The following is a 70,325-nucleotide window of genomic DNA, read 5'->3' as shown; positions in this document are numbered from 1 at the left end:
CAGGCCCCTGGGATGATGCTGAGGAAGGGTGTCTCCTTGTCCATTTTACCACTCAGGTTGTGTAGGAAGCCTCTCAGAGACCCCTGGAACCATTCCACTCAAGTTACAGATGGAGAAACTGAGGACTAAAGGAAAGAAGGCTCCTACCCCAGTTCACCTTGGTTAAGAGGAGAGAGCTGGGAATCATGTACCAGTCCTGGGCACTTAGACCTCCTTGGTTACCTGGGACAGGCTGCTGGTCCTCTCCATGTGTCCCCAGCACAGGCTGAGGGGTGGCGTCTATAAGGTGAAGACGTACCTGGCTTTTGGTAGGTGCTCCATCCAGGCTTACGGACCTGGGGAAAGACTGGACAGACGGTTGAGCTATGGGTTGCCTTTCCTTTCCAGAGAGCTGGAAGAAACTCCTCTTGCCTGTCCTTCTTTGGCTAATCGAGGGGCAAGGCGTTGCACTGATGCCCCAGGGGGGTCCCCTCTCCCTCCAAGTACCCCTCCATACCCCTCAGCCAAGCTCCATGACAGAGATAGGGTCATATCCCTCTCAGCCTCCCAGGTCAGGGACAGGTCTCGCTGCTACCCTCCAGAGCAGGGCCGTGTCCCTGACCTGGGGGGCTGAGAGGGATATGACTCTATCTCCTTCCTCAGAACCCCAGGACAGGGAGGTGTGGCACTGGGAAGCTGGGAAGTGGCGCGCAGTGCTCATGATCGCTCCAGCCGTGCTTACAACTTTTGGCCTCCAGGTGTCGCTACTGCACTTCAGACAAATTAGTCCCTTTTTTTTTTTTTTTTTTTTTTTTTTTTTTTGGTGAGGATTCTGGCCTAGCTTTCTGGTCAGAGGAGGTGACTCAGGTACGACAGGCAACTGCTGAAGCCACCTGGTGGGGATCCTGGTCAAGTAAGAGAGTCATGAAGCCCTGAGTGCTGTTCCACACCCTAACCCACACCAGGGGGCCATGAGGAAAAAATACTGCGGGGCAGTACAGGACTCACATTGTCTCTGGCCTTGGTCCTGAGACCCCATCTGCCTGTGTGGGGCCCAGGCCTGGAGCAGGAGGAGAGAAAGGGCCTTGAACCTGACTGAAACAAACCATCCACATTTGCCCCTTGGGTTCGGTTTCCCCAAGCACTAACTACCCTCACACTCCCAAGTTCCCAGCTCCATGGTTCTGGGTTCTGCCCTCTTCTCTTGCTCTAAGGCTGGAACGTCCCAAGGTCTAAGGCATTGGTTATGAATGTCTAAGACCCTTGATCCTGGGAGATTCAGACTTAGTGAGTCCTCGCTGAGACCTGGGCCTCTCTCAGTCCAGTCCCAGCCCCTGGCTTCTGCCTGTCTCACTCTGCTCTCTCCCGACCCACAGCCCAGCACAGCCCCGCCCAAGCCCAAGCCGCCCCCGCTGACCAAGGAGACAGTGGTGTTCTGGGACATGCGTCTGTGGCACGTGGTGGGCATCTTCTCGCTTTTCGTGTTGTCCATCAGTAAGTAGCAGCTGCCCTCCTCTACTACCCCCTGCCACTGCCACACCATAGTGTGAGCACAGCACCCCATTACCCCCTAGCACCACCCCCCAGAGGCTCAGAGCAGCAATTCCGGGCAGTGCAAGCGGGCCCGGCGCCCACAGGAGGCCCTCTGTGGTTTCTGGCACCTCCTAATCCACACAAAGTCCCTGTGGAGGGCTGACAGGCTGGTGGTGACCTGAAGTATTCTGCCCGACGGGGGATGCAGCCACATGGCAATTATGGTAATTACAGGGGACTCCACTGAACCAGGACGAAGACGTGTCATTTTTCCCTATCGCTGGCCTCCTCATGCTTTTCCTGCAGCTTGGCTAGCTTAAAACACCCACACCCAGGGGCCCCAACAAGGCCACCCTTGGCTGCAGCTCAGCACCAGAGCTCCCCAGACGCCCAGCAGATGCGTCTCCCAGGCTGCAAACCCAGCATTGTCAAATACCATTTCTTTGGAATGATTCACACCCACCTCAGTTAAAAACAGGAGACCCCCACCCTCGCCCTTCCTGTCTTGGATCTGGGAGTTGCTTTATGCGAAGTTGCAACAGAAGCCAGTTTGGGATGCTCCTCTCAGTTGTCCTTCCAGAGTTGGGGTCTGGAGTTGAGAAAAGTGGGGCTGAGAAATGCCAAATGGATGGGAGAGGCCACCAGGGTACAAAGAGGTTCCCACAGACCATAGGGAGGAGGGGGGCGCAGGCAGTAAAAGGAAAGAACACACTCCCCTAGTAAAGGCTTCGTGGAGGAGGGGTCCTCTAAGCTGTAGCCGGATAGGATGGGTGACAGTTTGTGTCAGGCAGCTAGCAAGGCATTCCGGAGAGAGGTACAGTGGGGGTGGACGTGGGAGGAAACGGCCTCCACACAGGTCTCAGATAACCCCTCTAAGACGGTTTCTGAGTGCACCCTGGCTCAGGGGCTACAAGGGCATTTAAGTTCTAGCAGGAGCTATCCTGGAATGAGGTTCCCCAGAGGGCAGGGCTGACCACAAGGGCCCACCCAGATGTAGGGGCTCCAAGGGAGACAAGGACATCAATTTTGCATGTGCTTCTCCTAGCACCAGAAGTGCCCTTCCACCCCACCCCTCACCCCCACTGTCTTCACAGCTAGAGTGGGAGAGCTTCCCTGGTGGCTCAGACGGTAAAGAATCCGCCTGCAATGCTAGAGACCTGGGTTTGATCCCTGGGTTGTGAAGATCCCCTGGAGAAGGGAACGGCTACCCACTCCAGTATCCTGGCCTGGAGAGTTCCATGGACAGAGGAGCCTCGCAGGCTACAGTCCATGGGGTCGCAAAGAGTCAGACACGACTGAGCAACTTTCACAGGGTGGGAGGAGGAGGTGAGCAAGAGGCTGCCTTCTGTTCTAGCCAAGGCTGATATCAGTCAGGCTTCTGAGTGGAGGCCCCACGGACAGACAGATGTGGCTGCAGCCCCAGCCAGGTGTTCAGAGAGTGGAGCAACCCCCCAGTACCAAGAAGCAGGTTTAGGGGAGGTAATCTGCCTGTAGGGGCCACAGGAGCAGTCCAGGGTACAGGTCCAAAGAGCAGCTCAGGGGCACCCCGAGGAGCAGGGTTGAGGGCACCATGGGGCCTCAAGACACACAATGGTTTCTCCTGGGCTCTGCTGGGCCCAAGATGGTGGAAGTGCCTAGGGCCACATAGGAAAGCTGCAGTGTCAGGCCCAAAGAGGCACTTGGACCTCAACTACACAGACTGACTTCTATTTCTAACCCTATTTCCTGAAAAAGGTAAGGGATAGTCCCAAAGGCCTCTGAGTAACAAGTCAGCACTTGTTACCTTCTATGCAGGGCTCTAGGGAGTTGGAGACCCTGGGTCCTGGGGAGGAAACATTTTTCCCACTTCTCTGTCTGCTTGGACCTCGGTAGTACAACTGTCAGTGGAGCATCATCCCCACAACCTTGTGGATAGGATGGAGTTGGATGGGTTGCCTCTTTAGTTCCCTGCCAGCCTGGGGACTCCTATCCCCAGCCTCTTCCTGGGCTTGGAACTCCATCTAAGAAACTTTGTTTCTCTACTTTGAAGAGAAGTAAGCAGGCCAGGCTGGGTGGGACAGGTCCGGAGTGAGGGGCAGGGCCTCCATCCTGCTCTGAGGGACTGGGACCAGCCTTTACTGAGAGCCCAGGCATGGTCCTGAGAAGGTACCTGATGGGGTAACTAGAAGAGGTGGTTCAAGCTAGTAGGGTGGGGGTGGGGGACCAACCCTGGACCTCTGGCATACAGGAGTCTGGAGGTGACCAGAGGCCAGGTCTGTGGGTAAGAAGGGCCTACTGGGTCCATCCCTGGGCAGCAGTGCTCAGTCAGACCTACTATTAGGGCCCTCACACGACTGTCCCCCACTGTATGTTCCTGGATGCTACTGACACCCTGTCCATTCATTCAGGAGTCCTGTCCGAGTCGCAAAAGCTTTGAAACCATCTCATTCATTTTCTTTTTCATTCTGTGAGTCTGGGGAAGACTCAATGGGGCCATAATACTGGCTGACGAGGTTGCACAAGATGACCCCAAAGGGTGCTCCTGCCCAGGCCACATAGGTCTGATCTATCTTCCCCAAAAAGAGGCCTGGCCTGTCCTGCCTGGCCCTCCTGCCTCTAGGAGTCTGCCAGGAAGTTATGTCTGGTCATCTGATTTATAATAGGAAGCAGCTCTGTCCCCTCCCCCTGAGGCTGGGGCCAAGGTGGTCAGACTGGGGGCCTTAGAAAAATAAACTCAGTCCAGCCAGGTCCTGGCAGCCCTGCCCTGCCCGTCCTGGACAGGCCAGCTCCATGCCTTGGCCCAGCTTGCGTGGGCACAGCCGCCCTGAGCCAGAAAACCACTCCTGGAATAACTCTGTCTGAGGTGAACGCCCCAGGGCAAGGTCTGTGTCCTCCTGCAGGCTCTCACAGCCAGGAGGAGCCCTGGCTTGTCCTCAGGGAGGTTGAGGAGGATGCAGCCTGTCCTCTGGGGTCTGAGGTCCTCTCAAGAGCCTGGGGAGGAAAACCTAGGATGAACCAGGAGCCCAGCGGCCTGGGCTGCAAGTACAGGACACCCTCCAGGAGGCTGTAGCTTGAGTCATGGTGTAGCCTACTTCTTACCCTCCAGGACCTCTCAATCTAGTTAGAGAGACCCCCCCTCGCCCCCGCCCAACAAGCCAGGATCACTGACATAATATATGGGACCAGTGAAAAATGAAAATATGAGATCCCTGTCCAAAGATTATTAAGAATTTCAAGAAAGTGACAGCAGAGTATTACACCAAGCACAAGGCCTTTCTGAGAATAGGCCTACTACCTAAAGCCAGCCCTGCTCAGGAAAGATATTTTGAAAATCTCAGAGCCCACAGGGGTTTTGTCAAAATGTGGAACCTCCTGAAAGAGACTCTTGGGTGAGACACACATAGACAGATGGAGACAGGACTGGAATTCGGGTGCCATTCCTGGGGTGTCTGAGCTCTGGCCCTTGCCAAGCCTGCTCTGTCCTCCCTGTAGTTATCACTCTTTGCTGTGTCTTCAACTGTCGCGTGCCACGAACCCGGAAGGAGATTGAAGCCCGGTATCTGCAGCGAAAGGCAGCCAAGATGTACACAGACAAACTGGAGACTGTGCCGCCCCTCAACGAGCTCACAGAAATCCCTGGAGGTGAGCAGGCCTGGCCCCCAGTCCCGCCAACCCCCAACCCTGCCAGACTGGCCATTTCCTTGATCCTTCCACCCAGAATGCCCTGTTCCTCCCCTTCACCTGGTTCAGGGAGGGGACTCATCCCTGTTTCTGGAGATCAGAGCAAAGAAATGGGTCAGAGTGAGGCAGGGAAAACATGAAGCTATTTTGCAGGTAGAAGTGGTTTGGAAGGAAAAAGGAATGAAGGGTGGGACTGGGAGGCTCTGGTGTGGGTCCTAGGACACTGTTTCACTCCCGTTGAACCCTTTTCCTTCTATTCCACAGAGGAGAAGAAGAAGAAGAAGAAGAAGGACAGTGTGGATACAGTGGCCATCAAGGTAGAGGAGGATGAGAAGAATGAGGCCAAGAAGAAGAAAGGAGAGAAATGAGGAGAGCTTTCTGGAGGTGGCGGCTGGGGCTGGCCAGCCCTGGGGCTCATGGTCCTGCCAGAGTCCAGACATCTTAGACTCCAAGCTCACACATGGACCCAGGAGGTTGCAGAGAGCCCTCGCCCTGTAGAGAGGGAGTTGCAGGGGCCAGGACCCTGTCCTAGAGCCTACAGGAGCAAGGGCAAAACTGTACCCGGTGTGCCACCTCCTGGCCTGGACGCCAGCTCCCTTCACCCCATCCACATGGGGCTCAGCAGAGGTGGTCTGTAGACCCTGTCCCTCTATAGATGCAAAGTGGCCTCTACCCACCCAGACATGCCTCTGTCTCCTCTTCTGCCAGGAACAGCTGTGGCTAAGGCATGACGGGATGTGGGTTTTCTTCTGGAAGGGGATGGCCGGCCTTGATGGGCCAATGTGAGGCCACACCAGGCTGCCCACAGGAGGGAGAGGGTCACTGGAGGAAGCAGGGGCAGCAGGAGGCTCTCGGACTTGGCTGGATAGCAGCCGTGCTGGTGAGGGGCTGCCCCAAGTCTGGCATGGGTTCTGGCCCAGAGCAGCAAGCAGAGAAGGACCAGAGGCAGAACCCCCAGACCAGCAGATACCAAGCTCCAGGCAGTGGACGTACTTGTCTTACTTACTGTGATGTAGCTGAGGCTGCTGGAGGGCCTAGCATTGAGGCCCAAGGGCTCAGGACTGGGGGCTCCAGGGGTGCAAAAGGCTGAGGCCAGTGGACCAGAGAGAGAAGAGAAGACAGCTGGCACCTGGGACCCAACTTGGGAATCCAGGGAATATTTGATAACCCAATGGGGACTTGAGGCTGTTCTGGGGCCCTTTCTAAGCTTAGCTGTGGTGGGAGGGCCCCAGGAGACCACCAAAGGGGGCAATTAGAGATGGAGGTAGCAGCCAACCTTCCACCTGCTGAGTATAAGAGCACGGCTTCCTCGTCTGCTCTCAACCACGATTCCTGAAACAGCACTGCTGACCAGAAGGTGAAGGCTCAAACTTGACCTGTGGACTGGATCCCTGGGGAGGGGACATGCAGAGAGGGGTATCTAGATGGCTGCAAACATCGCCTGAAGAACTCAGACCTGGGGCTGGAGACTTAGGAGATACTGGAGGTTTCCAAGCTGGGGAGAGCTGCTGGCAAAGCTCACGCTGCCTCTGCAGCCTGCAGAGATTTGTAAATAAAGCTGAGTGCCTTCTCATACCCGAGCGACCTGAGATGACTGCTCAGGTACCCCGTCCCTGGAGCATTTATGTGGAGGGCGATACAGTGATCAGTGATAGGCAGTGAAGGCCAGGCTGTCGTTCCATTTCCTGACTTTTTTCCCATTCTGAATTCAGATGAGCTGGAGGAAGAGGTGGTGGGCCAAGGGGCAGAGGGTCAGCTGTGGCCAGTGGGGCTCAGCTCTGAGGCAGGGCATCAGGACCAAGAAGGAAGCTGCCTGTTCTGTGCTTGCCTCTGCTCCACTTCCTGGTGTCAATAGATGGGTGCTTGAGACACAGAGGAGTCAAGCCTGGATTCCAGCCTGGACCCAAATCATTATTACACGAGGCAAGGGAACCAGGCTGACATGGGGGAAGGAGCACGGGGTCTTAGAGCCACAGCGGGGGGTGGGGCAGAGATTACAGAAAGCCCTGCTGTGCAAGCTGAGTACTCACTGGGTCACCATGTGGAAACCCTGGCTCTGCCCAGAGGTCCAGCCTGTAGGCGTCTCATACATATGGTTTTGGCAAAGACCATTCTACTGATACAAGCCAGAACCCTTCTGTTGGCTTCGCAGCAGAGGCCCAGGGAAGCGGGGGCCACTAGAAGTCAGAGAAGCAGCTGGCAATGCCTGGGGTAAGTCCAGGCCCGGGCCACATCTCCCCTACCAGCTGCCTCCCTGACCTCTGACTTGGGTCTCCACTAGCCATTTAAGAACAGGCATATCTGCTAATCATGGGGATAATGTCTGATCCGAGCGGGTATCTGCCCCAAGTCCAGGCAGGGGACAGGGTTGGAAGGTCAAAGTTAACTACAGTGCTTCAGGGCAATGACAGAGTATGTTCCAGCCACAGGCCAGAAGATGGGTCAAAGTCAAGGAGAACACACTCACCTCCGCGGCCCAGAGCTGCAACCTTAGGCCCAGCCTCACACTGGGTCCTGGCAGCCCCAGAATGAGCCTGGGCAGTACATTCTAGGCCCTGAATCATCTGACCCTAGTATCATCCCCACACATTCCCTCCACCTTCTGCGGGAGCCACCCCGAGCCTGCGGATGGAGCTGGGGCTCTGCACTTTGCAGTATCAACTGCCGGGAGCCACACATCCCACCCCTTCCCTGTTCTCTCATCTCCCACTGCAGCAGGCCCAGGAAGGAGGAGGCATGGGGAAGAGAACCATTTAATTGAACATCGAATCTCTCCCCTGCCTGTGAGGGCTGAGAACTGTGCCTGCAGCATTCTAGACAAGAGGGTGAGGAGGGGCCTGGGCAAGAGAGGGCAGACCCAGGGACAGCAGAGCATCAGAGGGCAGCAAGGAAGCTGAGGAGCATCAGGAGTGCCAGGAGCAGGGCCCGGGATGGGGCTGGCAGAGTCTGCCCGCTGATGCGGTCCCAGATCCACTGTTGGTAGGAGGAGATGTGGACGTAGATAGGCGGAGCCTCGCTCTTCTTGCAGCCTGGGCCCCAGCTCACCACTCCCACCAGGTGCCATATGTTCTGCACAGGACAGGCCAAGGGCTCACCACTTATCTCCTGCAGGGAGGGGTGGGGAACAAAAGGGAGGCCACATGTGGTCCAAAGGAGACTTGATCCAGCTCAGGAACAAGCAGGGTGCCCTCACCAAACCTTCTGCGCAGCCTCCAAGTGTCTTATAGCTGAGAGGTACCTTCGAAGTCCTGACCCAGGAGACCTTCCTCAAAAGGCTCCACCTTCCATCTCTCTCCATCCCCCATCTCTTTAACATCCACCTTCCATCTTCCCACCCTTCCCATCCTCCTTCATCTCCAACCTCCATCTCCACTCCCCATCTCTCTCTCCCCAACTCTCATCTCATTCCCCTCAATCTCCATTCCCTGTCAAATTTCCCCTCCTTCATCTTCCTCCTCACTTACCCCTGCTCATCCCTGGCCCCTCTCTCCTCCCCACATGTCCTGCCTCTGCTGTGCCCCTCCCCCAATTCTGGCCAGGTGCCCTTAGAGGCAAATGAGCAAGGGCGAGAGATGCTCACGTAGCAGAATTTTTCCCTGTCGACGTCCTTTGCACAAATCATCTGGGAGTTGATGATCTGAATCAGAGAGGGGATTTTGGAGAACCTGCGGTAGAGGCTGTCACACTCTGTGCTGTTCAGGATGGTGACTTCCTTCTCCTGGATGGTTCGAAATTGGGGCCACTGACCTGTGGAACAGGGGCCCCCATTCAGGCTTGGCTGTTTAGCTCGTGCCCACAGCCACTGGCCTCATGCCCATCCTCCCTTTGTTCCTTGCCACACAGCAGCCCTGGAGATCTCTCCAGGATTAGCCCACCTACCACTCCAGACGCTTCCCAAAAGCCCCCTCAATATAGAGACCCTGGAGCAGTTTACCCAAAATCTGGCTTTGCTGGGCCTGATCTCACATCTGGCAGAGTCCAATCCATCAAGTCCATTCTGATCTCGGCATTTTGACTTTTGCATTCATTCTATCCCTGAAGCCTACCAAGTGTATCTGAGGTCCAAATCCTGCCTTTTCTTCAAGCTTTCCTCAAAGGCCTCTTCCTCCCCTGAGCTTCCCCAGACTTGCCTCTGTGGTTCCAGGAACTCCTCATTCCCCTCCCCAGTCTCACAAGTGTGTGTCTGTCCCTAAGTCTGAGCTTCCAGGGGACAGGTGACTTCCAGCCGTTCCCAACTATTCACCAGACAGGTCATGGCAGGGATGACAAAAAGCCACCCCATCTGGGCTGGAGATCCTGGGTGCTTTCAGGCATGCTGGCTCTATGAGACCACAGGGAAGAACACTTCTCTTGTGGGAAAGGGGCAGGGGTTCCCTGAAGAGGATGGACATTCCTGGGCTAAGGAAATGGGCCCTTGGATGGCCCTGGGACAACACTCCTGCTCATTGGGCTCCTAAACTGGGATGATAAGGGATTGAGGGCCACTGCTGAGGTAGGGGGAGACATGGGGAACCCTCGGTGACTCCCAGCTTCTGGGTGCAGACTGCCCGTAGCCAGACGCATGGCTCTTCTGGGGACCTTATTACAGACATAGACCCCTTGTCCTCTCGCCTTGCCTGTTCTGCTTCAAAACATGATGCCATAGGATTGTGTGCAGACAGCAAGATATCACTCTGTGCCCACTATGCCTTCAGGGATGGCCTGTTTACATACCCTGACCTGGGCCTGAAGGTTTCAAGGGCATTCTGGGTCCCCTAGATACATTCACTGCTGAAACCCTCAAAGGGAAAAAGAGATAAGAGTCTGACAGGAGAGGGGTGGTAGGCTCCCTGGGGGAGGCGTCTCAGAAATACCTGTCCATGGTAGACCCTGGCCTGCACCCAGGTTCTATCCCGCACCATCCACCCTGCTGGGGGTAGGAAGGTTCCGACTCACCATCAATCCTGGGGAGTCCCCAGCCTGTCACAGTGCAGAGCGAGTAGTCCTTCACCGAATAGTCCAAGCCAGGCAGGCAGATGGGCCAGACATACTTGCTGTACTGCAGTGGCCGATCCAGGTTGAGGAGGGCAATGTCGTTGGCCCGGCCAACCCAGGACCAGTACCGACTGGCTCGGTAACGGCTGTGCACGATGACCTCTTTTGCCAGGGTGTCGATGGAAGTCTTCGTTATCCGGTCAATCCACGGACTCCCCGCCCGTACTGAATAGGTAACGTCACTCCTAGGGGAAGGGCAAGGGGAGTCCTCCATTAGTCCCAGGAACCCCACACCAGCCTGCACCCCCCTAAACTCCACTGCACTGTTGTACTCGGAGCAAATCCAGGCAAGCCACCCACCTGCTTAGAGTCCCCAAGCCCACTCCTCAGGGCAGGTGTGAATGGGGCCCTGCACACACAGACACTGTGTGGTCAGTCCTGACAACAACCCTTCAGTTTATGGAGAGGGAAACTGACTCAAGTAACCGACTCAAGGCTACACAGCTAGCAAGTGGTGGAGCTGGGATGTGGACCCAGTTTTCTCTGGTTCCAAACTTTAGACTCTATCCAGTAACCCATGCTGGGTCCCAGAAGTGACAGAGGTCTTGTGCAATCATCCAACCCTCCCTCTAGCTTTCTTTCTCAGTGTGTCCCTTAGGCATGGAAATCACTTCTCCTCTGGCCAGCCCTCATAGCCAGATGTGACCCTCGGGTCGCCCCCTGGCTCCAGAACACAGGCACGCCTGCTCTCTTGTCCCCACACTGACCAGACTGTGAGCATCTATATTTTTGTCTGTCTTCCCCAGCAACCTGACAGGACTGCTGCAGCCCTCTTCTGCTACCAGTGCCCAGGCCAGGGCCTGGCTTAAAAGACTGTCAAGGCTACTGGTTGAATGAAGGAAGGAATAAGTGAAACAAAGGGTATGGAACAGAAGAATTAGAATCTTCTTTCTGTGCACAGGAGGAAGGAGACCTGGACAGTGCTTTGCAAGTCTTCGTTTCCTATCTGTGGAACGACTACACAGGACTAGGGGATCAGATGAGGGGAGCAAGCCTCCAGTTCCTAGGAAGGAATCTACAGGACTCAGCTCCACCCTGCTAGGAGCTGGAGTGAGGCTGGAATTATGGGGTTCTGCCACTGATGGGCCAGCTGGCAGAATGACTGAGGCCCTGGTGGCTCCATATGACTTTCCACCCGTCTGTCTAGGCCCCGACTCACTCGGTCATGCAGTGGGCTGCAGTCAGCACCCACTCGGAGGCAATGAGGGTTCCTGCACAGATGTGTGTGCCATTGGCCCGCACACTGACCATCCACGGCCACCGCCGAGCCATGGACTCCGGATCCCTGAGGGTGGGGTCCCGTTCATAGGAGAAGCCGCAGGCTGAGGAGGGAAGTACAAGGAGCTTGATAAGGAGTGGACCTTTCCAGCTGCATCTCACAGCTCTCCCTTTCCTCAGCCTCAGCTCCCACCACTCTAGCTGGCCTGCACCCATCTAACGATTCTCCTTCTTCATTGGTCATCAAATAATGGTGTTGTTCACATGAGGATTGGGGTCTCCAGACTTAGAAGGGCCTCAGCACCCCCCAGGCATCCCTCATGTCAGGTCCCAGGGCTGACCAGTCTGGGCATCACTGGCTCCTTTGTCCTAGTCAAGCATGCCTCAGCTCTGGCTAGGCTAGGCCCTTCACAAATTCATCTGTGTTTCCATCTGGTTCCCCTACTTCAACCAAAAAGACCCTTTCCTCCTTCTCTAGGACCCTCCTCCTGTGATTCAGTGAGAGAAAAGCAGATGACCTAAAAGAAAAATGAGCACTGTGCATGAACGCACACACATCTGAGGATGAAACCCCAACAGCAATGAATGCAGCTCTTCAGCCCCATTAGTTCTCAGGGGAGCATGGACTTAAATCACAGTGACGTTCTGCTCACCATCACCTGCCAGGCAAAACTAAATGTCCCGGATACTAGGAGTTGGTGAGGATCACAGCCCCAGACTGCTCACTCACTGCTCGAGGGAAGGTCAACGGGTACAGCCACTTTGGAAAAGCTTTTATGGAAAAATTCTTTCAACTGAAGAGGCACGTATCCAACACCACAGCAGACCCACTCCTAGGTGTTCCAAATGGACTAGTAGATCGTGAGATCAATGTAAGTAGGCCATCACCCGCAGCTGTAAAGGCTAACACAAGAGAGGGAACGGCAGCATGCACCGCGGAGTGCTGCGGGGTCCTCAGTGTGAGACTTCCCATGACACTTAAATTCTGAGCAATGAGTTCCAGGATAAGAAGTATTCCTTATGTGGGACTTACTTCAACCAGCTTGGAAGGCACTGCTAGAGAGAACACTTATGGATGTGCCCCCAAACACACAAGGGAAGGCTCCCTGAAAGCGGTGCTAGAGACCCCCAGAGGCCTTGGCTGGGAGCTTGGATCAGGGCCTGGGTCCGATGGAGAGATGCTGTCCCTACCGGCCATTCAGGAAGGCAGGATGTACAGCATGCCCCAGGCTCCCCCGACCTTCCTTGCCTCCTACCTCAGCAGCATGGGAGGTTCCACCAATAGGTGCTCAGTAAGCACTAGTGAAAGGAAGGTCTCCTCTCTCTCCCTGCCCCTTCTTCCTTTGTCCCTTAAGGTGCTCGAGGCTGCTTGGGCACCTCCTCCCGCATGGAGGTCACAGTACTCACGGGGAAGGAACTCGCTGTGGGAGGCTTTAGAAGTAGCGTACTGCGAGATACTGGGCGGCGGGCTACCACCAGTGACCTGCCGGGGGAAGCGACGTCTGCCCGAGGGACAGGTGGCACTGGGGGCACATGGAGCATCAGGGTCTGCGGGGACATCCGTGGACAGTGCCCCCAGGCTGTCGCCAGCGCCCAAGCAACCTGTGGAAGGAGGCAGAGAATCAGAAGTGGAGGCCAGATCTGAGGGGGTCGGGGGATGGGCGGGGGCGGGCCTTACCCAGGGGCCGCAGCAGCAGCAGCAGGAGCCCGGCGGAGGCAAGGGCCAGGGCCAGGGTGGACGTCCCAGGGCGTGGGGGGCCGCGCCTGCTGGCCGGCGGCTCACACCAGAACTCCATCTGCGGGAAACAGCGACTGCGCCGCGGCGCTCTTCTCGCTACAGCGCTCCCGGGACCCGCCCCACGAAGGCGCCCCCCATTGGCGGCCGGCGACGGCTTTCTGTGGTGTGGTGGGCGCGGGCATCCGCGGCCTCGCGGGCGCCCCCCAGTGGCCCCCTGCCATGGTGCTTCTGGTGTCCCAGTCACCCTCTGGCTTGCAGGTGGCTCAGGACTGCCTGGCTTCTGGCCACGCCTCTGCCCTCCTGGGAGCACGTCATTCCCAGGAGGTCTGGCCCAGCAGTTTCCTGGAGTCCCTTAACCTCACCTCGGCCAGTTTCTGCACCTCCTCTGGCATCCCACTCCCATCCCTACCTGGTGAGATGGAGGCCCAACCCCTGGGACTGGCATCCGGGATTTCCAAGCGGTCCCTTCTGCCCCCCAGTCTGGTAACTACAGTGGGGCCTTGCCCCAGGGTACTGAAATTAAGCAGATTGAAGTGTTTTCAATAACGATTTTTCAAGAGTGTATAGTTTTAAGCATTGTTCCCCACCCCCCACCCTCAACTTCCATTCAGCAAATGCCCTTCCCTTACAGATCCATCCTCTTAGAAAGAGAGCACAGTAAAAGAGTGATGGTAACCAAGGGGCTCTTCTTGGTACACTGGAAGTCGGGGAACATTTTGACGGCTCAGTGACACAGATGGATAATACAGTTAAAAGGTAGTCTGGGGAAATCCTATGAATTTTGATTCAAAGCTGTTGGGAAATTCTAGCTCAATAAAAGGTAGAAGTTAAATCAGACTAGAACAATTTAACTTTTGCCAAGGCCTGCTCTCTTGGGACAAACAGTAGGGCTGGCCATTCAGTACTTCAGTCTCCAGCAAACCACACCTACTATGCTGTGGAGCCCGAGGGCAAAGATAGGGGCCACTGTGAACCTGAGGCCCACCAGGCCTGATGGGCTCCCATGCTACCTCCCACAGAGGTAGTAGGGCTCTGCCCTCTCAGTCTGGCTAGCTGGGGCCTGTTCTTTCTCTTCAGAGTATGACAGATGTCACTAAGGCAGCTGCGGAGTTTAGGGTGCAGTCACCCCCCACAGTCACCTAAGCCAGCACTCTGCCTTGCCCCTCCCTGCCCCCCATCATCACTCATTCCTGCCGGGGAGGGAGGAGGAAATGGTCAAGCTCTGTAGACTCTTAGGGTGATATGAGGGCTTGAGAGAGGCCCACAAGTTCTGGAGCTGAACCCACAAGTGCAGGTCTGGTCATTTTGAGTTTCCTGGGAAGAAGACAACCCTCATGGTAAGGAAATGAGGGGAAACTGTGGTCAGAGACCCGGGGCATGGCCATGGGGACCTGGGGACTGCTGGAGTGCTGGGATTACTAAGCAGGGAGTGGGGAACACAGAGCCCAGCTTCATATTGGTAGAAGAGGCAACTGCAGCCCAGAGAGGGGAACAGGATGAGTACAAGTACAAGGAAGGCTATCAGGGAGGCTCCCCTTGAGAAGACAGCCAGGCCTCTTGGGGGTGGGGAGGCTCTGGCCAGAGTCTAGAAAAAAGATGATGACTTCGATGACACAAAGTTCAAGAGCATCTTCATTGAACAATTGAAAAAACAGTGGCTCTGGAACCCTCCCCCATGGACTTGCCCTGATGTCCTGTGTTCCTCCAGTCTCCACTTCTCCTCAGGACAGACAGAGGAGAGGAAGCAGCTGCATCGGGGAGGGATGCCCAGGAAACATCATTCACGGGAGCCACTGGCAGCCCAAGGAGATCAGCAGGATGGAGCTAGTGAGGAGGACTGGGCTAAGGCAGGCAGGCCCGGCCCTGCTGACGAACTTCACATCACCAATCTGCTTCCTCATCCAGTCAGTGAAGTAGGAGGTGCTGGTGTAGACACCCGGGAAGTGGCGCCGGTTGCAGCTAAAGCTCCAGGTCACCACCCCCATCTGAATCCAAGTGTTGTCCATTTGGCAGACCAGGGAATTGCCAGAGTTACTCTGTGGAGGGGAGCAAGGGTGGCATAAGAGAGGCAGCAGGAGGGCCTCCTTGCAGGTCCTGGACAAATAAAGTTGCAACTTCCCAGGCCATGTCCTTAACATGAGCTGTATTAGGCCCGTGCTGTCCCTGACAGTGAGGCATAGCTAGGAGCCTGCCCTGTGACATGGAAGCGCTGTTCTGGGGCCTGAGCTCAGGATCACACTGGCCTCTTTCTTCACTCCCCTGCTAACCCTCTGACCATAACTCCCTGGTCCCCTCCTCTGCCCTCTCTCTAAATTGTGGTGGGCCTCCAAGGTGTTACCCTTGACTTTCTCCTTTCCTACCATCTGGCTGGCATAATGAACTATTTGAAATGCAAATAAATCTGTTCCCTCTTTTCATGCAAAGCAGAGGCAAATGTAAGAATCATGTTTACAACAGCAAACATCAAAAGGTAACAGCTTTTATTTCTGCTGCTGATGGGTTTATGATTTTTTAAACTATCCTATACTTTTTAATATTGTTGAAAAGTTTTATAAATCAGAAAAATAGCCCATGATCTCCCTCCCTCCCTATATGTATACATATATATTTTAATGTAATGTAAACCAAGATTGTGAGAAGGAAATGGCAACCCACTCCAGAATTCTTGCCTGGAGAATCCCAGGGACGGGAGAGCCTGGTGGGCTACCATCTATGGGGTCGCACAGAGTCGGACACAACTGAAGCGACTTAGCAGCAGCAGCAAACCAAGATTTATAAGATATAATCTAATGAAGAGTGCATAAGATATGTAAGGACAAATAACAAAATCATACTTAATAAGATAAAGGAAGACCTACACTAATGTACAGATATACTATTGTTCTTAGGTGAGGCAATTTAAAACAATGTAAAACTGTCAGTTCTCAGCATCTGGCTTCCTGCAGCATGGAAGGCTAGATCCCCTATCCCACCTTAATGAAGAAAACATGTGAGTTTTTTTTAATTATCATTTTAAATGCATGGGTGAGCTGGCAAGAAAATAGACTCCTCAGATTGCAAAACCCAAGGGAGGGCTGAAACCCAGAGAGCTGACAGCAAAGCCCAGAAGATGACTTTTTGCCCCAAGGCCATGGGCCAAACCCAGTGAAACTGAGCTTTGGTTTTCACAGCCTTATTCATGGGTGCAAAAGACAAAATGCAAAACCCAGAGCCTGCTCAAGATGGGGAGCTCAAGAGGAAACCTCCTGCAAAAAGTTATTCCTGCCAAAAAGGACCACACTTTCTGCGTGAGGATAAACTGGGAACACCTGCCCTCATGTGAACTTGTAATTCAAATTCACACTGTCTGGGTGATTAAAAAAAATTGAGCCAAGAACATCGTTTAAAGCGGTTCTTGGTTGGTTTTATGCCCTGGTACCTGGCAGAAGCAATATAGATTCTGTCTGAAGGACCTCACTTTTCAAGCCATGCTTCAGCGAACTCCCACGAAGAACACTCTAAAGAGCATGTCATCACTCTTAAAACATCACTGTGCACATAGGGAAGTTGAGGCACCAAGAGCAAATGCCAGCCAGCAGAAAAAACCAAAAGCAGCATCAGAGCCTTCACAGTTTGATGTTCAGAAATCATCACATGAGAGCCTTAAAGTTTCTGGTGATGCACTATTTTGTAGGCTTGGTGGTGAAGGTATGGGTATTGACTGTGTTATTCTTTGTTCTCCAAACACATTTATAAATATCTTTTATCTCTGTTCATTAGAGAGTAAAACAGTCAAAATATTGTGACAATGTCAGTTCTGGCACTGATCTCTAACATTCAAGCAATTCCAAGTAAAATGCTACCAGGATTTTTTCAGGACCTTGACAATCTGATTCTAGAACTAATATTAAAGGATAAAGGCCATGAATTCTATGACAAGTTTGAGAAAAAAAGAGCAAACTGGAGAGGCTGGGGACTGGAGATATATCTAACCAGAGTTAGATATATTTCAAAGCTATAATTACACAAACTATGGCACTAGCATAGAAATAGAGAAATAGACCACTGGGGCAATGGAGAGCCCACCACATGCCTGCAAGTGAGGAAACTTGGCACATGCTCCAGAAAGTCTCATGACTGTGGAAAAGGAGGTCTCTGTTGTAGGTGGTAGGGAAACTGACAGAGAAAAATTAATTTGGACCCTACCATAACAAAATTCCAGGGAGGTAGAGCAGGCTTGGTGAAGTTTAAATCAAACTGATTTTTAAATTGAGGCTTATAATAGGACAAAGCATTTACTAACTGAAAGTAACTGAAAATTATGGGCTCCTCCCAAAATGGAGAAGACAGAAAGATGTGACATAGGGCAATGGGGGAAATGACTCAAAAGCATAAAACTAATGTGGATTCTCTAACAAACTGAGATTCCTCAACAAACAAATACAGGAGGGGAATGTAGAACAACATCAGTTATGTAAATTAAAATACCCATATATCATGCTACACATTTTTCAAAGATACAAACATCTTTAAAGGCATTACTAAACACATTTCAGTAGGGGCTTTATGTGGGGAGAGAAAATGGAAGATGAAGGGGAAAATCAAGCCAGTGATAATTAAGCTAGTAATGATAGTGTGAGGACCCTTACCTGAGAGAGATGGTTGACTGGACTCTGGGAATCCAGAGTTAAAGAAAAGTCAGAGAAAAAGAGAGAGAAAATTGGAGGGCAAAAGAAAGATCCTATGCGGACATTCTCTTACCACAGTGAAATAAAGCCAGAACCCAATAAAAAAAAATGTGAAACACCCCCATCAGAGGAAAAAAAATTAACTTTCAAAAATGCTAAAATAAAAACAGAATTAAAATCTACAATTGGAATGCAAAAAAATACGAATACCATATATTGCAAAGCCCACGGGATGTGGGCCAAAATTGCACACAGAATAGTCTTAGTCTAAATACTTTTAACATCAAACAAGAGGGAATGAAAATAAATTATTATCAATTATTTATCACTGCACATTCAGCTGAAGACACTTAAAATGGAATTAATAAAGGCAAAAAGGAGATGTCATGCATTAGAAAGCAAAAAAATCATAGACTTGAGAAATAAAATCAATCACTTTTTCTTAAAAAACAACAAAATAGATAAATACCTTTTAAGGTCTACCAAGGAAAACTGAAAGAGGAGGAAAATGCAAATATTTTGTGGTGTAAGTAGAAGAGATTAAAGTCAGATCCAGGGAAAATACGCTTTCTAGGATCTGAAGACTGTTTATACCTTTCTCTTTATGGATTTAAATTCTAGATGAAATGAATAATTCCTAAGAAAATACAAATCATAAGCCAATAACCATGGACAAAATAACATAAAATACTGCTCAAGAACTACCCCTTCAAATGAGAACAGGTCTATGTCGTTTTACAGGCAACTTCTTTCTAGCGTTCAAGGAGCAGATAATTTATGTCATTTCAAATGTTCTAGAACATAGATTGTACTTTCAAGTGAACCATAGTTGTGACTCTATAATTTGACAAGGAGAGTGCCTTTCTCAACACACCTTAAATGCAGCCCAGTCTCACTGGAGGAAAACCCAACACAACGCAAAGACTGCGTGTGTGGCGTCTCTCGGGACTGCTGCTCCCTGGCCGCACCTTTCCTGGGCTGCGCACCGCCACCATCCTGTGTCTGGTCCAAGGCCCAGTACAGGGTGGCCTGTTGGATGAAGAAAGAAATTAAACATATCCTAAAAAGGGACATTATAAATCTGAATACAGCAGATGAATGAAACCAAGGCAACTATGACCAGGGAGAGCTGATCCTAGCAGGCAGGGTAAATGGACATGAGGAATCTGTTCACAGAACCAACTTAGCATGCTGAAGAGTATACAGTCATCTTGATAGCTGCAGAAAACACGTTTTATGAAGTTTAGCGTTCGTTCCTGAAATAAAATGCCACAGTGAAACAGAAAGCAGTCACTCTCTCCTCCACAGATGATATGCCATGTTAGCAAGATGCTTCATCATGAAGTGTGGGGAGCATGTCCAAGAAGGTCAGCAACCAGAAAGCAGAGCCACAATTCCAGGCTGCTTTCAGGGACAGTACCCAGAATAATGGAAAAAGTAAAAATCATGAAAACAAAAGAGGCAAAATCATCACTAATCATAGCTCATATGGGCATAGACCTGGAAAGCCCAAGAGAGTCAACAAAAACTCTTGGAATATAATAAAAGGGTTCAGTGAGCTGAACTCCTAGATGTTTTCAACAAAATGAGTCTGGTGGATGGAAGTAGGGCAAGTCAAAAGGAAGGAAGGTTCTTGTTCTTCTGAGGAAGCTGTAGACACTGATTAACCCTGGGTGTTAAATTTAAATACATGTGTGGAAACTATCAGGTGACCAACAGGAGAATGACCCTGAGATACAACAACTTCTAAACCACTACAGGGAAAAAGTGGAGTGGAAAAAAAATCAAACCAGTATATAAAGTGAGGGGCATAAAAAGAAACATTCTTCTTGGTAAATGGGTTAAAGGAAAGCCTCCCAAATGTGTTGGAAAGTATAAGGCACTGAGCCTTATATTGTTTATAAGACATATAACTAAAACAAGATAGCACAGTGTCTCATGGAAGACAGAGGGATTGTTCTGGGATATGATTTTTGACATTGCAAAAAAATAGAAAAAGAAATAGGCATAATATTGAAAAGTAGGAGACAAATTTATCACTGTTTGCAGATCATATGTCTCTGGGCCTACAAAATTAAAGAGAATCCACTATACCTAGGAAGCTTGCTTATTACAAAGTAAATACACACAAAAATCAATATATTGATATAATACAAACAGAAAATACACTGAAAAAAAATACTGCTCACAATAGAGATGTGATATAAAACACCTAGGAATAAACTTAAGAAGGGGGGCATGCAATAACTGTATAGACAAAGCTATATAAACTGTTGCTCTAGGGACACAAAGAAATAAACCAAAATAGGGTCTATTTTTCCCTAAATCAATCTATTAATTTCCACCAAAATCACCATGATTTTCCTTTTCTATTGTACTAAGACTGTTCAAGAGAAAATGGGGAAAAAAGAACATATGGAGACTATACAACATGCTACTAAAACACCAGTGAGTCACTAATTAAATCAAAGAAGAAATTAGAAAATACCTTGAGATAAAGATTGTTCAATTTGAATGAACATGGGAGGACAGCCAGGTAAATTCTTTAAAATAAAAGTAATAAAGGAGGACTTGCCTTACCACACACAAAAAGGAATTGTAGAGCTATAATAATTTTAAAACAGTGGTGGTGGCATAGGAATGAGACTGCAAAGGGCAGAAATACACAAAATAAGATGGAAATGTATAACACAATAAAGAGGGCATTTCTAATTCATTGCCCCAAAAAAGTATTCAATAAAAATTGTTGACCTAACTGGTTTCTTCTCTCACCCTTCCAGATGAATCAAAATTAAAATATTTAAAGAAAATAATTAAGCACATATATGAGTAAAGAAGTTTAAAAATCTTAGGGTGGGAAAGATTTCTAAGCACAGCACGAAAACTACAATCACTAAGGGAAATAATGATAAATGTGAACATAAGGAAATTTTAATTAACTCTATGAGAACAAATCCATACCCAAAGAAGGTAAATCGTAAACAAGTAGGGTGAAATTGTAAAGCATTTCACAAAGGGTTAAAACTTCCTGTTTCCAAAGTTTAAAAAAAAACCCAAACTTTTTTTTTTTTTAAACTTTACATAACTGTATTAGTTTTGCCAAATATCAAAATGAATCCGCCACAGGTATACATGTGTTCCCCATCCTGAACCCTCCTCCCTCCTCCCTCCCCATTCCATCCCTCTGGGTCGTCCCAGTGCCAAACTTTTGATTTTGAAGTAATTCAAGACTTACAGGACTTCCCTGGTGGTGCAGTAGATAGGAATCCGCCTGCCAGTGCCGGGGACATGAGTTTGATCCCTGGTCTAGGAAGATTCCACATGCCCAGGGCAACTAAGCCCGGGCACCACAACCACTAAAGCCCGAGCCTAGAGCCTGTGCTGCAGAAGAGGAGCCACCGCAGCAAGAAACAGGCGCACCAATGCGACAAAGAGCAGCTCCTGCTCGCTGCAACCAGAGCAGGCCCGAGCACAGCAACTAAGACCCAGGGGAACCAGCAATAAAAGGAATTAATAAAAAAAGACTTACCAAAAAGTTATGAGTATAATATTTTTACTCAGACCCACTGATTTAATGTTTAACCATATTTGTTTTATTTTCTCTATCCATTAGTATGTATGTATATATACACATATTTTATAAGCCACTAAAATTAAGTTGAAAAAGACATGATGTTCCTTACCAGTAATTACCACAGCATATAATAGCTACAGTTCTTACAAATCAATAAAAAGAAAAGTAGTTTAATAGAAAAACATGGGCAAAGGACAGGGAAAAGTGTAAATGGTACACTGAACACAATAAGCATCTTCATTTGAACCTCTTTTGTCCCTTTAAAATGTATTTCCTTGATCCTGGGTAAAAACTGGGCAGAATCAGAATGTTTTGCTCACTGTGATTATTGTAATCATAATCACTGTGATTACACTGTCATATAAATGTCTCAGTTTAGAAATCAGAATATACACATCCATACAATAAGCACAAAGCTAGACTTGATTTACAGTCAAACTTCTCAGTAGATAACTAATGAGGACCCACTGTATAGCACAGAGAACTCTACTCAAGACTCTGTAATGGTCCATATGGGAAAAGAATCTAAAAAAGGTAAATCTGGAACTGACAGAACTCCTGGACAACCAAGGCTGCAAGAAGGATCCCCATGTAACCAAGTCTGACAGGAAAAAAAGCATCAGGTCAGGACCCGTGCCCCTGGAAGGGGTCTAAGAGGAGAAGAAAGACTGCACAGTAAAACCTCACCTTGAGGAGTGAGCCATAGACTGGCCATCCCAGTTCTGGGGTCCTGCATGGAGGAGACAAGCCCCCTTGGCTGCTGGGAGAACCACTGGGACAGATAGGCAGGAGAAACCTAGATGCCACACACGAGGAACGTGCCAGTGTTAGCTTAATGGCAAGGTAGAGAGACGTCTGCCTAATGACTGCTGCCTTACTGCCTTAAACTTAAACCCCACTCACGTGATGCCTCAGCTTAGCACAGAATGGAGGGCAGCCGGGTCCTGAGAAAAGACTCAGTCTAGCAAGGCAGAGGCAGCACAGGGGTGTGGGGTGGGGTCCAAATGTGGGGACAGTGGCCATGGTTGGCACTTACTCAAACAGCACCACAGAGACAGCCTGGGCCTCTGGTGGCAGTACAGCCACTTGAACCCTGGCAACCAACACCACCATCCCCACTCCCATTCCACACCACGACACAGCACCAGAAGTGGGACAACCAAGCCGGGGAAAAGACTCAGTCTTGGGCTATGTGCGAGCAGAGCCCCAGAAGCCTACACTGGCAGCCAACAGCCCTGTGTGAGCACACAAGCCCCATTTACTCCTGCACTCCCCTCCTCTGGGGCAAAAGCCCCACTGTAGGGAGAAGAAAAACACATACTTAAAAGGAACAGAATTAGCTTGAACTTGACCTCAGGGTTTCCTAGCAACGTGGGAGCAAACTCCACTCTTGAGGGGGTGGCCACACAGAGGGAGCAGAGAGGAAGTCCCAGCTCATACCCTGCACAGTCTCTAGCTCCTCTAACAGCAGCCACACCTTCCATCAAGGTGATAGTGGCCAGCACACCATGAGGAAAGGCTTGGCTGGCATCTACATCAAATCCAGCCCTCACACCAAAGACACTGAGCACACACAGTCTACGAAGGGACACTTCCACATAAAAACATCACCCCTTCAGGACAACAGCAGACACCTGTGTTTCACCTAAATTCATAGACAAAGTTAAGTAAAATTGAAAGAAACTTACTCCCAGCTGAAAGAACAAAAGAAAACCCCTGAACAAATAATGAAACAGATTATCAGTCTACCAGACACTGAGTTCAAAAAGTTGGTAATAGGGACTTCCATGGTGGCCCAGTGGCTAAGACTCTGCGTGGCCAATGCAGGGGGCCTGGGTTCAATTCCTGATCAAGGAACTAGACCCCACGTGCTGCAAGTAAGAGTTCTCATGCCCCAACTAAAGATACCACATGTTGAGATGAAGATTGACAATTCCCTGTGCCACGACTAAGATCTGGTGCAGCCAAATAAATAAATGTTTTTTAAGTTGGTAATAAAAATGCTAAGTGAATTAAGAAAGAATTATTAGTATAAACATAGATGATTTTAACAAGAAAGCAGAACTACAAAGAAGGCCCAATCAAAAATAGATAAATCAATTTCTGAGATAAAAGGCACTCTAGAGGCAATGAATAGCCAACAAAATAAAAAAGAAGAATACATAAGAGATCTGGAAGATAGAATAATGGAAATCACCAAATCTGAACAGCAGAGAGACAAATGAAAAACAAAAAAATAAATAAATAAAGCATAATATGAGATCTGTGGGTATAATATAAAGGTGCCAATGTATGCATAATAGGGATTCCAGAAGGAGAAGAGAGAGAAGGGGATTCAAAATGTATTTGAAGGAACTTCCCTGGTGGTCCACTGATTGGGATTCCACCTGCCAATGCAGAGGACATGAGTTCAATCCCTGGTCCAGGAAGATCCCACATGCATGGAACACCTGAGCCCATGAGCCATAACTACTGAACCCATGCCCCACAACCACTAAAGCCTGTGTGCCTACAGCCCCTGGTCTGCAAAAAGAGAAGCCACCACAATAAGAAGCCCGAATACCACAATGAAGAATGGCCCCCACTCGCCGCAACTAGTGAAAGCCCATGCATTAACAAAGATCCAGCACAGTCAAATAAATAATTTTTACAAAAAGAAAATGTATTTGAAGAAATTATGGCTAAAAACTTCCTAAGCCTAACGGAGGAAACATATCCAGGTACAGAAAGCACAGAGGGTCCCAAACAAAATGAATCAAAACATTCCCACACCAATACATATTATAGCTAAAATGGCAAAAATCAGGGCTTCCCTGGTGGTCCAGTGGTTAAAAATCCACCTTGCAACACAGGGGACATGGGTTGGATCCCTAGTCTGGGAAGGTTCCACATGTAGTGGAGCAACTAAGCTTGTCCACCACAACTACTGAAGCCTACCCACCCTAGAGCCCGTGCTCTGCAAGAAGAGAAGTCATCACAATGAGAAGCCTTTGCATCACAACTACTAGCCCCCACTTGCTGCAACTAGAGAAAGTCCTTGCAGCAACAAATAACCAACACAGCCATAAATAAATAAATATTTTTAATGGCAAAAGTTAAAGAGAGAATTCTAAAGGCAGCAAGAGAAAAACAGAGTCATGTACAAGGGAACCCCCTTAAAGCTATCAGCTGATTTCTCTGCAAAAGCTTTGCAGACCAGAAGGGAGTGGCATAATATACTCAAATTCATGAAAAGGGGAAGACCTGAAACCTAGGATACTCTACCCAACAATATTATAATTTAGAACAGAAGTAGAGAGAAAAAATTTCTCAGACAAGCAACACTAAAAGAATTCAGTTACACTAAACCATTCTGAAAGAAATGTTGAGCATCTTCTCTAAATGAAAAAGAAACAATCTATAGGGAAAGGAAAATCCCAATAGGAAAGGCAAACTATATAGTAAGCATTGATGATCACTTAAATAATTCAAAACATAGAATAAAAAACAAACAAAAACTGTAAAAGCAACTATAACTGCTGAGACAATCAATTCCTAGGCAGGTTGATTAAAAAGTCCAGGGTCCCCAAGGAGGAGAAAGGGGTCTGGGGCTCTCAAGGAGAAGGAAAGGACAAATTTTTTTTCTACATTCCTTAGTAAGGATTATATAACAATAATGTATCCTGCTTGAGGACATGTTTCTCCTTCCTGAAAATCTTCTGACTAATCCTGTTATCTTAAAATGTATATTATGGGAGTGGGTCTAGTAAGATCTTTACAACCTTGGGACATTATTTAATTTATTGCAATAACCAATTAAAAATATATATAATTCCCTTGCTAAGAATAGGAATGGGGGCACTTTCTATTCCCCTTCTGATGTCTATGTCAGAAGATTTCTCTGTCCCTTTTTCACTTTAATAATACTCTGCTATGCAAAAGCTCTTGAGTGATCATGGCTGGTCCCTGGTCCTGAAGGTAAATCTTCTTCAGAGATCATGAATCTGACACCGTTCACTGTAAGCTATCACTACAATAAACAGTAAAGGGGCAAGCATGAAGATGTAAAATATGACATCAAAAACACAAAATCCGGAGAAGGGGAGTAAATAAGTAGATCTTTTAGAATGTATTTGAACTTGAATGACTTCTTTTTAAAGCAACTAGATATAATTATGGATCAACATATATAAATTCCATGGTAACCACAAATCAAAAGCATACTTATTGTAGGTTGTGTATACACAAAAACCAAATAGAAAAGACCTCAAGCATACTATTAAAGAAAATTATCAAGCCACATTGGAAACGCAAAAGGAAGAAGAAAGGAACAAGTAAGAACTACAAACACACTGGAAATCAAGGAATAAAATAGCAATAAGTACATATCTGCCAATAAAAACTTAAATGTCAATGGACTAAATCCTCTGATCAAAAGACATAGAGTGACTTACTGGATACCAAAAAAACAAATGAGACCCTTCATTATGCTGCTTACAAGAGACTCAGTTCAGGGCAAAAGACATATGCAGACTGAAAGCAAGGGGACAGAAAATGGAATTCATGCAAATGGAAATGACAGGAAGGTGGGGGTACTGCTACTGCTAAGTCACTTCAGTCGTGTCCGACTCTGTGTGATCCCATAGACGGCAGCCCACCAGGCTCCCCCGTCCCTGGGATTCTCCAGGCAAGAACACTGGAGTGGGTGGCCATTTCCTTCTCCAATGCAGGAAAGTGAAAAGTGAAAGTGAAGTCACTCAGTCGTGTCTGACTCTTAGCGACCGCATGGACTACAGCCTACCAGGCTCCTCCATCCATGGGATTTTCCAGGCAAGAGTACTGGAGTGGGGTGCCATTGCCTTCTCCGAAGGTGGGGGTAGCAATACTCAAATGAGACAAAACAGACTCTAAAACAAAGGCTATAATAAAAGACAAAGAAGCACATTATATAATGATAAAGGGGTCAATACAAGAAGAGGATATTACACTTGTTAACACACACACTTAATACAGGAGCAATTAAATACAAAGCAAATACTAACAGACATAAAGGGAGAAACTGACAATAATGCAGTAACAATAGAAGACTTTAATACCCTACTGATCTCAATGGACAGATCATTCAGAAAGAAAATCAGTAAGGCAACAGGGTTCCTAAGTGACACCAAAGGTCAGTTGTACTTGATATCTACAGGACACCACATTAAAAAAAAAAAATAGAATACACACTCTTTTCAAGTGAGCATGGACTGTTCTCCAGGTTATCTCACTCACTAGGTCACAAAACCAGCCTCAACAAATTTAATAGGATAGAAATTATATCAAGCATTTTTCCGACCACAACAATATAAAACTAGAAATCAACTACAGAAAAACTGGAAAACAAATATATGGAGACTAAACAACATGCTACTAAAAATCAATGAGTCAATGATGATATCAAAGACAAAAACATTCTGAGAGAAGTTTATAGTGACACAGGCCTTCCTCAAGGGAAAAAGAGAAAAATTTCAAATAAACAACCTAACCTACCACCTAAAAGAATTAGAAAAAGAAGAACAAAGAAAGTCCAAAGTTGGCAGAAGGAAGGAAATCATAAAGACCAGAGATGAAATAATTAAAACAGAGATTTAAAAAAATAGAAAAGAAGGATGAAACCAAGGGCTGATTCTTTTGAAAAGATTAACAAAATTGATAAACCTTTAGCCAGTCTCGTCAAAAAGAAAAGAGGACCCAAATAAACAAAATAAGAAAGAAAGAAAAGAAATAACAATAAATATCATAGATGTACAAAAATCATAATAAAATACTATAAACACTTAAATGTCAACAAATTGGACAATACAGAAGAAATGGACAAAATTGGACAAATTTCTAGAAACCTATAGCTTGCCAAGACTGAGTCAAAAAGAAACAGACAATTTGAATAGACTAATCATAATCATTATAAGTGAAACAGATTCTGTAAAACAAACAAACAAAAACATGGCCTGCAAACAAAAGTTCAGATCTGTTGTGGTTAAGACTCTGTGCTTCCACTGAGGGGGCATGGGTTCAATCCCTGGTCCTGGAACTAAGATCCCACATGAGGCAAAAAAAAAAGAATCAGTTTATTTTTAGGGACTTCCCTGGAGGTTCAGGTCTGAACAGCTTCACTGAGGAATTCTATCAAACACAGGAAAAAAAAAAAAAGTTATCCCTATCCTTCTCCAACTATTCCAAAAAACTAAAGAGGAGGGGATACTCCCAAATTCATTCTATGAGGCCACCATTACCCTAATATCAAAACTAGACAAAGATCAGAAAAGAAAATTACAGGCCAACATCTTTTATGAATACAGATGCACAAATCCTCAAAAAATATTAGCAAACTGAATACAACAATACATTAAAAAGATCATACACCATGATCAAATTGGGTTTACTCCAGGGTCATAAGGATGGTTTAACATACACAAATCAATGTGATACACCACACTAACAAAATGAAAGAAAACCCACATGATCATCTCAGTAGATGCCAAGAAATACATTGATAAAATTCAATATCCATTCATAATAAAAACTCTCATCAAAGTGGGTATAGAAGAAACATATCTCAACATGATAAAGGTCATTTATGACAAAATCAGGGCCAACATAATATTCAATGGTGAAAAGCTGAAAGCCTTCCTCCTGAATTCAGGAAGAAGACAAGGATGGCCATTCTTGTCACTGTTTTTTTTTTTTTTTTTTGGTCACTGTTATTTAATATAGTACTGGAAGCCCTATCCATAGAAATCAGACAAGAAAAAGAAATACAATATACGCAAATTGAAAGGGGAGAGATAAAATTGTCACATTTGCAGATGACATGATACTCTATATTGAGAACCCTAAAGTTTCCATCCAAAACTATTAGAATAAATGAATTCAGTAAGTTTTCAGGATTCAAGATTAATATACAGAAAGTTATTGTATTTTTGTACCCTAGTGAAATATCTGAAAGAGAAAGTAAAAAAAACATCCTGTTCAAAATCTTGTAAAAAAAAAACAAAAACCCTAGGAATAATCTTAACCAAGGAGGTGAAAGACCTATACACTGAGGACCATAAAACACTGATGAAGTAAGCTGAAGATGACTGAAAGAAATGCAAAGATAATCTGTGCTCTTGGATTTCAAAATTAATATTATTAAAATGGCCATACTACTCAATCTACAGATTTAATTTGTTGTTGTTCAGTTGCTCAGTTGTATCTGATTCTTTGAGATCCCATGGACTGCAGCATGCCAGGCTTGCCTGTCCTTCACTATCTCCCAGAGTTTACTCAAACTCATGTCCATTGAGTTGGTGATGCCATCCAATCATCTCATCCTCTGTCATCCCCTTTTCCTGCCTTCTATCTTTCCCAGCATCAGGGTCTTTTCCAATGAATTGACTCTTTACATCAGGTGGCCCAAGTATTGGAATTTCAGTTTCAGCATCAGTGCTTCCAATGAATATTCAGGGTTGATATTTTTTAGGATTGACTGGTTTGATCTCCTTGCAGTCCACGGGACTCTCAAGAGTCTTATCCAACACCACAGTTTGAAAGCATCAATTCCTTGGTGCTCAGCCTTCTTTATGATCCAACTTTCACATCCTTACATAACTACTGGAAAAACCATAGCTTTGACTAGGGGGACCTTTGTCAGCAAAGTAATGTCTCTGATTTTTAATATGCTGTCTAGGTTTCTCATAGCATCTCTTCCAAGGAGCAAGACTCTTTTAATTTCACGGCTGCAATCACCATCTGCAGTGATTTTGGAGCCCAAGAAAATAAAGTCTGACACTGTTTCCACTGTTTCCCCGTCTATTAGCCATGAAGTGATGTGACCAGATGCCATGATCTTAGTTTTTTGAATGTTGAGTTTTAAGCCAGCTTTTTCACTCTCCAGGCTTCCCTGATAACTCAGTTGGATAAATTTATATTAAAAAAAAAAAAAGAATCCAACCTCAATGCAGGAGACCCTGGTTGGATTCCTGGGTCAGGAAGATCCACTAGAGAAGGGATAGGCCACCCACTACAGTATTCTTAGGCATCCCTTGTGGCTCAGCTGGTAAAGAATCTGACTGCAAGGCAGGAGACCTGGGTTCCGTCACTGGGTTGGGAAGATCCCCTGGAGAAAGGAAAGGCTACCTACTCCAGTATTCTGGCCTAGAAAATTCCATGGACTGTATAGTTCACAGAGTCGCAAAGAGTCAGACTTAAGTGAGCGACTTTCACTTTCACTCTCCTCCTTCACCTTCATCAAAAGGCTCTTTAGTTCCTCTTCTGCTTTCTGCCATAAGGGTGATGTCATCTGCATACCTGAGGTTATTGATATTTCTCCTGGCAATGTTGATTCCAGCTTATGCTTCATCCAGCCCGGCATTTCACGTGATGTACTCTGCATATAAGTTAAATAAACAGGGTGACAATATACAGCTTTGACACACTCCTTTCCCAATTTTGAACCAGTCTATTGTTCCATGTTCAGTTCTAACTACTGCTTCTTGACCTGCATACAGGTTTCTCAGGAAGCAGGTAAGTTTGTCTGGTATTCCTATCTCTTTAAGAATTCCCTAATTTGTTGTGATCCACACAAAGGCTTTAGTGTAGTCAATGAAGCAGAAGTAGATGTTTTTCTGGAATTCTCTTGCTTTTTCCATGATCCAACAGATGTTGATAATTTGATCTCTGGTTCCTCTACTTTTTCTAAATCCAGCTTGTACATCTGGAAGTTCTCAGTTCACATACTGTTAAAGCCTAACTTGGAGGATTTTGAGCATGACCTTGTTAGCATGTGAACTGAGTGCAGTTGTGTGGTAGTTTGAACATTCTTTGGCATTGGAATGAAAACTGACCTTTTCCAGTCCTGTGGGCACTGCTCAGTCTTCCAAATTTGCTGGCATATTGAGTGCAGCACTTTAACAGCATGGAAGAAACCCAAGTGCCCATCAACAGACAACTAGCTTAAGGAGATATGATATCCCCATACACACAATGGAATATAACTCAGTCAATAAAAAAAGAATGAAATAATGCCACTTGCAATGTGGATGAACCCAGAGAACAATACACTTAGTGAAATAAGTCAGATAAAGACAAATACTACATGATATCACTTACATGTGGAATCTAAAAAGGAATACAAATGAATGTATACACAAAACAGAAACACAGTCACGGATACAGAAAACAGTCTTGGGATTACCAAAGGGAGAAGGGACGCAGGGAGGAACAAATTAGGGGTATGGGATTAACAGATACAAACTACTATTCAATATATATAAAATAGATAAGAAATAAGCATATACTGTACAGGACAGAAATTATACTCATTATCATGTAATAACCTATAATGGAATATAATCTGCAAAAACACTGAATCGCTATGCTATATACCTTAAACTAACACAATAAATCAACTATACTTCAATTTTAAAAAACCAAAAGAAACACTTGTATTAAAGATGAAAAAAAGTTAAGATGTCCAACTCAAGAAATTATCCTCTGTGTATACAGAAATTTGACTTATGAGATTATTGGTGACAGCCAGTAGAGGAAATGGTTTTTTCACTGAATGACACTGGGAAAACTGGTAGTCCATACACAGAAATAAATAAAAATAGACCTCTAACTTTCACTATTCACGAAATGAATGCACATGATTCAAGACCTAAATGTAGAAACCAAAATTTCCAAACTTTTAGAAAAAAGAAAACATAGGAAAATGTCTTTATAACCTCAGGAAAATGAAGGATTTCTTAAATAAGCATAGGCCAAAAGGGGAAGAAATGGATATATGTTTTACTGAAATAAAAACTAAATTGCTAACACAACACTGTAAATCAACTATATTTCAAAAAAACATTTTAAAAAAATCCAAATTGCTGTTCAGCAAAGACAGTATATATAAAATGATATATAAAACGATTTCAAAAAGAAAACATTTGCAATATATATAATGAACATAAAATCAGTATCCAAAATATAATAAAAATAAAACAGCAAACAATAGAAAATGTATAAAATATCTGAACAAGTGACTCACAGAAAAAGAATCATGAATGGTGAATAAACATAGGAAAGGATGCACAAGTACACTAGTAACCAGAACATGTACATGCAACCACATAGGATACTATTTCTCTAGTTCTCATTCTCAGAATGGAAAACATGTTAGTCTGACCAAAACCAAAAGTTGGCAAGGATATAGAGCAATGAAATTTTCAAACACTGCTGTAAGAATATAGATTAATACAATCACTTTGGAAAACAATTTGGCAATGACTATTAAAGATGAAAGTACGCACGGCCTATCACCTATCAGCTCCCTGCAAGTACTGCCATGATTAACTATAATTGGTAAGAGGAGCAAAAAGTATTTTCATCCCTGTTTTTACAGAGTGGGAAAACTGAAGCCCAGGGAAAGGCGATTTTTAATCCCCCAGTGCCATGTGGGAAAGAATGCATGACCCCTAACAGTCACCTTCTTGCCCAGGTCTAGACACTGCTCACCTGACAGGTGTCCATGCCCAAATGTGAGGTGGCACAAATCATGTCATTCCCAAGTAACTTCTTCTGGTTTGTCAAGAAGAGGAACTTGTACTGTTGATTGCAGATATCATTATTTATGATCTTGACAGCCACCTCCTGAAGGCTGTAGGGGGACTGTGGGTTCGCTGGAGAGAGAGAGATCCTGCCTCACTATCTCTTCAGCTTATCTCCATCTTGGAGCTATCCAGATTCATAATGTGGGAGGCAGGGCCATTTCCTAGGATAGTGATTCACAAAGGCCCCACTCTGCAGTCTGACTTTTGAAAATGCCCAAGCGCATTAAAAAGTCCAAGCAAAAGTCTCCTGAGGGGCTCAGAACAACATCCAGGCACAGAATGAAGCCAAGGATTCAGGTTTCATGAACATGAATGGCTAAGCACTGCTCCATTGCTACCTGCCAAGATGGCAAGATCCTAAAGCCTAGACGGAGCCACCCCCGGAAGGCAGGACCCCACAAAGGCTCCTCAACTCTAGGACCTCAGAGTGACACCAACAGGGGACAGGAAGTCTTGGTGCTCAAGGCAACAAGTGTGTAAATGGCTACCCAATGTCTAGGTAGCCCCTGTGACCATGGCCCCTGTGCCACCTGCAGACAGGGAATCCCAGTAACAAAGTTAATTCTTTCCAGGCTGCAAGGTGAGAGTTTGACATTGGATTTAACTTAACTTTGGGAACTGAGATCCATGGACATCATGGGTGTCTTTTACACCAGGGTGCTGCATATATTCTCCCATCAACAGAGTTCAGGACAATGTGCAGCACACTTAGGTGCTCAGGAAATGTTTGCTGATGGAGTAAATAAAGGAATGGGATGGAGGAGCCCTTGGTGGAGCTATGTTCTGAAGAGGCAGGTGTCTTGGAACCTCAGCCTGCTTTCACTTACCGTGAATATTCACTTTTCCCCACCCGATCATCCAGCACAGGGATCCAAAAGATGGCTTGAGTTTGGGGTTAGGTAGACAGACAGGCTGGATGAGTGGGGACCAGAAGACAGAGTCCCTGAGCTTCAGGAGGGCAAGATCCTGGGATAGGTTAGTGAAATCCTCATGAATCATGATGCGAGCGACTTGACGTTCGGTACCATTTTCCGAGAGGCTCTGAACTCCCATCTTCACGGAGTATGACAAGGGGTCCTTGGATCTGCAGGGTCACGGGTAGGAGGCAGATCACCAGCAGTGAGGTCAAACATGGAACAGGTAGAAAGACACAAGCTGAGCACAGGGCTACCCAGCCAGGCCCCTACTCCCGGATCACCAGATTCAGTGGGGGCTCCCAGGCCAAAAAGCAGAGCCCCGGGGATGGCTGGCCACCCTGACTGACCTCTGTAAGCAGTGTGCAGCTGTAAGGACCCACTGGCGGTGGATGAGGGAGCCACTGCAGATGCTCATGCCCAGGAATAGGATGCTCACCTGCCATGGCCACTTGCCTACCTCCACTAGCTTTCCGTTCACATTCTTGCAGGAGATGTTAGTCTGACCACAAGCCCGGGACCAGGACCCTTAGGAAAAAGGTAGAGAGGGGGCCATGCCAGCCTCATGCAGACTCTCAGGCAGCAAGGGGCAGCCCTCAGGCTTCTGGCCGTCACAAGCAGCCACTGCCACATGCACATGTGGGGGGGGGACTTTTCTCACCACCCCCAAAGTAGCAACCAAAGGTCCAGAGGCAGCAGGAGCCCCATGCTAAAAAGAGAGTCTCCAAACAACGGGGACCAGACAACCTCTCCAGGGCTTGTTTGGATCCAACAGCCCAGGAGTCATCCCTTCTCCCTTGTTAGCACAAGCAAAAGGTTAGGGGAGTGAAGGGGAAAAGAGAATCATCAGAGGGATGAGAGTCAGTCAAGCACTAAGTGATGGGGCCCAATGAGCAGGGCTGCTAGTCAGTTGTAGCCAGAAAGCAACAGACAGTCATGTCGCATTGTACAACTCCAGGGCCTGCTCCATGGACCACCAGCCCTGGAGGTGTGCTCTCTGTGACTATAACAGGAAATGAGTAAAGATGCTGTCAGTTCCCTCCTTGCCTCTCACTGGCCCCAACAGCATGAGTGGGAGGAGACAGGGCTGCATTGAACTGGCTATGAGACTGAGATTTTGAACTGGACCTTCCTGGACTAGTATTTAATAACAGCATCATTGAGGACAGGAAAAGGAGAAATTCTACAGCAAAGGTTGGAGACTGAGATTAAAGACAAAAAGATGTTTTATCAACGTATAACCTGCTGTCAAGTTTGGACTGGTCTAGAAGCCGTCACAGGGAAGCCAGAGACCTCCTCATTACATGCAAACTTGGACATGTGTTTACACTGTCTCAAGCAGACGTGGTTCCAGCAAGTGTTTCCTTAAGCAGTTCAGCGTGCAGTGCCACCCAGAGCTTCAGGGACTCAGCAGCAGCAAGCAAAGCTTGTCCTTGCCTGCGAATGGGGGGAAGGGGCAGGAGGGGAATTACGGTGGCGGTGGAGAGGGTACAGCAACAGACAGACCAGGCTAATCATCTCTTGCGACCCATCACTAGCAGAAGCATCTGCTGGGCCATGCCTCATAGCAATCCCTCAGAGTCCCCAACCACTGATGTTTGGTCTTGTTCCACCATGTCCAAGGGCTCTTGGTACTGCTATCAGATCTGGGTGGCTGGTTTCTTTGCCACACCTGAGGCTGGTCACCTTTACCCTCAACCAGTGGCTCCCTACAGGGATCCACAGGCACCCACACAGGCCCCAGCATCTCCACGGAGTTTTGTCTACCTTGCCCTCTCATTGCTCCATTCTTGCCCATGTCTCTGGCCAGTGGCTTGCTGTCCTATTTTCTGTCTGCCCCAGGTGGGGTGGCTATATTTTCCAGCCTTTCTCATATACTGTGGTTGGTTTATGGCTACCTTGTTTCAGATTACAGCCTACCCCAATGGAGACTTTGGGAGGAAAGAGATGGCTTCCAACATCTTGCCCTTTCCTTTCTCACAAGGCTAAGGCCCTGGAGAGCCAGGGTCCCACAGAATGAACTTCACCACTTGAAAATCTAAATCTCATATCTAGTTCAATGCAGCCTGTTCTCCTCCCATTCCCGCTGTTGGGGCCAGTGAGTGGCAAGGAACTGACAGCTAGGAGGAAGGGTTGGGCTTTGCTTCTGTGCTCCACAAGTGTAGTGGGTTCTTCAGTTTCAGAGAATAGTACTCCTCAGAACTCATGTCCAGGACAACACTGACTCTGATCTCTTCCCCCAAAAGCTTATGAAAGATTTGCAGGATTCAGCTTGGAGATGCCAGCACCAGATGCCAGCACCAAGTACAGCAGCTGAATCTTTAGGGAACCAGGATGGATTAACTTGGGGGCATGAGATGTTGCAGATCAATCTTCTCATAGGCACAGTGATACTATTCCACACACAGGGGACACTTAGTGGCTCCAAGAGACCACTGCAGATCACCTCCACCCCTTCTTGGAGTTCCAGAGTCCAAGCACTCCACTCACAAGCTGTATTCTGATGTCACCACCTGCCCTCACACGTGGTGATGGAGACACCTGTCTTGGCTCATGACCTCCATCCCTACAAGGTCGCAGGTCCTCACCCGCACATCATCACAGGCACAGCCATCAGCAACGAGGAGCAGTGCCTATCCTCACCAGCCCCAAACGCCACAGACGCCTGAGGACAGCAGAGAGCAGGACGGCACTCATTCATTCAGTCCCTCACTTAAGGAACTGGTCCGGGAAGGCAAGTCACACTAAGGGAAAAGGACAAAGTCCCTAAGTTGGGGGACACATCCTGACCAACAGATGCCATGCCAGCATATTTTCTGCCAAGGGGCAGAATGGGCAGGTAATCTGAACCAGGGCTGCCACCACAATATTACATGTGGTCAGTTAGGGTGGGATCCCAGACTTTGTCACATGGGGTACAAACTTTTTACCCCCAAAGAGTCTATTGAAAATTGGTGTTGAATCCTGGCTCCATAAGCATTTAGTTCTCTGGGCCACAGGTTCCCATAGTGAAATGGCCCACCTCATGGGGTGCTGAGACGTAAGCATGTGAATGACGCCTTCCATGGCTGAGCAGCCACCTACATACCACACTGCTGAGAATGATGCCATGTGAATGATACCTTCTGTGGCTGAGCAGCCACCTACACACCACACTGCTGAGAATGATGCCATGTGAATGATACCTTCTGTGGCTGAGCAGCCACCTACACACCACACTGTCCTCGGCACAAGTCCCGCTGCTCTGAGACTGTGCCTCCCTAATGAGCTCACCCATTCCATAGATTATTCGTTTTCTTCCACTTTTAATAAGGCTCTTTCCTCATGTCCATAGTCACCCGCACACACGAACTGCCTTGCCACTGTCTGGGTCCCCACGCTTGGCACACCATGCAGTCTGGTGAGGAGGTACCCATCAAGAACAAATGGAGGCCCTTCAGGCATGAGGACGGCTGACATGGGAACCCAGGCAGAGTCCTCCTGCCTCTCTCTCATGTTCCCAAAGCCCTACCTTCAGCATAGAGGTGACTGTCAGCCCTGGCAGAAGGAAATGGAGGTGCAAGGCCCTGAAGAGCTCCCTGCCCACAGGCCATAGCAAGCAAGTGAACAGCTCTCACTGGTTCTCATAATGGGACTTGGGGGCAGGGCATCTCCACTGTGTGAGAATTCTAGAACTCATGGTTTGTTTATATAGCAGGAAGTGTGGCAGAATCAGGAAGCTAAGGAGACAGTGTGGTCTGGGTCATGACCTGCCAGGGTTGTGAGGTGATGTTGTTGCCAGACACCCCTCTGGTATGGTGCACCTGTTGCCAAGCCCAAGGCCTGCGACAGCACCTGGTGTCTGGCCCATGACAGTACCTCCTGGGCTTGGCCTTGGCCTTGACAGTGCCCCTGTATGCCTAACACTCAGTCTGTGGTAGTGCAAGGTATCTGGCTTGTGACAGCGCCTACTCCCTGGCCTGTGAGGCATCCCCAGTACCCAGTTCAAGAGCCTCAAAGCCCTTCTCATGGCTTCTCTGGAGGTATGGAAACTGAGGCTCTAACAAGGGGATGGCTAGTTCCTGCTGAGACTCATTGAGCTGGAACTTGAGTTTTCCTTTTTCCCCACACTTTTTCTCTTCACTTTTAAGAGAACAGCTCATGGGTGGAGGGAGGTGAGCTGTCTGGGGCCTGGAAGGTGAATTCCTGAGAGGAAGCAGTTTGCAAGCCTGGGTCTTCATGAATCAGCAGAGTGACATCTTGCCCTCCTCATCACTCCATTGAAGTCCCACCCCAAGAATCCCATCTCCTCATACTATACAGGAGGATGACTCACTCCTGCTCCACCCTGCTGTTAAGTGTTGTCAGGAACATGGAGTAATGAGATCGCTATCATTACACTGCTACAGGAGATGGACTGGGACCAGCACTGTGAAAAACTTTGGGATCATTTAGTAAAGCAGAAAATGTGCCTAACTCACAACCTGCTGGTCCGTTACTTACAGTGTGCCCTGGAAATATCATGCATGTAAGCAGCAGGAAAGCCACATGCGACTGTTGGCAGTGGCACTGTTGAGTACAGTCCCAACTAGAAACCCACCAGCTGTCATCAAAGGCAGGATGAATGCACAGGATACTCAAGAGCAATGAGAACACAGCAACATGGTGAATCTCATAAAAACATATTGTTGAAAGAAGTCAAACACATATCACATGAAGTTCAAAAACAGGCAGCACAAACTATTTTTAGGGACTGCTAAGTCACTTCAATTGTGTCCGACTCTTTGGGACCCACCAGGCTCCTCTGTCCATGGGATTCTCTGGGCAAAAACACTAGACTGGGTTGCCATGCCCTCCTCCAGGGGATCTTCCCGACCCAGGGATCGAACCCACATATGTTTCCTGTATTGGCAGGCAGGTTCTTTACCATGGAGCCATCAGGGAATACATGGTACAAAAATCAAAAGAATGATTAGTGAAGTGAAAGTCACTCAGTCGTGTCCGACTCTTGTGACCCCATGGACTGTAGCCCACAAGGTTCCTCTGTCTATGGGATTCTCCAGGCAAGAATACTGGAGTGGGTTGCCATTTCCTTCTTCAGGGAATCTTCCAGATCCAGGAATCGAACCCATGTCTTCTGCATTGCAGGCAGATTCTTTACTGACTGAGCTAGGAGGGAAGCCCTAGAGAAGAAGACAATGATTAGTCCTATAATTAGACTGTCTCTGAGAAAAAAGAGTAAGGAAAAGAGAGAAGAAAGAAAACCCAGAGAAGCAAAACCACCTCTACTCTTCCAGCTCTGTGGAAAGTAATGCTCTGTGGGGAATAATCAACCAAGAATAAAAGATAACTGAATAAAGACCAAGCATATTCATGACCACCAATGTGAATACAAAGAAAAACCTCTACTTACACAATAAGTCAGAAATTCTTATACTGGGTAGAAAAAAAAATCCACTCATGTGCTACTTGAGACACACCTAAAACAAAGTAATATGAAGCAGTTGAAAGTAAAAGATAGGCCGAAATACAGTAAATATATGTAAGCAAAAATAGAAATGACAAGATAAATTTCTAAAGATGTAATCCAGGATAAAAGCTTTAAACAGAAAAAATAAAGTTATTTTATGGTGAAAAAAGATAAAAATTATAATGACTATGTGGTAGCAAGGGATTCCCTAGTGGCTCAATAGTAAAGAATTCACCTGCAATGCAGGAGACACGAGTTTGGTCCCTGGGTCAGGAAGATCCCCTGGAGAAGGAAATGGCAACCCACTCCAGTATTCCTGCTAAGATAATTCCACAGACAGAGGAGCCTGGCAGGCTACAGTCCATGGGCCTGCAAGAGTCAGATGTGACTTAGAGACTAAACCGCCACCATCACCATGTAATATCATGACATCAAACACAAGTGATACATGAGAAACAGAAAAACCTCACTTGCAGTGGGAGATTCTTCTCCAGCTCTGCCTATCTTTGAGGGATGGAACATCTATAAAAGTCAACCATAAACTAGACTACTAAGAAAATCACAGTTAACCTCCCTAAAAGCAGAACTATTCTGGGCCACAGCTTTAACCATAATGCAATGAACAAGGATTTAATAACAATTAAGTGAGATTAAACAAATGATTTAAAAATCTTAAAAATAAAGTTGGTTAACTTATTTCAAGGAAATAAAAACATTATATCAACTATTTAGAAAATACTAGTAATTAGAGCAATGCATTGAAAAAACTTACTTGAACTTGGGTATGGTCAAGGCAAATCCATAACTTTAAATGTATTTACTACTGAGTAACAAACAATGAAGGAAGTGGAGAACACCACTAGACCATTCAGGTATGACATAAATCAAATCCCTTGTGCTATACAGTGGAAGTGAGAAATAGCTTTAAGGGACTAGATCTGATAGACAGAGTGCCTGATGAACTATGGATGGAGGTACGTGACATTGTACAGGAGACAGGAATCAAGACCATCCCCAAGAAAAAGAAATTCAAAAAAGCAAAATGGCTGTCTGAGGAGGCCTTACAAATAGCTGTGAAAGGTAGGGAAGTGAAAAGCAGAGGAGAAAAGGAAAGATATACCCATCTGAATGCAGAGTTTCAAAGAATAGCAAGGAGAGATAAGAAAGCCTTGCTCAGCGATCAATGCAAAGAAATACAGGAAAATAATAGAATGGGAAAGACTAGAGATCTCTTCAAGAAAATTAGAGATACCAAGGGAACATTTCATGCAAATATGGGCTCTATAAAGGACGGAAATGGTATGGACCTAGCAGAAGCAGAAGATATTAAGAAGAGGTGGCAAGAATACACAGAAGAACTGTACAAAAAAGATCTTCATGACCCAGATAATCACGATGGTGTGATCACTCACCTAGAGCCAGACATCCTGGAATGCGAAGTCAAGTGGGCCTTAGGAAGAATCACTACGAACAAAGCTAGTGGAGGTGATGGAATTCCAGTTGAGCTATTTCAAATCCTGAAAGATGATGCTGCAAAAGTACTGCACTCAATATGCCAGCAAATTTGGAAAACTCAGCAGTGGCCACAGGACTGGAAAAGGTCAGTTTTCATTCCAGTGCCAAAGAATGCTCCAACTACCACACAATTGCACTCATCTCACATGCTAGTAAAGTAATGCTTAAAATTCTCCAAGCCAGGCTTCAGCAATACGTGAACCGTGAACTTCCAGATGTTCAAGCTGGTTTTAGAAAAGGCAGAGGAACCAGAGATCCAATTGCCAACATCCACTGGATCATTGAAAAAGCAAAAGAGTTCCAGAAAAACATCTATTTCTGCTTTATTGACTATGCCAAAGCCTTTGACTGCGTGGATCACAATAAACTGTGGAAAATTCTTAAAGAGATGGGAATACCAGACCACCTGACCTGCCTCTTGAGAAACCTGTATGCAGGTCAGGAAGCAACAGTTAGAACTGGACATGGAACAACAGACTGGTTCCAAATAGGAAAAGTAGTACATCAAGGCTATATATTGTCACCCTGCTTATTTAACTTATATGCAGAGGACATCATGAGAAATGCTGGGCTGGAGGAAGCACAAGCTGGAATCAAGATTGCCAGAAGAAATATCAATAACCTCAGATGTGCAGATGACACCACCCTTATGGCAGAAAGTGAAGAACTAAAGAGCCTCTTGATGAAAGTGAAAGAGGAGCGTGAAAAAGTTGACTTCAAACTCAACATTCAGGAAACTAAGATCATGGTATCTGGTCCCATCACATCATGGCAAATAGATGGGGAAACAGTGGAAACAGTGTCAGACTTTATTTTCTTGGGCTCCAGAATCACTGGAGATGGTGACTGCAGCCATGAAATTAAAAGATGCTTGCTCTTGGGAAGAAAATTTATGACCAACCTAGACAGCATATTAAAAAGCAGAGACATTAGTTTGTCAACAAAGGTCCATCTAGTCAAAGCTATGGTTTTTCCAGTAGTTGTGTGTGGATGTGAGAGTTGGACCGTAAAAAAAGCTGAGCACTGAAAAATTGATGCTTTTGAACTGTGGTGTTGAAGAAGACTTTTGAGAGTCCCTTGGACTGCAAGGAGATCCAACCAGTCCATCCTAAAGGAAATCATTTCTGAATATTCATTGGAAGGACTGATGCTAAAGCTGAAACTCCAATACTTTGGCCACCTGATGCAAAGAGCTGACTCATTTGAAAAGACCCTGATGCTGGGAAAGACTGAAGGCACGGGAGAAGGGGACGACAGATGAGGAGATGGTTGGATGGCATCACTGACTCAATGGACATGAGTTTGAGTAAACTCCAGGAGTTGGTGATGGACAAGGAAGCCTAGTGTGCTGCAGTCCATGGGGTCGCAAAGAACTGGACATGACTGAGAGACTGAACTGAACAAAGAATGAAAATAAATGAATTAAGTGTTTGAAGCAAGAAATTGTAGAATGTACAAAATAACCCCCAGGAAAATTTATAAGAAACACATATAAAATATAAAATTATATTCTAATCAATTATTACAGCAGAGTTAGGACTGAACTCTATGATCTGGATCTCTGTAAAAACAAATATTAAATGCAATAACAGGTGTATTTTACACTGATAGTATATATTCCACCAAGATGGTATAGTAGGCATGAATAATGTACTCCTAACAATACAGCTTTAAAAAATAAAGCTAGAATCGCAGAAGGAAATAGTCTTTGTTCCCAAATGTGGGTGTCCCTGTCTATACATATGTTTTTATAGATGTCATCTTTTTCACATATAAATTCTTTATCAGGTAAAACTTTTTTAATGCATAATATGAAAAATAATAAAACAATCTCTAAGTTTCCCCTAAGTTGTAGAACTTTTTAGTATCATTATCAATACTCCCATTGATTATTTAAAAATAATAAATGTTCTTTACCTTCCAAAAAAGAAATAGTCTTCTCAGAAATCAACAGATTTATAGATATAAACTATCTGAAGTGTTGAGAGGATTTGAATAACACAATCAACAAACCTGATGCAATCACTTATAGCTAGAACTCTATTTCAAAACACACACTTTTATTTCACACACACATGAAATATTCAATAAAAATTACCAAATACTAGGCACAAAGAAAACCTCAATAAATTCTCCTATCCCTCTCCCAAAATATCTGTCAGGAGATTAAACAACACACAGATAGAACTCTTGGGTTAAGTAAGAAATACAGTGTGAAATTAAAAAGTAATATAGAAATGAATGACAAAGAAACGAATGACAATGAGGTCAAATGTCAAATGAGGCCAAAGTGAGACTCACAGGAAATTTTATGGAATTAACTGAAAATATCAGAAACCAAAAATAATGAATGAATTAAGCATACTACTCAAGAAGTCAGAAAAAGAACAATAAAATAAAGCCCCCCAAGGGGGAACATTGGACTACTAAAGCTAAAAGAATTTTCATGAAATAAACAAAAAGAAGGGTATTTGATCACTAAAATCAAAAGGCAGTTTGTACCATTTAGGAGTTCCCAAGTAAAACGTTCACTTAAACAGGCTTGAAATTTCTGTCTCCTCACTTCAGTGATAGCAACTTCATTGTGAGTCAGTCCCCTTATTGAAAAATGGTGGCCAGCATCCTTCTGCTTCATCATCCACATTAAGACAGAGGATGTATTTCTCTCCTCTCAGGTCTCAGTTCAGTCACTCAGTCGTGTCTTTTTGTGACCCCATGGACTGCAGGATGCTGGGCCTCCCTGTCCATCACCAACTCCCGGAGTTTACTCAAACTCATGTCCACTGAGTCTGTGATGCCATCCAACCATCTCATCCTCTGTCATCCCCTTTTCCTCCCACCTTCAATCTTTCCCAGCATCAGGGTCTTTTCAAATCAGTCAGTTCTTCGCATCAGGTGGCCAAAGTATTGGGGTTTCAGCTTCAGCATCAGTCCTTTCAATGAATATTCAGAAATGATTTCCTTTAGGATGGACTGGTTGGATCTCCTTGCAGTCCAGGGACTCTCAAGAGTCTTCTCCAACACCACAGTTCGAAAGCATCAATTCTTCTGCACTCAGCTTTCTTTACGGTCCAACTCTCACATCCATACATGACCACTGGAAAAACCATAGCTTTGACTAGACGGACCTTTGTTGGCAAAGTAATGTCTCTGCTTTTTAATATGCTGTCTAGGTTTGTCATAACTTTTCTTCCCAGGAGCAAGCGTCTTTTAATTTCATGGCTGCAGTCACCATCTGCAGTGATTTTGGAGCCCAAAAAAATAAAGTCTGTCACTGTTTCCACTGTTTCCCCATCTATTTGCCATAAAGTAATGGAACCATACCTTATGCTGACTGGGATAACCCACCTGGGGTCAGGTGGCCAAGCACTGGCTATGCTAATTAGATCAAGCCAATGGGCCACCCAGCTTTGGAGATGGGAGTGTGACAGCTTCTCCCTGAAGATGATGAGCAACATGGCAGAGAGTGTGAGCTGCTGTCTGGATCGGTAGTAACATGAAGGAAGGATGGCTATCAGAAAGCTAACCAGTAATACTACATCAGGTTTTGTGAGAAATACCTATGAATAGACAAAAATTTGGTAAATCTAATCTTTAATAATTAAGAAAAGTGACAGAGTACATATGTAAGTAACAATTAAAAATAGGAAAGGAGCCATAGGTTCAAATTTTACTTATCAGTTTGAAATATTAAAATCTAAGCTAAATTGCTTCTTTTTTACTAAAATTAATGCAAAAAGAGGTGGGAAACCCAACTAAGCCAATAACTATGAAAGGTTTTTTTAAACAGTCAAAGATCTACCCCATATAAAAAGCATCAGGCCCAGTGAATTTTATGTTTACTATCTATCAAATGTAAGGAACAGATAATGCTGGTGTTATACAAACTGCTGTAGGGCACAGGAAAACACAAGAAAGCTCCTCAACATGTTTAAGAGGCCAGTATAGTAATGATACCAAGAGTGGAGCAAAAAAGAAAACTGTAGGCCAGTCCAACACTGGAACAAAAATTCTAAACAAAATGGTAGAAAAATGAATCCAGAGAATATTATAAATTTACCTAAGCAATCTGGTGGAAATCTAGTAACGTATTTTATTATGTGAACAAATTTAATAAAAATAATATCTTAAAAGCTCACAACTGTGTCACCAGGGCCCAAAACAGTGCCTCACACAGAGCAAAGTCCCAATAAGTATCTATGAAATGAATAGAAGAAGAATTCAGCACATATACTTCCACCATTATTGCTACTAATTCATATTGCGCTAGAGTCTCCAGCAATGAGACAGCAAAAGAAATAAATGGAGTGAATTTCAAAACAGACAAGAGGTAGCTGTGACCATTTTGACTTGATTACCCCAAAATAAGCCAAGAGAATCACTGAAAAACCACTGAATTAAATACACAGTTTTGCAAGATGACCAGGAATCAAGATCATTATGCTTTTACTCCATCAACAGCTTTAAAATACCTAATAAATGGAGTTTTATAGATGTAGTGGAAAAGATACCATTCCTAAAAAACATAACCAAAACTTGTAAACTACTCAGAAATAAACTCAGTTTTTTTCCAGACATCCATGAATAGAAGAGCTGAATGAATGGAGGCATATACTATATTTCTGGCTAGGAACTCAATACTGTAAAAATGACAATCTTCCTCAAGTTATTCTATGTATTTAATTTTAATTCAAATACCAATAATATTTTTAATGAAAAATATTAAAGAAAAAAATTTAATGAAAACTGACAGATTATAAAGATTATAAGAAAGGCAAACTTTGTAGATTAAGCTGTTTTTTTTTTTAAAGAAGAGAGCTTTTGCTACCATTTAACTAAACATAACATGAAGCTGGTTGAAACAGTACAGCATTAGCCCAGGGACAGACAGATTAGTGGGAAATAACAGAGATTTCAAAAAAATCTACCCAAAAATACATTGGAATTTTGTTATTATAAATGTGGACATTCAATTCAGCAGGAAAAGGATGGACTCTACAGTAAATAGTGTGAGAGGTTGACCTCACACTATACATAAATTTCAAATGGATTACAGTTACACATGAAAAACAAATTTATCAAAATATTAAATATGTGAATACAGCTTTATAATCTGGAGGTGGAATAGGCCAAGTTAAGCAAGTGCCAAAATTCATAAAGAAAATAAAGACTGACTGGCTGCATTCAATAATAATTTTTGAAGTCTTTACAGGAGGATTACCCTTCTATTCTACATATTTCTAAAAGATAAGTGGCAACAACTGGGGAAAATATTTGTAAAGTAATCGACAAAAACTTAATATTCAGGACTTTCCTGGTGGTACAGTGGATAAGAATCAGCCTGCCAAAGCAGGAGACACAGGTTCAGTCCCTGGTTTGGGAAGATTCCATATGCCACAGAGCAAGTATGCCCGAGCACCACAACTACTGAAGCCCATGCGCCTAGCGCCTGTGCTCTTCACCAGGGAAACCACTGCAAGAGAAGCCACAACCAAGAGTAGCCCCTGCTCATCTAAACTAGAGAAAGCCTGTGCACAGCAATGAAGACCCAGCACAATCATAAATGATTTTTTAAAAAGCTAATTATTCAGAGTCGACTCACTGGAAAAGACCCTGATGCTGGGAAAGATTGAGGGCAAGAGGAGAAGGGGGTGACAGAGGATGAGACGGCTGAACCGCATCACCAACTCAATGGACATGAGTGGGAGCAAGCTCCATGAGATAGTGAAGAACAGGGAAGCCTGGCAGACTGCAGTCCATGACGTAGCAAAGAGTCAGATATGACTTAGCAACTGAACAGCAACAAAAAAAAAATATTTAGAAAAGAGAAAGACCTTCCATGAGAAAAAGATAAACAATTACTAAAATAGGCATATGAGCAAAGGTTTTATTAGGGGAAAGATATGCCTTTTTTTCAATAAACACATGAAAAGGTATTCTTCCAATCAAGGAAATGCAAATAAAAACAGCAATGATTTAACTTTCTACCACTGGATAGGCAAAATTTTTGAAGATTAATAATATCCATTTTTTAGTAAAAAAGAAGAAACATTCATTCTTGTATGCTGCTGCTGCTGCTGCTAAGTCGCTTCAGTCTTGTCCGACTCTGTGCGACCCCATAGACGGCAGCCCACCAGGCTCCCCCGTCCCTGGGATTCTCCAGGCAAGAACATTGGAGTGGGTTGCCATTTCCTTCTCCAATGCATGAAAGGGAAAAGTGAAAGTGAAGTCGCTCAGTCGTGTCCGACTCTCCGAGACCCCATGGTCTGCAGCCTACCAGGCTCCTCCGTCCATGGGATTTTCCAGGCAAGGGTACTGGAGTGGGGTGCCATTACCTTCTCCCATTCTTGTATACTATAGGTATAAATGTACACTGGTTCAGCTTTGGGAGGAGTAAATTATACCAACAGTGTTCATCCAAAGTTCCTACATTTGCGTTGCCTTTGCTGGGCCTCCCTGAGTACACTCCTGGGAAGATGCTGCGACATGCTGCAGTGTGTCCCCCACTCCACCCCAAGTGTGCAGGAACGCATTCATGGCAACACTGCTGCAATGCAGACAAGTTCAGAAACCGCCCAAACCCTGGTGCTGGTTAAAGGACACACACACACTCACATGGTACACGTGACATGATGTAAAATTATGAACAGCTCTAGGTATTGACATAGAAAGGTTTTCAAGGCATATAGTTTTTTTAATGTAGGTTATTAGTAATATATATATGAGTCTAATTGCTTAAAAAATCATTGATATATTTAAGGATGCTAACAATGACTACTTTTGAGGAGGGCAGCAGCATTACTGGTGGGGGTTAATGAGCAAGGGGGAATCTTTATGTGTATTTCTGAATTTTTTTGGTAAATCACAACAAAAATCCAAATATTGCTTTTAATTATTTTTAATTTTTAAAAAATATAGGATCAGGACTTTTGTAATCATTTTTTTATATGCCAGTTATAAAAAAAAGAAAGCTGATTTTGGAGCACGATAGGTCCTTCCTACTGCCACCTATACTGCGTGTCTCAGTTGCTCCCCTCACGCCCACTTTACAGTTGAGAAAACTGATGCCTCAGGCCCAAGCCCTTTCCCAAAGCCGCAGCACAAGTGGCTTAGCAAAAACAACAGTCTCCACTCTGGGAAGCCTCCTGAGAATTAATTCCAGGAGGCCCTGCCCACCCACCGATCCCCAATCCTCAGGGCCAACCAGAAAAGAGAACAGAGTCAGCTTATGTTTTCACAAATTTAATCCCTGCTATCCTGATCCCCAATTCCAGAGCGCTTCTAGGCCACACTTCTTTCTCCTGGTCACTCAAGGCTTAGTCATCCACCACTTCCCTCCCCACCAGGAGGCCAAAACCGGACTCAGTCCCAGGGGCCACTTTTTCCCCATCTTGACTCTTGTTGAATACAGACCCATGACCTTGATCTAATCTTGATCTGGCCTCATTCAGCAAAGGCAAAGCATGGAGAAGGGAGAGTGAAGATCAGGGGCCCATCTGGGGATGCAGCAGCCAGAACAGGAGTAGGAGCCAAGCAGAAGTGCAGGGAACTGAGAGAATCCCATTGCTTATTTGCTTCTTGATCCATCTGCTGTATTTGGTGATACGGGTATACACGCCCGGATTACGCACTTTGGCGCAGGCCTTTTCCCAGGACAACACCCCAGCAAGAATCCATCTGCCCTCGACTTCACAAGCCAATGGACCCCCAGAATCCCCCTAGGCAAAAAGAAAGGAGTGATGAAGGCTCCCGGCCCAGCTGGGGCCCAAGGGACTGGGGGACCCAGAATGCCCACCCTCTGAGTTCTGCTTGGAAGCTTGTTTCAATCCTTGAGGATCTCACTACCTGGAATCTTCCTTCACTCCTCAGTTGAGGACCCCATCCCAGAATATCAGGCAAAAATCAAAGTCACGGGGAAGGAAGATGGGAGAAGGGCTCTGCCTGATGATGATGACAAAGAGGGAGGCCAAGCAAACCCCTCCCTGGGGAACTGCCCCCCTATCTGGAGTCATCCCAACCGAAGGACAGCTACCAGAACCTCCCAGAAACTCACAGAGCACAAGTCTTCTCTGTAATTGGTGGCACAAATCATATCCCCCAGCACAAGGGGGACAACGCGGGGGATGTGGGACTTCTTGCGGTAAATCTGGTCACACTTCTTGTTGTCCATGATAAACACCTCGGCCTCCTGCAGCTCTGGGGCCAGCGTGGAGTTGGCTGTGGAGGAGTCCAGTGTGGTGAGAACTGACTCCTCACTCCACTTAACCCTGCCTCTCCCCAGGGTTTGTCCCTCCAGCATCAAGACTTGGCCACAGCCCTTCACGTCTCCAGGCCCTCCTTCACTTGTCCCTTCCCCTGCAGTGTGGACCATGTCTGACAAGCACCTAACTCTCTAAAGCTCTACTCTAAAACCCTTTTCTCTGGGAAAATTTTGCTTTTGAACCAAGCAGGATACAAGTTTCAGTGCAACTACTCTGAAATTGAGACCCCTACACCTGCTGCTTCTCTCCAGCCTCTGAGCTTTGTACTGGCTGTGCCCTCTGCCACCTGATTGACACTCACTCCTCCTTCTGGCACCTCAGGCAGACCCTCTGCCCAGAGCTCATCCCAGACTCCTCCTCACTTACTCTCAGGATCACCTGATAAAGTCTCTGCCTCTTTCCTTGTGAGTCTGTGCCCCTACTCACACTCCAGTTAATGGTTCCCAAGAGGCAGGACATACATCCTCAGTGCCAAGGGTCTGGCATGTGGCAGATGCCTGAACATTGACATTTGTCAGGTAAACGAATAAGTGAATGAATTTATGAATCCCTAACTCTAAGCTGCTGAAAGAAGCAAATGATCAGGCTTTCCTAGGTCTAAATGAAGGGCCCACAGCAAGTGCAATGGTGTCAACCATGGCAACAGTTATCATGTGAGGAGCAATCCTAACACATTCAAAGAACCAGGGGTCATAGGTAACAGCTTCGTGAGAAGCACCATGAAGGGGCTCAGCAGGCAAGACCCCAACAGAATGGAGTGTACCCTCTGGGGTGCCATACCTCACCCCCAACCCCTTCCTCCTTACCTGAGAAGCGCTGTTTAACCTGGCCCCAGCCAGTTACCCAGCACTGTGTCCCAACCTTCAGGCTGTAATTGGGCTCTGGAAGGCAGATGGGCTGCACATACTTGCTGATGATGACAGGATTGTAAAGTTGGAGAAGGGCCACATCACCCATGATGAAGGTCCGGCCCCAGTACTTGGGGTGCATAATGATGTCCCTCACAGGGATCAAGAGGGTTCTTGTGGAGTTCGGGGGCTTCAGCTTGGAGGTGCCAAGAATCACTGAATACTCCTTTGTGCTACAGGAGACACAGAGCCCCATCTGGTGGATCTCAGGTTCTCAAGCAACACTATGCTCCTACCTCACCAAGGATGCTCCCATTAATAGAAGTCCTGCCTGAGTGACTCTCTCCTATTCTGGAAATCCCTTCCCGCTCCCTCAACCTCCTATATCCCCACACTATTTCACAGAGGAAACAAGGAGTCTAGGCTGGGTCCTTTACAGTCTTGGGTCTCCAGAGGCCATACTCACCCTTGGATGCAGTGGGCAGCAGTCACCACCCATTTGAGGTCAATGAGGGCCCCTCCACACACGTGCTCATTTCCCACTCGGAGGCTCACTTCCCAGGGCCAATGGCGAGACAGGTCCAAATTCTTCGGCCACCAAGGTTGGCCACAAGCTTCAGGAACAGTGTGCCAGGGAGATACAGTGGCCACACAGAGGAGGCTAAGGATGACTAAGACCAAGATGCCCCCAGAGGAATTTGCACAAGGCTGTAAACTCGGGGACTTGCTTCCATTTCAAAGAAGGGGAAACTAAAGGTGAGAGAAGAGCAGCGGCCTACCCAAAGGCACTGAGCTGGACAGAAAATGACAATAACAGAGATAAAAAGCATCAAGACAAAGACATGATAGGAAGAGAGAGATACTGAGACACACAGGGAGCGAAAAGCACAAAACTTCAAAACTAGGGAGAAGCATAGAAGGAGCCCCAAGACAGGAAATGTATTTTCTTATGTTCTCAGGCCATGTTCCTAAAAGGTTTTCTGCATCTCTTAAATGCAAAAGGCCTCTGTCCCCATACTACTCAGAGTCAAGAAAATCTCCAGACTTCTATGTCAGAAATTTTTACACAGACGATTCAAGAAAAAGCCCCAGCATGGAGCCAACAGAGGCCTCCCACTCACAGCTTACACACTGTTAGTCTGCAAGTAGTTTCAACAATCAAGTTGTATGACTGTATGAATGTGAAGATACATGCAGAATTGTAAATAAAATATTAGCCGATATTATATTTTTTAAAATAATGAACCATGATCATGTAGAGATTGTCCCAGGGCACAAGGGTAGTCCACAGTGGAAGCACTCTTGGGGTATTCTCCACATAAACAGTTCTTTTTCTCTAAGGAAAAATCATGTGCTTTTCTTAACAGATATAGAAAAGGGCATTTCAAAAATTCAACACAGCTTTATGACTAAAAACAAAACAAACTCTTACTTTAGCAGTAAGAAAATCTACAGGAAACATTATACAACATTAGAGAACAAACCAAATAAATTACACTTTCAGAAGCCAGGGGTAATGATACTTTGTGGGAGGAGGGCAAAGGAAGTAACTGGGACGACAGAAGGGAGCTTCTGGGTGCTGGTACCACTCTACTTTCTGACTGGGTGGAGACTGCACAGATGCATTCACTGTGTGATAATTTCATGAGCTGGGCACAAGATTTGTGCACTTTTTGCAGGCATGTATATAATACTTCAATAGCTGATTTGTAAAATCAGTAACATTTCTCTACCCCAACCGACCTGAATATAGCACAACTATATTCAAAATAAGATACACTTTATAGCTAAAAATTATAAAATACCCTCGAATTCAAGTATTCAACACTAAGCAAGATGTCTGTGGTAATATATTTCAAACTCTAATAAAGGACACGAAAATGACTGGAATAAATGGAGAAAGACCCATTGTTTTAAAATAGAATAAATATTTCAGATGTAATTCTTCCCAAAATTAATCTGTAAAGTCACTTTCCCATTTCAAATTTTTAAGAAATTTGATAAACTTACTTTAAAATTGAAATAGAAAAACAAAGGTCCATAAAGTAGAGCAAAGAAGGGATACTTGTCCTAGCAGATACTAAGGCGCACAACAAAGCCATAGTAACAAAAACTGTGGTCCTGACAAGCACAGACAAGAGGACCCCAAAAAAGGAACAGAGAACTTGAAACTGTTCCTCAGAATACAGGAACTTAATGTAAATAAAGGCGCTACCACAATCTGAGTAAATGATGGACTGTTGAGCAGATGGTGCTGGGAAAACTGGCTCATTATAAAATAAGAAAAACAAAACTCAATTCTTCTCTAGTAGTACTTGAAGACCTTGAAGGTAAACCTGTAAAGTTAACAGCCAAACATGTGACATGGGATGGAAAAGGACTCTTTAAACAAACCTCAAACCACAACCCATAAAGGCATTAAACTGATTAACATGATTACATAAAAATCAAGGATGTTTGACCCCAGGAACAAGGTTGACAGACAGATGACAGATTAGCAGGTAATATCTGCAATGTCTAAAATCAATGCTTTTGTTAGGAATATACAAGGAACTCTAGGAAATCATCAAGAAAAAAGAACAATAGACTATGTACAAAGGGATAAGGACAATTTATCAGAAGATGAAATTCAAGAGGCCAAAAGCACAATGAGACATGCTCATTAGTAATGAGAAAAATCTCAATTAAACTAAAGAGTCAGTTTTTTAATCTGTTAGATAGGCAAAAGCTGGATGAAGCCAAGGGGTGGGAGGTCTGTAACAATATATACACCTTCACAAATTGCTGGTAGGAATGCAGAGGGCTGACTCAATTAGAATATGGACAGTAAATAAAAATACGATATCAATGTACATTTTTGAAATTCATAGGTTGTACTGTGATTACCTAAGAGAATATCCTTAGAAAATACACATCAGAGTATTCAGGGATAAAGAGTTGCATGCTACTCTCAACTGATTCTGAAAAAAATTATGTATATGTGTGTGTTCCTTGTACTATTTTCAGTCTTTTGTATGTTTAAAATTATTTCCAAGGAAAATATTTTTTAAATGGAGCTAAATGAAAAGAGGAGGAAACAGAAAGAGATCTAGAGCACATACTGTTTATGTAAGTTAAAAATACATGCACACAAAACCACAATATGTAATTATACCAAAACACAAAGATATGCATCGAACATACAAGAAACGTTGGGAGGAGAGTGAAGAGAAGGAATAGGGGTAGGGCAAAGATATAAGAAGAAATAACTAACTTAACCAAACAATCCACAATAAACCGGGGTGCACCTGTTACAATGGAAACCTATGAACAAACAGGAGCAACACAACCCTCCACCCTTAAAAGTCTAAGGAAAAAGACAGGAAGAACCCAGAAGAGCCAGGCTCTGCAGACACTTCCATAAGGCCCAAGAGGCTCCATTTGCAAATGAACAGTTCAGAGCTCAAAAGGTTTCTTCCTGGGCATGTTCCCTGATGGGATACAGCTTGGGTTGAACTTGAAGAGGCTCTGCATTCTCACAGGAGGCCAAGATACGCTTTCACTGTGCGCTGTTGAGTCTGTACTTCCTGGCAGGCACAGGCTGTTCTTTAGAAAGCAGGCCATTTACACTGAATTTCTGCTTGCTATAGACCCAGAAACACTATCTCTGTGACCCTCTTCAGAATATACCCTCCCAGGATCCAAGGTTTTCTTGAGGCAGGGTCTTACCCTACCCACCTGGTTTGGTGCTGTCTCCTTTGTAACCTGGAGGAGAAACGGGGAACAGAGATGAAATAAGAGGTTGTAACAGGATGACAATGAAGAAGTACATTTTTCATTAGTTCATTCAATCCTTCACCAATTATTTCCTTATCTCCCACTCTGTTCCCAGCCCTGGAGCCCAAGGCCAAGGGGCTGGGGGTTGTATCAAGGGACAGAGGTGTATCAGACAGACACATCCTGTATGTGCTTTTGAGGAGCAGGTTGTCCAGCAGAGAAGTCACAAGTAAACACACAGTCACTCATGTGAGATCAATGTGGGGACAAGGCTCCAGGTGTCAGGTAAGCCCAGAAGAAGACAGAGAGGATTCTGGAAAGAGGGGTTATTGTGCCAGATCTTAAAGATGAGATAGTAAAATAGAAATGAAAAGTGACAATGACATTCTTTATGAAAGAAACATCATGGTGTAAGCTGGAGACTCTAGAGGATAAAGGACAAAGCCTGTGATGGCAAGAAATGACACCAGGGAAGACAGTCAGGAGTCAATCAGAAGTGCCTTCCTAAGTCAGACCAAGAAGCCTGAGTGAGACTCTGGGAGGAGGGAGGCCAGTGGAGGTGTGACATGGTCAGGCTTGTATTGTGAAGGCAGTATGCAGATTAGATAGGAAGGTGAAAAGGATGAACACAGTAAGATTTCACCAAAGACTTGGCAGAAGCCAGGCTATAAATGAGGAGGGCTGAACGAAGTGGCAGTGGCAAAAGACTTGATGAGCTGGATGTGGGACTAAGGAAGACAGCTGAGTCTAGGGAAAACTCCCCAATTTCTGATTTTAGAGAAAAATGACTACTATCCACTGAGTAAGAGGACAGAATAAGAGAACCTAGTTTATCGGAAGAAAAGGATCTCAACTTTGGAACCCAAGGAGCTGCGATGGCTCTAGGTCATTCAAGAACAGATGCCCAGTATGTTGCTGTGCATCCAGGCACATTGTTTCGTGAGGGAGCATCACATAAATGGCAGCTGCAGCTCAATACCCAGGGCAAATGAGTTCACTCAGGGAGCAGTGAAGAGGGAACCCAGACAAGACTTCTGGGAACACCAATAAGTCAGGGATGACCGAACATGGGGGGCCTGGGAGGAACACAGAAGAGCATGGGAGTCACTCTGAGGTAGAGGAGAATCAGGAGGCACGGCCTGAGAGAAGCGGAGGGATTAGAGAAAATCAAAGAGGGAGGAGTGGAAAGGTCAGGGATGACAGGGCAAAGACATGCCAGGAACGCGCTAAGGATTAAGTGAGAAATGAGGAAGCACCGAATTAAAGATGAAGTGAAAACTTGCGAGAAATCTGGCAGTGAGGGGATGACACAGTAAATAGAAAGGGAGAGGATACAGATCTACGAGAGCAGACTGAGGGCCCAGGGTCCAGAGCAGGGGTGAGCAGGCTGGCCTTGAACAGGAGGCCTGGCTCTGGTTCCTAAAGAAAGGCTAACAGTCAGGTTTGGAGGGGCCGCCTGGGCTGAGGGAGTCAAGGGAGACAGCACCTGAGGGCCTGCGTTTCCTGAGGGAAGGAAGCCACTGCTAGTGAGGCACTCTCCGAAGAACAGAGGGTCTGAGAAGAAAGTGAAGTTGACCACACTGGTTTAAGTGTGGGGAGACCATGGGCTTAGCCCTCACAGCAGAGGGGACTACTCTCGCACCACAAGGCCTCAGGAGGCTGTAGGGCTGGGGCGGCTAAGGGTAGCTGCAGAAAGGGCGGGAGTTTGCGAGCCCAGGAACAAGGGAACCGCCCTGAGAGAGGCCCGAAGGCTCCGTAGACAAGGGGCTCCGAGCTGGAGGGCGGCGCAGGGCCCATCCCGGCCTCTCCCGCGGGTTGGAGGGCAGCGTCGGGGGAGGACGACCCGGAGCGGGAGCGGCGCGGAACAGACGCCGCCCTCACCCGAGTTCAGCAGCAGCAGTACCAGCAGCAGGAAGCTGCGGCTCAGGCCTAACGGCCTCGAGGCTGCAAGCCCTGCGCTAAGGCAGGACAGCGAGGTAGCCATAGGCCCCTGAGGCGGCCTCTAGCGGCAGCAGCGGCGGCGCGCGTGAACCCCGGACGCCGCGACGACTTCACCCGCACTTGACGCACATGACGGAGCTTCAGACACGTGACGGCCCGTCCAGCACGTGATGACGTCGACGACGTGCGATGGTGCACCTGGAATCATGAACGCTTAGCCACACGTAGGCCCACCTCCTGCAGGCTCCGTGAAGATGCCTCTTGTTGCCTCCTCAGTGGCCGGTGCCATGGAAGTACACCCAAGTGCCTTAAGTTGGTGACTGTACCCCCAAACCTGGCCAGTGAAGGCACATCCAAATCCTCAGACTGGTGTTGGCGACATGTCGTCCAGCCTCTGATCACAACCTTGTTTCCCTTGCATTGAAGAGTTTCTCAGTTTATGTTGTTTTGAGACTCTGGAAAGATGTAGAAAGTACCAGAAAAGAACACTAAGGCTAGGGAACCAGGGAAGATGTCCTTATAAAAGTAGCATTTAAGCTGGACCTAAGACTTGAACAAGAGATCTTGGGGAGACCTCAGAAAGGCATTTATACACTTTCACAAACCACCAGTGGGATGGTAGAAACTGAAAGAAATGGTGGCAGTTATGAAACCTTGGGCTTTCACAGGATGATTTGTAGAAGAATGCTGTTTGGGGATCTGCTTGGTGTATCCCGGATTGGGAGATGACAACCAAGATTCCTGCTGCTTCCGTCAAGTGTGGGGGACCCAACTCTGGGAGCCACATTCTGCACCCTAGCATCTGCAGTGGTCCAGAATATGAGTTCCACTAATAGGAGGTGAAGAGAGGTGACGTGTGCCACTTCGATGCAAAGGCAGTAAAGAGAAGATTGACTTCTCTACTGTGTTGATGCAGAGCAATGGCTCTCAAAGTGTTGTCCACAGAGCAGCAGGAGTAGCACCTGGGAACTTGAGATGTACATTCTGAAGACCCACCCAAACCTACAGGATGTAAAACTCTGGGAGTGGAATCAGTTATCTGTAGTTTAACAAGCCCTCCAGGGAATTCTGAGGTAGGTAAGCATGAACCACAAGGCTGAGAGGAATCATAATATAGAGAAAAGCCACCTGCTGAGCAAGAACACCTGATTGGGATGATATAGGAACAAGAAGTTGAATTTATTTTGTTAACCCGTGAATATTCAGTGACTTCTTTTTTTTAATTTTATTGAGGTATAGTTGATTTACATTACATTAATTTCTGCTGTACAGCAAAATTATTTATTTATATAGATACATAGATTATATGGGGTGTCCCAGGTGGCTCAGTGGGTTAAGAATCCACCTATAATGCAGGAGATACAGAAACACGGGTTCAATCCCTGGGTCAGGAAGATCCCCTGGAGGACATGGCAACCCACTCCAATACTCTTCCCTGGAGAATCCCATGGACAGAGGAGCCTGGCAGACTACAGTCCATGGGGTCGCAGAGTCAGACATGACTCAAGTGACAGAGTACAGAGATTATATAGATGCATTCTTTTTCATTTTTTTTCACTATGGCTTATCACAGGACATTAAATATATTTCCTGTGCTATACAGTGGGATTCCCTAATAGCTCAGTTGGTAAAGAATCTGCCTGCAATGCAGGAGATCCCGCTTTGATTCCTCATTGGGAAGATCTGCTGGAGAAGGAATATGCTACCCACTCAAGTATTCTTGGGCTTCCCTGGTGGCTCAGCTGGTAAAAAAAAATCTGCATGTTTATCCATTCTATATATAATTGTTTGCATCTGCTAATCCCAAACTCCTGATCTATCCCTCCCTCACCCTCTCCTTGACAACCACAAGTCTGTTCTCTGTGTCTGTTCGCCTGTTTCTGATACATAGATATGTTCATTTGTGTCATATTTTAGATTCCACATATAAGTGATATCATATGGTATTTGTCTTCTTCTGACTTAACTTCACTTAATATAATCATCTTTAGGTCCATCTAGGATGCTGCAAATGGCATTATTTTGTTCTTTTTCATGGCTGAGTATAATCTGTCGTATATATGTGCCATGTCATCTTTATCCATTCATCTGTTGATGTACATTTAGGTTGTTTCCATGTCTTGGCTATTGTGAATAGTGCTGCTATTAACACAGGGGTGTGCATATCTTTTTATAGTTTCATCCATGTATATGCCCAGAAATGGGACTACTGAATCATTATGGCAACTCTATTTTTAGTTTTTTGGGGACCCTCCATATTGTTTTCCATAGAGGCTGCATCAATTTATATTCCCACCAACAGTGTAGGAGGGTTTCCTTTTCTCCACATCCTCTCCAGCATTTATTTGTGTATTTTTTTTTATAATGGCCATCTCACTGGTGTGAGGTGATACCTCACTGTAGTTTTGATTTGTGTTTTTCTACTAATTAAAAATGCTGACGTTCAGCATCTTTTCTTGTGCCTGTTGGCCATCAGTATGTCTTCTTTGGAGAAATGTCCATGTAGGTCTTCTGTGCATTTTTTGATTGGGTTGTTTTCTCTGTTGAGTTATATGAGCTGTTTGTATATTTTGGAAATTAAGCCCTTGTCAGTCATATCATTTGCAAATATATTCTCCCAGTCAGTAGGCTGTCTTTCATTTTGTTTATGGTTTCCTTTGCTGTGCAAAAGCTTTAAGTTTCCTTAGGTCCCATTTGTCTATTTTTGCTTTTATTTTTATTGCCTTGGGAGAATGATCAAAGAAAACATTGGTATGATTTAGCTCAGTGAGTTCTGCCTGTGTTCTCTTGTAGGAGTTTTATGGTGTTATGTCCTATATTTAGGTCTCTAAGCCATTTTACTTTTGTGTACAGTGTGAGGCTGTGTTTTAACTTCACTTGATTTACATCAGTTCAGTTGCTCAGTCGTGTCAGACTCTTCGTGACCCCATGGACTGCAGTACGCCAGGCCTCCCTGTCCATCACCAACTCCTGGAGTTTACTCAAATTCATGTCTATTGAGTAAGTGATGCCATCCAATCATCTCATCCTCTGTCGTCCCCTTCTTGTCCCACCTTTAATCTTTCCCAGCATCAGCATCTTTTCAAGTAAGTCAGTTCTTCGCATCAGGTTGCCAAAGTATTGGAGTTTCAGCTTTAGCATCAGTCCTTCCAATGAATATTCAGGACTGATTTCCTTTAGGATGGACTGGTTGGATCTCCTTACTGTCCAAGGGACTCCCAAGAGTCTTCTCCAACACCACAGTTCAAAAGCATCAGTTCTTTGGCTCTCAGTTTTCTTTACAGTCCAACTCTCACATCCATACATGACCACTGGAAAAACCATAGCTTTGACTAGATGGACCTTTATTGGCAAAGTAATGTCTCTGCTTTTTAATATCCTGTCTAGGTTGGTCATAACTTTCTTCCAAGGAGCAAGCATCTTTTAATTTCATGGCCGCAGTAACCGTCTGCAGTGGTTATTTATATTTATATTTGGAGCCTCCAAAAATAAAGTCCATCACTGTTTCCACTGTTTCTCCATCTATTTGCCATGAAGTGATGCTGTGAAAGTGCTACACTCAGTATGCCAGCAAATTTGGAAAACTCAGCAGTGGCCACAGGACTGGAAAAGGTCAGTTTTTATCCCAGTCCCTAAGAAAGGCAATGCCAAAGAATGCTTAAACTACTGCACAATTGCACTCATCTCACATGCTAGCAAAGTAACACTCCAAATTCTCCAAGCCAGGCTTCAGCAATATGTGAACCGTGAACTTCCAGATGTTCAAGCTGGTTTTAGAAAATGCAGAGGAGCCAGAGATCAAATTGCCAACATCTGCTGGATCATCGGAAAAGCAAGAGAGTTCCAGAAAAACATCTATTTCTGCTTTAATTTCTGCTTTATTGACTATGCCAAAGCCTTTGACTGTGTGGATCACAATAAACTGTGGAAAATTCTGAAAGAGATGGGAATACAGACCACTTGACCTTCCTCTTGAGAAATCTGTATTCAGGTCAGGAAGCAACACTTAGAATTGGACATGGAACAACAGGCTGGTTCCAAATAGGAAAAGGAGTGCGTCAAGGCTGTTTATTGTCACCCTGCTTATTTAACTTATATGCAGAGTGCATCATGAGAAACACTGGGCTGGAAGAAGCACAAGCTGGAATCAAGATTGGTGGGAGAAATATCAATAACCTCAGATACGCCGATGATACCACTCTTGTGGCAGAAAGTGAAGAAGAACTAAAGAGCCTCTTGATGAAAGTGAAAGAGAAGAGTGAAAAGGCTGGCTTAAAGCTCAACATTCAGAAAACAAAGATCATGGCATCCAGTCCCACTTCATGGCAAATAGATGGAGAAACAGTGGAAACAGTAAAAGACTTTATTCTTTGGGGCTCCAAAATCACTGCAGATGGTGACTGCGGGCATGAAATAAAAAGACGCTTACTCCTTGGAAGAAAAGTTAAGACCAACCTAGACAGCATATTAAAAAGCAGAGACATTACTTTGCCAACAAAGGTCCGTCTAGTCAAGGCTATGGTTTTACCAGTAGTCATGTATGGATGTGAGAGTTGGACTATAAAGAAAGCTGAGCGCCAAAGAGTTGATTCTTTTAAACTGTGGTGTTGGAGAAGACTCTTGAGAGTCCCTTGGACTCCAAGGAGATCCGACCAATCCATCCTAAAGGAAATCAGTCCTGAATATTCATTGGAAGGACTGATGTTGAAGCTGAAACTCCAATACTTTAGTCACCTGATGCAAAGAGCTGACTCATTTGAAAAGACCATGATGCTGGGAAAGATTGAAGGAGAGAGGAGAAGGGGATAACAGAGGATGAGATGGCTGGATTGCATCACCAACTCAAAGGACATGAGTTTGAGTAAACTCCAGGAGTTGGTGATGGACAGGGAGGCCTGGTGTGCTGTGGTCCATGGGGTCTCAAAGAGTCAGACATGACTGAGTGACTGAACTGAACTGAACTGATAGGAATGCAGACCTTTGGTAATAAAGTGGAGGTGACCAGTAAGCAGAAGCAGGGGAAGAGGAATAATATTACTCATGCCCCTGCCTGAGTTAAGTTTTACTCCCAGTTCCAGTCTCTCTTGATTCTCTACTCTAAGCTATAAAGGCTATGACATTAGGGTACAAAGCTCCCCACAGACATGCTGTTAACTATAATAGGAGTACAGGGAGCAGGGACCTGCTAGCTAAAACCATTCCTAGACTCATCAATGAGTAGATGTGGACTCACCTCCCCCTCTAGAGCTTAATGAGAACCATGAATAGTTTCTTAGCCAAATGAGAAACTAGTTTTCTACAGAGTATGTCATATGCAACCCCACAACTGCAAGGAGAGAAGAGCATCAGAACACAAAAGAATAAACATTTATTCAGCTGACATCAGAAATCTCCATACTCCATAACTGCCTCAACACAACTTGGGGTGAGCCTGGATGTGGCCGCTGGAGCACTGAGAAGAGGATTCCAAGACTGAGTTGCCCCAGGAAGATTTGTGTGGCAGAGGATGGGGACTCAGATCCGCATTGGGCAGCAGGGGACCTTCTGCCAACCCAGACAACTGAGTCAGAAATGAACACGGTGAGGCCGCCTCAGTCTCTCCTAACAGTCACCACACAGACTGGTTTGATAAAGTGTCAGGTCTAATGCTGTTGCACCGTTGATGATGTCTCTTCTTTGTTAGATGATGCCCAGATGTAGATAAAGACTCACGAAGCATCACCTGGCAGGTTGCTGTCCATCCAGCTGGGATGGTTTCACCCACTCCTTCCCGGCAGGCAGAGCACAGCCAAGGGGTAGGCATGGATGATGCAGGTGCCTGGAACAGCAGGCTGGGAAACTTCCAGGGTTCCTTCCTTGCTACCACTTTCTGTCCTGTGGATCTCCACAGGGTCAGTGGATCGATCCCAAATGGAATCAAGGAAACAGCACTGAGTAGGAGTGGGAGGTCAGAGGCAGAGCTAATTGAGACTCAGAAACAGTGGGGAGTGTGGACCAGGGTGATCACAGGGCCACCAGGAGGCCCAGGGGCAACACCAGAGACAGTGATAGGATCAAGAATCCAGCTGAGGCACAAGAGGACACCTTAATGATGTGATCAATGATCCAGTCCTTGTACAGGCTAGCTTCTGTATAAACTATAGGCAATTCACTGCGACCACAGGCAATGCCCCAACTCACAATCCCCACCTGGACCCAGGTGTCATTAAATTCACAGACCAGGGGACCCCCAGAATCTCCCTGGAGAAAAAAAAAAACAAGAATGGAAGGGGATCATCATCAATAAAGGCTGATTTCTAGCAAGGCACTAGGGACCTTGCTAGTGTCACCAAGGTCCTTCCCCAAGTACCCACCAGGCCCAGGTTTCCTTGAATGACATTTGAGAGCTGAATACTTTTAACATCATCTGAGAAATACTACTACTTCTCAGGTGCTCAGGAACCCACAGGAGCTATAAGGCCAGTAAGCCCTGGACATTAGTCCTGCCAGGATATACTCAAATTCTCCTTCAGTGTCCCTAACCCTCCCCCGCACCTGCGCCTCTCCAAGCCTCCCACCACCCAGCAACTAAAGGGGCATCCCCTGGCACTGTGAGTAGCTTCCAGAGCCCTTCTTGGGCTCTAAGGCCAGAGACTATTCCACTGGTCAGTCCTGGGCCTTCCCAGCTGTGACATTCTCTCACTATCATTCCAGCATGGGGGCGCCAGAGTCCTCACCTCTACACTGAAATCTCTCCCAGTCCCAACTCCACACATTCAACTACATACTCTTCCAGCAGCCCCGCTCTCCAAACACATCCAGACTTGCAAAACCCCAGCTCACACACACACTGCACATCCTTCCTCAACCCTGTTCTGGTAGGCCCCTCACCAACCAGTTCATCATAAACTCAGAGTCCTCCTCAAGCTCTCCCTCACCCCATCCTCCATGTAGTTGGTGACTAGAAGTGATGACACGAACACAACCCCTTTCCCAGCCCCCACCAGCCCAGGTCCCGCCTGCGGCTCAGCACTATTGCCCACACAACAAAGAACAAACTCCTGGCCTACAGGCCTGCCTGGACAGGACCAAGAAACACAGCACAGCCTGCAGGCTACACGTTCTGACTCCAGCCCCTACTCTGGCCATACTGGCCTCCTCATTGCTCCAGACCGGAAACCCATTCCCTAAACATGACCGGTGCGTCAGACCTTGAGCCTCAGACTCACTGCTCCCTCTCCCACAGTGATGTTCTCCTCTTGCCAGAATCCCAACACTCATCCTCTGAGACCTGTCCCCTGTCCCCTGCTCAGGAAGGCTGCTCAGGGCAGAGGGGAGGCTGTGGGCCCAGGGCTCCTACAGGCACTCCCAGGGGGACCTGGGACTTCTGTCTCTGGAGGGCCCACATCTGTATAATAAGATGTATAATGTCCAGGTGGCAGGGTTGTGAGCTGGGAGACTGAGCTAATGTGGGTGAATGCTCACACTGGCACAGGAAGTGACTACAGAAAGAAATCAGTTATAGGAACTACGTGATTATCATCATCACCCCCAACTTCACCACACCCTGGCAGCACCCCCAGGATGGGAGGGCTGCTCCCTATTGGAGGAACAGGCCAGGCCAGCTCATGGGTATCTTGAGGAGTTCTCCCCTGAATCTCCTTAAGTAAAGGCTGAAAGAGGAGGTGGGAAATAACCCAGGCCCTGCTGCTGGGGAATGAGGAAACTGCACAGCCGCAATACAGAGGTGGCGAGGGACCCATCAACTCACCTTGCAGGGGCTTTTAAGATCTTCGTGATAGCCACATATCATCCCTTTTCGAACTAATGTACGACGATATCCTAAGTGTGCCTGCAATTTCTTGTTACATAATGTGTGGCGAAGAAGGATTTGGTCAGTCTCCTGAAGAATTTCTGGCAGCACTTTGACTACAGAAAGACAACTCAGAAATAAAACGTTTGCTTGAGTGGAATAGAACGGGGCCCCCAGATCCCATTCTGGGTCTCTTTTGTTTGTTTGAGTGTTTTGGCTGCACTGTGCAGCATGCAGGATCTTAACTCCCTAACCACAGATCAAACCTGCACCCCCTGGAGTGGAAGCGTGGGGTCTTAACCACTGGACTGCAAGGAAGTCCCACACTCTGGGTCTTGATCAGTGCATTCACCCTCCTATCTTCTAAGAGAAGGAAGGACAGTGGGTTTGGTCCCATTTGACACAGAAGGACCTGAGGCCAACTGCTGACACAGGGAGTAGACGAGGTAAGAAGCTAAGCCAAGTCAGAAGGAGGAACGACTCAGGACACAAAGAGACAAGGCTTCTTACAAGGCCTGATACAAAAGCAAGTGTCGTCACTCTGAGTATCAGCAATAGCAGTGACAGGTGTCTGTACAGGGCAGGGTCACAGACTCCAGGACAGGCAGTGCCCACGGGTACCAACCCAGCCTCCTCCCAGGGCTGCTCTGGCTAGACCCACATCCCAGGCACAAGAAGCTCCCTCCCCATCTGGCAGGTAATTCCAGAGCAGGACAGCTCTGACTGGCAGACAGCTCGTCATCCTGGAGCTGAAGTCCGCCCTGGAGAGGACCCACCATACCCAGACCCCCGCCCCCAGGTCTAACGCAACAGGAGGAATCCCTACTGCACTGCAGCCACTCCCAGGCAGCCTCAGCTCCACCTGCTCCCTTGCCCACCTGTAGAGAACCAGCCTCCCTGTCCCTCCCTTCAGCCTACTGGCCAACCCCAGGGCTCCAGACTTCCCCCCTCAGATCCTGCCTGCCAGTCTCACCGTCTTCCATCTGTCGGCCCCATCCAGTCACCCAGCACCGTGTCCCAGTTTCTGCTTCAAAATTCTTTTCAGGGAGACACACTGGCTGGATGTATGCAGAATAATTCACAGAGTGGGCCAGCAGAACAAGGGCAATGTCATTCATCAAAGTTCTAACATCATAAAAGCTATGGCAAACGATGTCTCGAACTGGAATGACCATTCCCGATTGTGGAAGTAACAATGTGCTTCCCATCCGCACTGTATATTCCTCAAAGCTGTGGAAAGAGAACATGCCCCTCACAGAGATGTTGGAGGGGCTACACTACCCCCCCCTCCACCACCCCTTCCAGATTCTTCTCATCCTGCTCCCATCTCCTACAACAGCCATCAGGGCTTTCCGGTTTGCTCAGCAGTAAAGAATCTGCCTGCCAAAGCAAGAGACATAAGAGACTCGGATTTGATCCCCAGGTCTGGAAGATCCCCTGGAGGAGAGCGTGGATACCCACTCCAGTATGCTTGCCTGGAGAATCTATGGACAGATGAGTCTGTTAGGCTACAGTCCATAGGGCCACACAGAGTCAGACACGACTGAAGTGACTTAGCACACATGACAGCCATTGGCCTTTTTCTCCCTCTAAACCACGTCCCCTAGCAGACCCCTAACCACTGGAGTCAGTGGTCTACAACTGAGGTCCCACAACCACTGGAGCAGAACCTGGGATCTTGGTAGAAATGCAGAACTCATGTAGCACTCACAGTGAGCACCAACTAGGGACTGTGGCCTCTTTTTCAGATGAAGAAGAGGAAAGGGGCAGGAATGGCTCCACTTCATAACAGCCTGAGCAGCAGGCCAAGCCCAGAACAGAAAACACTCACCCAAATATGCAGTGAGCTGCAGTCAGTACCCACTGTGGGGCAATGAGGGAGCCTCCGCACACGTGTTCATTGTTGATCTGCAGGCTCACCTGCCAGGGCCACTTTCTGTCTGGGGCTGGCATTCCACCAATTATCCTCATTTTCCGATGGCCACATGTTCCTTGGCTCACTAAAAAGAGAGGCTGGAGGTGAAGCTGCTGCCTCCCCTCTAATACCTCCACCACCTTCCACCGCCACCGCCACTAGCTTTGCATCTGCGCCCCACCCCCCTCACCGCTGAGGTAGAGGCAGGTTTCCTCTCAAACCCACCAGGACAGTCACCCAGCCAGGCATGTGCTGCCTCTAGATCCCAGGCGGGTCTGTAGAGCCCCGCGTAGAAAGCAGCAGTACCTTGCGCAAACCACGCTCCAAAGGGAGGAGGGATCTGCAGAACATCTTCCGCTGGGGGTGTAGGCAGCCCTGGAGCTGTTGGAACCTCCTCAGATTTCAGGTGTCCTGGAGCTGAGGGGGCCTCTGCGTTTGCCCGGCTCATTGCAGAATCCTCCTTGGGTCTGGCACCCTCACCTGAGGGAGGCGAGGGACCAGTGAGAAAAGGAGCGGCCTGGAGTGCGGCCTGTCAGCACCGGCCTCTGCCCAGGGGACCATCCCCAGCTCCCGCTTCCGTCCCCCAGCCCTAGTCCAGCCGTCAGCCCCAGCTGCCACCCATGCAGTGCAGCCTAGCCACCTCCAGTCCTTGCCGGCCCTGTCTCACAGAGCTGTGGCCAAAGGAACAAGAGCCAGACCAGAAGGCCTAGGGAGCTGCCTCCGCCGCCGCGGGGAACTCCCAGAGACGCCATGGCCGCCTCTAGCCGCCTCCGCGCTCTGCGGCGCCCCCTCGTGGGGGCTACGCGCCTGCCCTCCCGTTGGAGGGAACACAGAGCCAGGGCCTGCGGCTCCAACATCTTCACTTTCTGCTTCTTCAGCCGTGTTTCTTCAATCCAGCCTGGTTGTGGTTTCAAGGCCCTTGAACTCGTAATTAAGTTCTCCACATTAAAGTAGAAATATCAGGAATTAGATGCCTCAGCGTGATCTAAACACTGGAGACTTAAAAAAAAAAGAAAGAAAAAATGCGATCTGCCCAATAAAACATAAAAACAAAAAGAAGTATGATAAATAGAAAACCACAGGACAAAATGGCAGTTTCCAGCCGGAATATAATAGCATCTGCAATAAGCGTGAATGAGTTGAACATGCCAAACAACAACTTTCAAACTGGAGGAAAAGGCAAGGTCCAGAAGTAGACCACTGAAGGTACAAATTTACACAAAGAGATACAGACACCTGGAAAATAAAGAGATAGAAAGCGGAATGCCAGGACACACTGCTGCAAAAGAAACCAAAAAAAGCTGGGATGATATTTTAACATTTGATTATTAAATGAGAGCATAAAGAGAAGACTGTGTAAGGGACAGAGGGAGGTAGATACATAAGATACATAAGAAAAAGCTTTTAAAAGACGAAGCACAGGGGACCAATTATGGGAAACTGGAAAGTTATAATTTCCTCGTGATTTCCCTTTTAAAGGATGGCCATTCACTAGGGTTTTGACTTTGTTTCAGAAATATGGGATTTTTAAAAATTGATTTTACCATTATTGATATGTGGCTCATGAACAGAATGTGAATCACACGGATTCCCTGAGATTATTGGTTTTCCATAGGCTCTTTAAAAAATTTATTTAACTGCGCTGTGTTTAGATGTGCACCCCACTCCAGTACTCTTGCCTGGAGAATCCCAGAGACGGGGGAGCCTGGTGGGCTGCCGTCCATGGGGTCGCACAGAGCTGGACACGACTGAAGCGCCTTGGCAGCAGCAGCAGTGTTTAGTTGTGGCACACGTGATCTTTTTAGCTGCAAAAGGTAGGATCTAGTTCCTGACCAGGGATCACACATGGGAGCCCCCCTCCCGCCCTGCCCTCCCTCCCGTCACATTGGGAATGCAGATTCTTAACATTGGACCACCAGGGAAGTCCCTCTTTAGGCTTTTACTCTGCAAGTTCCCTGAGCATTCAAAAAGAATAAGTATTCTGTCGGTAGTTGTAAAATTCCTCATAGTGCTGTTAGGTCTAGATGATGAACTGTGAGAGGCAACTCCTCTGTGTTTTTGCTTAATTTTACCTACATAACTTATCACCTGGAAAATCCCGTGGACAGAGGAGCCTGGTGGGCTGCAGTCCATGGGGTCGCTAGGAGTCGGACATGACTGAGCGACTTCACTTTCACTTTTCACTTTCATGCATTGGAGAAGGAAATGGCAACCCACTCCCTTGTTCTTGCCTGGAGAATCCGAGGGACAGGGAAGCCTGGTGGGCTGCCGTCTATCGGGTCCCACAGAGTCAGACACGACTGAAGTGACTTAGCAGCAGCAGCAACTTATCACCTTCCTGAGAGGAGCATATAAGAAGCTCCAGTTCGCAATGCCTAACACATCACTATGAAGAAAGCTGAGCACCAAAGAATTGATGCTTTTGAACTGTGGTGTTGGAGAAGACTCTTGAGAGTCCCTTGGACTGCAAGGAGATCCAACCAGTCCATTTTAAAGGAGATCAGTTCTGGGTGTTCATTGGAAGGACTGATGCTGAAGCTGAAACTCCAATACTTTGGGCACCTCATGCAAAGAGTTGACTCATTGGAAAAGACCCTGATGCTGGGAGGGATTGGGGGCAGGAGAAGAAGGGGCGACAGAGGATGAGACGGCTGGATGGCATAACCAACTCGATGGACATGAGTTTGAGTAAACTCTGGGAGTTGGTGATGGACAGGGAGGCCTGGCGTGCTGCGATTCATGGGGTCGAAAAGAGTCAGACATGACTGAGAGACTGAACTGAACTGAACTGAACTGAACACATCATACTTCTAACCAAGTACACAGGCTCCTCATCTCCCACTTTCTAGAGAGTAACAGATGCCATGAAAACTCCCCCGGTTAAATGGGAAACTAGTTTCCTAATATGCTATGTGTAACACCACAAACTTCAGGAGAGCACAGCTTCAGAACGTACAAGAGACTCTCCAAACATTTATTAGTTTCATACTTGAAATTTCCACTCTCCTAAATGCTGAGTGGTGAGTGCAGAGTCGCCACTGCAGCACTGGGAAGGTGGTTCCAGACTGAGTTGACCCATGAGGGTTTATGCAACAGAGCCTGCACACTCACAGAGTGATCTGCACTGGGAAGCAGAGGACCTTCTCCCAACCCAGACAACTGAGTCAGATATGGAAATGAAGAGGCCTCCTCCCTCCCTCCCAACAATCATCAGGTGGGCTGGTTTGATAAAGTGTCAGGTCTAACACTGCTTCACTGGTGACAATGGAAAAATGTTCTTCAAGACTCGTGCAGCATCCTGAAGCATCACCTGGCAGGTCACTGTCCATCCAGGTGGGATGGTTTCACCCACTCCTTCCTGGCAAGCAGAGCACGGCCTACAGATAGGCCTCGATGAGGCAGGTTCCTGGAGCACCAGGCAGGTACAATTTCAGTCTCCACTTGCTGCCACTCTGTCCTGTGGATCTCCACAGGATCAGTGGACCCCAAATGGATTTGAGGACAGGGCATTGAGTAGGAGAGGCATCTCAGAGGCAGGGCTAATGTGAGACTCAGAAGCAGGAATGGCAGAGGCCAGGGTGATTACAGGGTTGCCAGGATACCCAGAGGCAGCAACAGACACAGTAGCAGAATAAGGAATCCAGAGTCCAGGCCTGATGCTTGACTCATTCTTGCAGTGATCCAATCCTTGTAGAAACTAACATCTGTGTACACTGCAGGCACTTCTTTCAAACCACAGCGATCACCCCAGCTCACAATCCCCACCTGGATCCATGATGTCTGAAACTGACAGACCAGGGGACTCCCAGAATCTCCCTGGAGGAAAAAAAAAAAAAAGAAACAAACAAAAGAACGGAGGAGATAATCATAACAGGTTGGCAACTATGAAAGGACTGGGGAGACAGGCACCAGGGCCTTCCCCAGGCCCAGGTTTCTGTGAATGACATTTGAGAGCTGAACGCTTTACCATCATCTGAGAAATACTATTCTTTCCCAAGTTCTAGGAACGCACAGGAGCTATAAGGCCAGTAAGCCCTGGACATTGGTCCTGCAGGGATATACTCAAATCATCATCATGACCCCCACTTTACTGCACGCTGGCAGCACCCCCAGGATGGGAGGGCTGCTCCCTATTGGAGGAACAGGCCAGGCCAGCTCACAGATGTCTTGAGGGGTTCTCTACTGAATCTCCTAAAGCAAAGGCTTTAGGAGAAAAAGAAGGTGGGAGATAACCCAGGCCCTGCTACTAGGGAATGAAGAAACTTTCAGGGGACAACCTCAATACAGAGGTGGCAAGGGACCCATCAACTCACCCTACAGGGACCTTTGCTGTTTATGTTCTGGGCACAGACCATTCCTTTTTGAACCCGATTCCCTGATTTATTTGATGTTTTCTGAGCCATCACAGCACATTGCTTTAGGGGAATGATGAGTTGCTCAGCTTCCTGAAGTTTAGGTGACATCGAAGCTGGGTCTACAGAGACAATTCAGGAGTAAGAGAATCTGCATGAGTGGAACATGGCAGGGTCATTCAGATCGCACGGTGGGTCTTGATCAGGGCATTCACACTCCTTCCCTCTTAGAAAAGGAAGGACAGTGGGTTTTGTCCCATTTGACACAGAAGGACCTGAGGCCACCTGCTGACACAGGGAGCAGATGAAGTAAGAAGCTAAGCCAAGTCAGAAGGAGGAATGACTCAGGACACAAAGAGACAAGGCTTCTTACAAGGCCTGATACAAAAGCAAGCGTCGTCACTCTGAGTATCAGCAATAGCAGTGACAGGTGTCTGTACAGGGCAGGGTCACAGACTCCGGGACAGGCAGTGCCCACGGGTACCAACCCAGCCTCCCAGGGCTGCTCTGGCTAGACCTACATCCCAGGCACAAGAAGCTCCCTCCCCACCTGGCAGGTAATTCCAGAGCAGGACAGCTCTGACTGGCAGACAGCTCGTCATCCTGGAGCTGAAGTCCACCCTGGAGAGGACCCACCATACCCGGAACCCCGCCCCCAGGTCTAACGCAACAGGAGGAATCCCTACTGCATTGCAGTCACTCCCAGGCAGCCTCAGCTCCACCTGCTCCCTTGCCCACCTGTAGAGAACCAGCCTCCCTGTCCCTCCCTTCAGCCTACTAGCCAACCCCAGGGCTCCAGACTTCCCCCCTCAGATCCTGCCTGCCAGTCTCACCAAATTCTAAAGTGCGGCCCCATCCAGTTATCCAGCACTGTGTCCCAGGTCTCACTTCAAAATTCTTTCTAGGGAGACACACTGGCTGGATGTATGCAGAATAATTCAGAGTGGGCCAGCTGAAGAAGGGCAATGTCATTAGGGGTAAGGTTCCAATCAAAATCCTTACATGATTTGATGTGTTTAACTGGAACGACCACTGTAGTTTTGCAATGTGAATATAAATATGTGGTTCCCATCATCACCGTAAACTCTCGAAAGCTGTGGAAAGACAGTATGCCGTCACAGAGATGCTGGGGGGGCTACACTCCCCTCCAACCCTTCCAGGTTCTTCCCAGCCTGTTCCCATCTCCTACCAGCCATCAGCCTTTCCTCCCTCTAAACCACATCCCCTCCTCACCCGTAACCACTGGAGTCAGTGATTCTCCAAGTGAGGTCCCAGGACCACAGAGTAGCATCCGGGATCTTGGAAGAAATGCAAGACTCATGTTTCACTCGCAGTGAACACAAATTAGGAGCTATGGCTTCATTATAAGGTAAAGAAAGGAAAGCTCAGGTACGCGCTCAGGTAGGGGGGATGTGAACGGCTCTGTTTCATATAACCCAAGCGACAGATCAAGCCCACTGCACCAGATACCTACTGTTCTACACAGTGAGCTGCCGTTAGCCCCCACTGTGGGGCAATGAGGGAACCTCCGCATCTGTGGCGACCTCTTAACTGCAGGCTGACCTGCCAGGGCCCCTTTCT

General features: G+C 46.6%; 4 protein-coding genes and 1 long non-coding RNA gene across 7 annotated transcripts in view; 1 reads left to right on the top strand and 4 right to left on the bottom strand.

Annotated features, from left to right (window-relative positions):
• Positions 1-5,540, top strand: part of TMIE (transmembrane inner ear) — a 7,484-nt gene extending 1,944 nt beyond the window's left edge. Inside the window, exons 2-4 of one of the 2 annotated variants that reach the window (XM_055558727.1) lie at positions 1,356-1,473; positions 4,984-5,133; positions 5,437-5,540. In XM_055558727.1, coding sequence (XP_055414702.1) covers positions 1,356-1,473; positions 4,984-5,133; positions 5,437-5,540 — 372 coding nt within the window. Of the gene's footprint in view, positions 1-1,355; positions 1,474-4,983; positions 5,142-5,436 lie in introns of both variants that reach the window. The other variant, XM_055558728.1, reaches the window with a different exon arrangement.
• Positions 5,541-7,929: 2,389 nt separating this feature from the next.
• Positions 7,930-13,254, bottom strand: LOC129635203 (probable threonine protease PRSS50). Its single transcript, XM_055557941.1, has 6 exons — positions 13,103-13,254; positions 12,832-13,026; positions 11,366-11,528; positions 10,108-10,391; positions 8,753-8,919; positions 7,930-8,277 (listed from the first exon to the last, which is right to left on the bottom strand). The coding sequence occupies exons 1-6, from the start codon at positions 13,218-13,220 to the stop codon at positions 8,047-8,049; spliced, it is 1,158 nt and encodes a 385-aa protein (XP_055413916.1). The 5' UTR covers positions 13,221-13,254; the 3' UTR covers positions 7,930-8,046.
• Positions 13,255-14,578: 1,324 nt separating this feature from the next.
• On the bottom strand, positions 14,579-37,057 carry LOC129635070 (serine protease 46-like). Its single transcript, XM_055557694.1, has 5 exons — positions 36,895-37,057; positions 33,266-33,443; positions 32,829-33,085; positions 31,907-32,070; positions 14,579-15,198 (listed from the first exon to the last, which is right to left on the bottom strand). Exons 1-5 carry the CDS (start codon positions 37,055-37,057, stop codon positions 14,944-14,946), a joined length of 1,017 nt encoding a protein of 338 aa, XP_055413669.1. The 3' UTR covers positions 14,579-14,943.
• A 9,806-nt stretch (positions 37,058-46,863) lies between these two features.
• Positions 46,864-65,953, bottom strand: LOC129635186 (serine protease 45). Of its 2 annotated transcripts, XM_055557923.1 has the most exons (9): positions 65,091-65,257; positions 64,699-64,872; positions 64,309-64,477; positions 63,451-63,707; positions 52,706-52,732; positions 49,455-49,602; positions 48,947-49,221; positions 47,933-48,096; positions 46,864-47,597 (listed from the first exon to the last, which is right to left on the bottom strand). In XM_055557923.1, exons 2-9 carry the CDS (start codon positions 64,838-64,840, stop codon positions 47,364-47,366), a joined length of 1,416 nt encoding a protein of 471 aa, XP_055413898.1. In that variant the 5' UTR covers positions 64,841-64,872; positions 65,091-65,257; the 3' UTR covers positions 46,864-47,363. The 2 variants fall into 2 exon arrangements, with proteins under 2 accessions (XP_055413898.1, XP_055413897.1); XM_055557922.1 differs by lacking the exons at positions 46,864-47,597; positions 47,933-48,096; positions 48,947-49,221; positions 49,455-49,602; positions 52,706-52,732 and adding exons at positions 60,031-60,925; positions 62,436-62,593 and having other exon boundaries at positions 65,033-65,953.
• Positions 65,954-67,351: 1,398 nt separating this feature from the next.
• On the bottom strand, positions 67,352-70,084 carry LOC129635234 (uncharacterized). The gene is made up of 4 exons (XR_008706169.1): positions 69,978-70,084; positions 69,747-69,838; positions 68,706-68,866; positions 67,352-68,208 (listed from the first exon to the last, which is right to left on the bottom strand). It is a non-coding gene; the product is annotated as an uncharacterized LOC129635234 (long non-coding RNA).
• Between the last annotated feature and the right edge of the window lie 241 nt (positions 70,085-70,325).

The sequence above is a fragment of the Bubalus kerabau genome, chromosome 20 (genome assembly GCF_029407905.1).
Source record: "Bubalus kerabau isolate K-KA32 ecotype Philippines breed swamp buffalo chromosome 20, PCC_UOA_SB_1v2, whole genome shotgun sequence".
Lineage (NCBI taxonomy): Eukaryota > Metazoa > Chordata > Mammalia > Artiodactyla > Bovidae > Bubalus > Bubalus kerabau.
The sequence above is the reverse complement of the archived record's forward strand: the minus strand, read 5'-3'. Positions and strand labels throughout refer to the sequence as shown.

Bases quoted from the DNA above. Each gene is read 5' to 3' on its own strand.
- LOC129635203 (XM_055557941.1), bottom strand. From the start codon at position 13,220: ATGGAGTTCTGGTGTGAGCCGCCGGCCAGCAGGCGCGGCCCCCCACGC. The intron at 13,027-13,102 runs GTAAGGCCCGCC...CTCCTTCCACAG, and splicing joins GCTGCTGCTGCGGCCCCTGG to GTTGCTTGGGCGCTGGCGAC. The intron at 10,392-11,365 runs GTGAGTCGGGGC...CCCTTCCCCTAG, and splicing joins GCAGCCCACTGCATGACCGA to GAGTGACGTTACCTATTCAG.
- LOC129635070 (XM_055557694.1), bottom strand. From the start codon at position 37,057: ATGAGCTGTTCTCTTAAAAGTGAAGAGAAAAAGTGTGGGGAAAAAGGA. The intron at 33,444-36,894 runs GTACTGGGGATG...CTTTTTCCTAAG, and splicing joins CTTTGAGGCTCTTGAACTGG to GGTCCTGGTCCCGGGCTTGT. The intron at 32,071-32,828 runs GTAAGTGAAAGC...CTCTCTCTCCAG, and splicing joins GGGAAAAGTGAATATTCACG to CGAACCCACAGTCCCCCTAC.
- LOC129635186 (XM_055557923.1), bottom strand. From the start codon at position 64,840: ATGAGCCGGGCAAACGCAGAGGCCCCCTCAGCTCCAGGACACCTGAAA. The intron at 64,478-64,698 runs GTACTGCTGCTT...CTCTCTTTTTAG, and splicing joins TGGAGCGTGGTTTGCGCAAG to TGAGCCAAGGAACATGTGGC. The intron at 49,603-52,705 runs GTGGGTAGGGTA...CTGTTCCTGAAG, and splicing joins AGGAGACAGCACCAAACCAG to CTTGTGGCCAACCTTGGTGG.